The sequence below is a fragment of the Triturus cristatus genome, chromosome 2_2 (genome assembly GCF_964204655.1).
Source record: "Triturus cristatus chromosome 2_2, aTriCri1.1, whole genome shotgun sequence".
Taxonomy (NCBI): domain Eukaryota; kingdom Metazoa; phylum Chordata; class Amphibia; order Caudata; family Salamandridae; genus Triturus; species Triturus cristatus.
The window spans coordinates 1062117384-1062189472 of NC_140582.1; positions in this window are offsets into that span (position 1 = coordinate 1062117384).

The window sequence follows — 72089 nt, forward strand, 5'->3', positions numbered from 1 at the left end:
GGGCTTGGGAGGATTTGCCATCCGAATACCCTTAAGAAGCTGGCATACCATAGGATGCATGCCCACCGGTTTTCCATCCACCGGTGCGTGCCCCGCCGAAATGGCTGATCGGAAATTATTTACAGAGCGATAGGCAAGGCCACTCGCAGCCTTTTCCGAAAGAAAATTCACAATATCGGATAGTCCGGTCCCCACGGGATCCAGACTCCGTTCCACGCACCAACCCATCCAGCTTGTCCAGGCTGATGAGTATCGCTTCCTGGAGGAAGGAGCCCACGCTTGCCTGATGAAGCCTGAAGCTGCCTCTGAAATTCCCGGCATTTCCCACTGTTGCCGGAAATTCTCCATGCCATCAGCGACAACCTCTCCGATGTGATCAGAGGATGTTGCTCCCCGTGAGGTCCCAGGAGGAGAGACTCCGACCAAGGGAGTCTCCTGGGAAGATCGCAGCTCATTTCCAGCAGTATCGGGAACCATGGTTGCGATTTCCACCGTGGTGTCACTAAGATCACCTCCGCTTGCTGCCTGAGAACATGAGAGGTTACTCTCGGAATGAGGAGGAATGGCGGGAAGGCATAATTCACTGCTCCCGACCAATCCTGGAGGAACGCGTCCGTGGCTTTCGCCACTGGATCCGGTCTCCAGCTGAAGAAGTGGGGAATCTGTCGATTCAACCTGGAGGCAAACAGGTCCGTTTGACACGGCCCCCAAAGCCTCTGCAGCCAGTGAAACATGCTCGGCATCAACTTCCAGTCGCTGTAATCCCTCAGATGTCTGGAATTCCAATCCGCTATGAGGTTGGACTGCCCTGGAATATACCCCGCTATTACCGTTATTTGGTGACGCTGGCAGTAGTGCCAAAAATCCTTGGCAATCTCCACTAACAGGGGCGATCTCGTTCCCCCCAGCTTGTTTATGTATCTCACGGCTGACACGTTGTCCATTTGTAACAGAATGCAGCAAGCTGTCTGTTTGGGCGACAGCGTCCGAATTGCAAAGGAGCCCGCTAGGAGCTCCAGACAATTTATGTGCAACTCTAACTCCTGGGGAGACCATCTTCCGCCTGTGGAGATGTCGCCACAACGCGCTCCCCAGCCCCAACGACTGGCGTCGGACTCGATGACTACTTCCGGTAAGGAGCTGAAGATGGCCCTGCCGTTCCATGCTTCTACGTGCCCCAGCCACCATTGCATCTCGTCTCGAACCTCCTGAGAGATCGGTACCAGGTCCGAATAAGCTAGACCCTTCTGAAGGTGCTGAATTTTCAGTCCCTGCAATGCCCTGTAATGCAGTGGTCCCGGAAATATTGCTTGTATGGAGGATGCCAATAAGCCCACTATTCTGGCTATGGTCCTGAGGGACACCATCTGCCTGTCTAACATGGCTACTATCTCTTTCCTGAGATCCTTGAGTTTCGCTTTGGGAAGGTGCAATTGCGCCTTCTTGGAGTCTATCACAAACCCCAGGAATTCGGTGTTGGTGGACGGAATGAGAGCAGATTTGGTCTGATTGATTACAAATCCTAGACTCTGTAAGAGAGACATTGTCATTCGCAAGTGCTGCAAAACTAGAGTCGGGCTGTGAGCCATGATCAGGATATCGTCCAGGTAAATGATCATGCGAATCCCCTGCTCTCTCAAATGCGCGACCACCGGCTTCATCACCTTGGTGAAGCACCAGGGAGCCGAGGAAAGCCCGAAAGGAAGGGCCAAATACTCGAACCACCGACCTTTCCACTGAAATTGTAGGTAACGGCAGTGTGGAGGAAAAATAGGGATGGACAGGTAAGCATCTTTTAGATCCAGCCTGACCAGCCAATCTCCCGGTTTCAAGAGGTCTGCCAAAAGGTGTATCCCTTCCATCTTGAAGTGTTTGTATACTAGAAAATGGTTGAAATCCCTCAAGTTCAAGACTAGTCTGTATCCACCTCCCTTTTTCTGGACCAGAAACACGTTGCTGCAAAAGCCGTGAGGTCTGTGATCGCACAAAGCTATTGCGCGCTTTTGCAGCAAGGCCTCTATTTCCTCGTCTATAAAATTGCATTCGTGTTGGGAAAAATGGAGAGGCCTGGGCCATGTGTCCTGACAGGGAGGCTCGTAAAATTCCAGATGGAATCCCTGAACCGTCTGAAGCACCCACGCATCCTGGGTCAGAGTGCGCCAATTGTGTAGATAATACTGAGTGCGACCCCCCAATGGCAGAAGAAACAAATCTGTTACACTCACCTGTGGAACTTTGTGCGTGGAAGCCTGCTCTGTTCCCGCCACTTTGGAATCTGCGCTTGTTGAAGCGGCGGCGGGTGGGGTAGAAGGTACCCCTCTGGTAGAATCCCAGTCACCTCTTCCGCGTCCGAAATCACCTCTTGGGGGACCTTGGTTGGAGAAGCGGCCTGACGAGCGTCCCCTACCTCGTCCGGCCCTATTGAAAAGGCCCTGGGTAAACACCCTCTTTATCCCCGATTGGGCCTTGTCCAGCGACGTGAAAGTCCCTACATACTTTGACACGTCCTTCACGAAACGGTCTCCGAACAAATTGCCCTCCGCAAGCGGGCCTGGCTCAGCCGCGGCCAAATCAGTGAGATTAGTGTCCATGCGCATGAGCAGGGACTTGCGCCTTTCTGTTGATATGGCACAGTTGGCATTACCCAGCAGGCAGATTGCTCTCTGTGTCCACCCGGCTAAGATATCCGAATCCACTGGAGCTGCCGACTCTTTGGCCACCAAAGCCATTTCTAGAATCTTCGCGAGGGGACCCACGACGTCAAGCAGCTTATCCTGACACCCTCTCCAGGCTCTGTCTATCCCCTTCTTGGGGTCTCTTGCGAACTTTTTCAAAAACGTAAGCAAGCTTACGTCTATCTCCGGTGTCTCCGCTACCTTATCCGGAAGATCCGGCCGAGGGCATTCTGACCGAAGTCGATTCCTGACCTCCTTGTCAAACCCTTTTCGAATATTCTCATGTAGGTAGTCGATCACCTCCGGTGCTGGTGCCCAGTCAGTAGACCTCGGGTGCACTATCTCGCTAGGGTTGAAAGTGAAAGGAGTAGTGGACCCCGTCTCCGAAGGAGCCGGAACCACCTTCTTAGCCCTCTTCTTAGGGGGAGACTCCTCGTCCGTGGTATTGGTATCGGTATCAGTGGTGGTGGAATCAGTGTCCTCATAGACTCTCTGCTTGCTTTTGGCCTTTCCGCCAGTCGAATACGCGTGGTCGCCACCCGCGGGTGGAGGAAGAGTGTCCAGGGTCGTGGCATGTGGCCAGCGGCGCACTTTTGCCAGCTCTGTGCTCGAGCGTCCCCCGTGTTTCCCTTTGGTGAAACCATGGCGTTTAGCAAAACTCTCCAGCTGCTTGGTAATCGGTTTTAAAGCAGCTGCCAATGCTTGATGTACAGTCGAAGGAACTGTAGTCTCCAGTGCCCTGTTGACAGAGGATTGGACCGAAGCGTCCAGAGCCTCTACAATATCTTCCTCAAGGACAGTCTCCTGCTGTCCCTCATAATAGACATCCTCCTCATCCTCTTCGTACCGTACCCACTCATTCATGCTTGCAAGGTGGAGGAACTGAACCAATCCACCAGCGGTAGAAGAGCCAATAATTATATATTCCTGGAGGAGTAATGGGGGGGGCCAGCCCAGGTGCACACAATCAATCTTGTACCTAGCCCCCTCAGCAGATGCTGTATTTAATATTCTTACAGCCTTTTCAGGCGTCAGAGCCAATTTTAACGATTTTCTGGAGTGTGTGCTCACTCCTAGGGCGACTATTCTTCCAGCCATTCAGGCGTCACAAACACGGAGCGAAAATGCGCTCCTGAAACCCCCTGGAAGCCGAGATCGGTGTGTGCAGCCCAACGCGAGCCCAAATCCTACTGAAAACCAGCCCAAATGGGCTTCGCGTGAGCTGCACACGTCGGCCGGTAACCATCCGGCTCTGCGTGTCCTCGGGCGATGAGGGAAGCCCTCGACACCGCGCTGAACGCGCTGGGCCTTAAACAAGCCGAAATTATGCCGCCCAGCGGCGCGGTACAAGCGTGTGAAGCTCGCGCTCCTTGATGCTGCAATCTACATCGGGAGAGGATTACCATCGATCCCCCGCTAGCGGCGCAGTGCGCCCATCCACCAACGCTGAAATCGCGTATGAACAAACTTCGCTACCAACCATTACAAGTAAGCAATGACACCTGGCAAAGCGCAGCGCGCTGAAGCAATATTGCGACTAAATCGGCTCATATAAAATAATGAAAACGAGGGGTACTTATCTCATGCTGTGAGCAGCAAAGAAAGAGGAGGCTGGGACAGTGACCAGGGCTCTTATGGAGGGCTAAGGAGGCGTGGCTGACGCAAAGTCACATGGACAATGTAGTTGTTTTACTAATTGTATGTTTATTGGCTGCTGTGAGTAATACAGTAAAGAAGGAGAAAGCATAATCCGAAGCCTCCGGTCCTGTAATAGAATTAGACCTGACATCCTTGGTGTGGTTTTCATCCAAACCTTTTACCTTCACTCCTGTAAAAACGGAATTCAATTTTTGTTGGCATTAGGACTCTACGCACCTTACTACCATTAACCAGTGCAAAAGTGTTTGTGCTCTCTCCTTTAAGCATGGTAAATTTGGCTTACATCCAATTGGTACATTTCATTCACTTCCAAGAGCCTAATAAAGTGGTACTATATGTATCCAGGGCCTACTTATAGGCCTGCAGCATGTATTGTGCCACCCACATGATTAGCCTTTTAAAACATGTCTTAGGCCTGCCATTGTCACCTGTGTGCAGTTTTAAACTGTCATTTCCACCTGGCAAAATAGATCTTTGCCATGCCTAAACATTCCTTTTTATGACATATAAGTAACCATTAGAGTAGGCCCTAAACACCCCATACGGCAGGGTTCATTGTATTTAAAAATGTGGTTGTGTACTTTTTCACTACAAGGATTACAAGTCCTGGTAGTGAAAAAACTCTTACATTTGTTTTTCAGTACTGCAAGACCTATCTCACGCAAAATATAACATTGGGTTACCTTATTACATTTAATAAGTGATAACTTTTGCCTAGGATTAGGTAGAGACATCATGCTTGTTCGCTAATGAGTTGCAATTTAAAACCCTTTTTAATGGTAAAGTCAGAATTTAAGTCACAGTTCTGAAAAAGCCACTTTTAGAAAGTTGTCATTTTCTTGCCCTGGCCATTTGGTGCCTATAGCCTGTTCCTAGGTCACATGACTAGGTGTAGTTGGCTTTGTGTATTCCTCCAAGACAGTAGCACAAAAGGGGTACTGGTTGTTTGCAGGATGGGGCGTCCTGCCCTGATGGGAGGGGTGGAGCTGTCACCTACCACACTTGCACTTTAAAGGAGCTGCCCCTGCACACACACAAAACTTTGCACTAGCCTTTTGTGACTTTAGACAGGTAGGAAATTCCAGAACCCGATGTAGGGGGAAGTCTAGATGTTTCTCCCACTTCAAAGCTGGCACCAGGAAAGAACATTGGACCAGTTGAGCTCTTCCTGGAAGAAAAGGAGAAATCCTGAAGTTTTGGGATCTTCCCAACCAAGATTTTGCCACTTGCACTGATCGCCAGCGCGAAGCTCCTGTGAACCCGGCTCTTCCTGCTACAGCAACCACAAGCGACTACAGGCAACACAAGATCACATGAAATATCACAAATATAGTAGTGCACAAAAACCTACAAAAGTCCAATCAAATTGTAGACTGATCAATTTTTCTTTGTTTTATGTTCTAAACAGTAAGAATTTGTGTTATTCAAATTCCAAACTTTACAGCCACAACTACAGCCCCTATTCTTTTCATTCGCCACAGGGCATTCAAATTGTTTAGTTTTCCTAATAATTTTCTGATACAATCACAATACATTCTTTCGTTCTTTGTTTTCCAATAGATACCATATCAGTACAAAGGTCTACATTATATTGCATAAACCCAAACGCTTTTGTCCAATGTCAGACCAACCTCATAAAGGGCACATTGCGAGATCTGCATTTGTGCTACAGCTTCGACAACCCGCGGTGACCACCGACTCAAAGCCCCAGTGACAAACGTCTGTGACGCCAACAGAATCCGTGCTTCAGTGACAACCATCCACGACACTCGGTCTGCTCTTCACGCTACAGCGACGACCATCCATGATGCTCTCACTGCTCCTTGTGGCCTCCTCCACAGCAAACTGGATTATTCGTGCTGGACTTTGAGGAGGTAACTCTTTCAGTGGAACTGCGACGACCATCCATGATGCTCTCACTGCTCCTTGTGGCCTCCTCCACTGCAAACTGGATTCTTCGTGCTGGACTTTGAGAAGGTAACTCTTTCAGTGCAACTAACCTATCCAGCCTGTACTCCATCGCGGTGGGCCTGAGCTTGTGAGTTTCACCCAGTTTTGCACAACCAGATATCTGCAAGTGGCCCTCTGTGCTTTTAGGTACTATACTTACCTAAAATCTTTGACATTAATGTATCTCTGGTCCTATTGATTGGATTTGTGTTGTTTTGGTGCCAAATCATTTATTAAATTCTAATCTATTCTATAAATTGGTGTGAGATTTTTCTTCTGATGTGTTTTCACCAAATTACTTTCGGTGTGCTGCACAAAAACTGTACACCTCTAAGTTACGCTTGACTGCTTTTGTGCCAAGCTACCAGATGGTAAGCACAGGCTAATTTGGTGGCTTATTGTGATTCACCTTGACAAGAATTATGACTGCTGCTTGAGAAGGGCTCAACACCCCCCCAAACCCTCAACCCAATTTCTCACAGCAAGAATATGCAGAAGTTATGACCATTAGTGCAAAGTCACCATGAAGCAAAGTTAAGAGCACCATTATAACTCTCTTCCAGCAGCGCACTAGTGGTGTAATGTAACCTCGCTCCCAAAGTAACTTTATCACCACTCACTAATAGGTGCACAACCTTCACAGGCCTACGGACCCAAAGACACCGGCAAGTCACCTGTTACACACACCAAAGTAAACAAGGCCTAGATGGTAACCAGCTGACACAAGACATATATCGTCACACTGTCAGCACAGAGTATGAAAACATTTGGACAATAAAAATGAAGAAAAATCCTGTGTGCCTTTGCACACATTGGTTCTTGCTCTGCAGTCTTCACACCAGCCAAGTTAAGTCATCCATTTCAAACTGCAAAAGTGCCAAACTCAGTGACCTAACACATCCCACCCTCGACCTCTCCCATTACGGTTATGAGCGGTGTACCAGCCACTGTCCCCCAGCATCTCTGAGCAGGAATAAAGCCAGCCGGTAGCATTGTTCACTGTCTTTCCGTGCCCTAGCCATGTGGACTCTGACTTTCAGCCATGCCATCTCAGATAGTGTTTTGTGTGCATGCCCCTCTGTGTTGATGAGCGAACAGTGTGATATGATACTTCAACTGTGTACATTTCTGTATGAAATGTTCAGTGGTGCTTTGCTCTAAGTAAATGGTTATTTTCTTTTTCACAGTTAATTGCTTAGTGGATGCTTGGTGTTGGGTGGACGGTTTCTTTATGATTTGTTGACTTTAGGTGTGGAGTTTTGAGTGTGGGTCAGCGAAGCTGTTATTAGGGGCTGATTTTTGGATGGTGATTGCATCCTGTTCTTTTGCTGGTGGATGCAAACATGCAAATGTATACATATTTTTTGGGACTTCATCTGGATGTAGGCTGTCAGACACCCATCAAAAAAATGGTGTCTCTCCCTTCCTCTCACCTCTCTCTTCCCTGTCACCTTTATAGTGCAGGGGGTGGTTGGTTTGATGACGGCTGAACATCCAGTGGCTCTTCTGTTAGAAAACCCTCTTCTGACCCAACACTTGCAAAAATGACATCAGATAGACCACTCTATGCAGTATGGCCCCTCTGACCATGCCAGGTGTCGTTTTGTATGTTCTGGTCCACTATGCAAACCGGGCTCTTCCTTTAGCACTAGACACTTTATGTAGTCCACTGAAAGAAGTTGGATTAGCTCTTCCTTATTTAAGAATGTATTTTGCGAATTTTGCGCTCAACATTTTTAGATTTGACAAGTCTTTAAGCTGCCATGGATTCGATGATTATTTTTTTAATGTTTTTTATTCAGGAATAATAATAAAAAAATAATAATAATAAAAAATAAAACACTATGCAAATCGGGGCAGTCTTGAATACAAAGGTGCTATAGACAAGCTGGGGGGCGCATTTGTTGTGGTTTCCGTCTTGGTGTGTGCTGGTGAAAACTGTGTAATCTTGTATTACTTACTCGTAGTACTACTGGTAGGTTGCCCGATGAGAAGATGTTTGTATTTTGAAGCTGTGCCAGACTGTGCAAATATGGACATGCATTTCCCCACATGTGCAGGCTCGCTCGATCCAACCCTATGTTTCTAGGAAATTCAAATTAGGTGACGAAACAGACTCTGCCGATGCCTGACATGGAGCGTCTCCCTTCACTGGTTTGTTCGTTTGCTGTCCCGCTTTACACCTCTGCAAACAGCCAAATGATAAAAGCTTCTAGACATAGAACGTCATATATGCGGAATCATGCGTTAGCAAGCACAGTCCCACGGCAGAGGTCTTGTCTGGAAAGCAATTCAAGCGTTTTATTGCCGCACTCTAGACAATGAAACAATAATGGGCCATTATTGTGACTAAACCAAGGAGCAGATAATCACATACTGAGTTTCTAGAGAGCTGTATCACTTCTCCTTGGTGCTGTTTGAAGATATCATAAAAAATGCAGAAAATATCACATGCAAAAAACGGAACTGTAAATTATTCACGAATCTGAGATGATCACAGCTATAGATATTTCCTTATTCACCCACTTTTTATAGGTAGAACTTGAAAAGCGCCATAAAGAGGGCATGGCATTCATGGCCTGCCCTCCTCTCAAATCAACCATGCGGTAGAGTCAGGGGCGGAATACAAGCCCTGCTGCAACCCCTGCTGTGTAGGGGGGCCTGCCCCTTCAGAGGCTCCCATCCGTTTAGGGGCCCCCAACCAGGCCGCGGTCAATGAATATCTGCGAGGTATGGGAGACACAGGAGCCCCTCATCACATTCTCCGTTGAGGGGGGTATCCTTGTGCATTACGCCACTGCACGGGGTAGAGAATCTTGCTGATGTAAGCAGAAGCCTGTCCTTCCATCCACTTGGGCGATGAGGACCAGTCAATACTTTTCAAACGTATTGAAGGCAGGTAAGTGCCACTCCGACTGGTCCCCCATCATGTGAGCGCCACTTCGCTTTGTCATCCCACTAAGTAAGCGCAACTCTACCCCATACTCCAACTGTGTGGATTTTGCCTGCGGGTCAGGTTTTGGGCAGTTACGAGCTAAAATGTGCACTCCGTGCATCTAGGTTACATCTAGGACCTTTGAGAATCAGAGATTAAACAACAACTAGTGTTTGTGCCTCACATTTTAAGAAACTCTACTGGCCATAGCACAGAGAATGAGAAATTAAAAATGTATAAAACTACTTTGACGAATGGGTGTGTTGGGGTGAAGTGCAAAGAGATAAAAACAAGGGTGTGCTATAGACAAAGGCGGGTTGGTCCTTCTGTAACAAATCAAAAATAGTAATATATTCATCTAAAATACAGACGAATCATGAATATATTGATTTTCAAATATCTGATTTATGCTACCCTTTTTAAAGAATTCTCTATTTTTCCAACAATAAAGTATACAGAATTAGGTAACAAAAATTGACACAAATTGCAAATTTGCACATTAAGTGCTGGTGTGCTTTTGAAGTTGCAGCGCTTGGCATCATCAAAAAGAAGGGCATTCTGAACAGGCAAATGCATATCTTGAAGCTGTCATGGTTCATTGGCTGCTGTGACAGAGCCCTGGTTTTTAGGTGTCGCCTATGCAGTTTACGCTGTCTCTTCGAGACATGCTGTATTCAGGTATGGACTTGAAGCTCCGCCCACTCTCCGCCCATCTTTTTAATTGTCTGCTGTCACTATCCTTTGTAAGTGTTGGCTTTTGATTTGTTAATAGGCTTATTAGTCTCTACTTAGTACCTCTCTCTCTTATGTTGTTACCGCCCATGAGGACTGGCCCTTTTAAATGTGTTGTTAGTCGGTACCCTTTATTTACTTTATTTATTTGTCAGCACTATTTTACTTAATGACTTTTGCCAGCCTGCTGCTGCAGGCAGGATACCTCTCCCACAACGTAATGTTTTTTATTTTTTTCGCAATGAAGCATGCTTGGACTTTAGCAATGGCAGCCGCGTGACTTTTGTTTTGTTGTGCGCAGCTCACCAAAGCTATTTTTGCACCATTGCTTTTATTTTTGGGCAGCGCTGCATGCATTAACAATAGCAGCTGCGCACCTTTCTTTTCGTCTCCATAAGCACCAACGACAGCAGCGTGTCTTTATTTTCAAAGCGCACGGCTCACCAAACTCTATATTTTCAATATTAATGCTTTTAGTAAGCAGCGCGGCACAGTGGCGTGCTGTGCTGCTTACTAAAAGCATAAAATATTGAAAAAATAGAGTTTGGCGAATCGTGCCTTTCTTTTCTTCGCTAGTGCTCAACAAACTCTGTTCCGCAAGCCCCTAGAGAGAGGTGGAAGTTGCATGGCACTGGCCACCTGGCCTAGGCTCCAGTAACAGCCTGCGGGAGGCCCTTTTGTTGCATTCACATCTACTTGGATGCTGAAGAGTGACTCCATCAGCAATAACAAACAAGTAGACATGAATGCAGCAAACAGCCTCTCGCAGACGCCTATGTGCAAAACATGCAACACACATTTCTGCCATGTCAGTGAGTCTTGTATTTGTTTGAGTTGTAGTTATTGGCATTATAAATGCCATTGTTTTTTGCCAAGCCATATTGCAGGATGCAGTACCATATGTGGTCAAAAGAGGTCCCTTGGGACCTTTTTTAACCACATATGGTACTGCAACCAGCAACATGGCTAGGGTGGTCAAAAGAGGTCCTCTGGGACCTCTTTTGGTCACATATGGTACTGCAACCTGCAACATGACTAGGTTAAAACAAATTTGCCATTTATAATGACAATAGCTCCAACTTTGCAGGGTGCAGTACCATATGTGGCCAAAAGAGGTCCCATGGGCCCCTTTTGACCACATATGGTACTGCACCCTGCAACATGGATAGGTAAAGAAGCATTTGGAATGCAATAGGTCCCGCATTTGTTAAAGTAAGAGCTGTTGGCGTTGAAAATGATAATGCTTTTTACCTTGCTTTTTTATACCACTGGCAATAGCACAATGCAAATATAATTACTCCACTGCAAAAAATAAAAAAAAGTAATTGTCGTTTTCAACACTAACAGCTCTAACTTTAACAAAAGCAAAACCTATTGCATTGTGAATGCTTGTTACTTCTATCAAGGTGAGCATCTCATTAAAACAGTTGTCTGACCCCTTAGACTATTTTATATCACTTAGCACCTTACACTCACTACATCCTCACAGGCACTCATCATTAAAGCTTTAAAATCAGAAGATCTCCAATAAAGAGCCCCTTTGAGGGGCCTGTTGGGCATTGCTGCACCGGCCCAACAAAGAGCAGCCCAATAATGAAGCATGACACCCATTCGGGTGTGTGAGGGCAATCATTTCTGATCTGCTTCCTCTCTGGTCCGGTTGACCGCGTCTCATCTCTCCCTCTTTTTCTTGCCTCTTCTGGAGGAACAAAGCGATACCAAAGGGGATGATGAACGGAGCGTTTGAGCAAATCAAACACTCACCCCCAGTCAACTGATCTGGGTTTAATCCATCATCATTCTTTAGCTCACTCCACCACCCCAGTTCAGACATGGCATATGGAAATCAGTCTGACCCTGTGCCTCATGGAAACAGTCCAGCCCGAACTGCCAAGCCATGTCGTCCCTGGACCGGAAACAAGCATCCTGGGACCGGTTCTGGGTTCATAACCCTCATCAGCCAGGCTATCTTGAATCCAGTGGCAAAGTGAGCAAGGGACCCATGTCTGGGCATACCCTGCCGACTTAGGGCGAACAAAGGGGATGATAGATGGAGCGTTTGAGCAAATCAAACACTCACCCCCAGTAAACTGATCTGGGTTTAATCCATCATCATTCTTTAGCTCACTCCACCACCCCAGTTCAGACATGGCCATGTGCAAATCAGTCTTCCCTGTGCCTCATGGGAACAGTTCAGCCCGAACTGCCAAGCCATGTCTTCCCTGGACCGGAAACAAGCATCCTGGGACCGGTTTCGTGTTCATAACCCTCATCAGCCAGGCTATCTTGAATCCAGTGGCAAAGTGAGCAAGGGACCCACGTCTGGGCATACCCTGCCAACTTACGGTGAACAAAGCGATACCAAAGGGGATGATGGACGGAGCGTTTGAGCAAATCAAACACTCACCCACAGTCAACTAATCTGGGTTTAATCCATCATCATTCTTTAGCTCACTCCACCGCCCCAGTTCAGACATGGCCATATGCAAATCAGTCTGACCCTGTGCCTCATGGGAACAGTCCAGCCCGAACTGCCAAGCCATGTCTTCCCTGGACCGGAAACAAGCATCCTGGGACCGGTTTCGGGTTCATAACCCTCATCAGCCAGGCTATCTTGAATCCAGTGGCAAAGTGAGCAAGGGACCCACGTCTGGGCATACCCTGCCAACTTAGGGCGAACAAAGCGATACCAAAGGGGATGATGGATGGAACCGGTCCTAGGATGCTTGTTTCTGGTACAGGGAGGACCTGGCTTGGCAGTTCCGGCTGGACTGTTCCCATGAGGCACAGGGTCAAAACTGATTTGCATATGGCCAGGTCTAAACTGGGGTGGCATGGTGAGCAAAAGAATGATGGATTTAACCCAGATCTCTTGACTGGGGGTGAATGTTTTCATATGTTCTGCATTCCGTCTATCAACTGTGTGTCTTTTGCTTTCTCGCTCTAAGTGCGCCGGGTATGCCCAGACGTGAGTCCCGGGCTCACTGTGCCACTGGAATCAAGCTATCCTGGCTGAAGAGGGGTGAAACACCGAAACCGGTCCTAGGATGCTTGTTTCCGGTCCAGGGAGGACCTGGCTTGGCAGTTCGGGCTGGACTGTTCCCATGAGGCACAGGGTCAAGACTGATTTGCATATGGCCAGGTCTAAAGTGGGGTGGCATTCTGAGCAAAAGAATGATGGATTTGACTGGGGTTAATGTTTTGATATGTTCTGCATTCTGTCTATGAATTGTGTGTCTTTTGCACTTCTGGAGGAACAGCATCCTTCTTCGGCTTATCAAGCATCAGGAGACAAAAAAACACCCTGAGAGAGGAGGAATCTGTGTCTGGGAAATAGAACTTCTCAAAGCCACTGATACCTTGGAACCAGGACAATAGACTCAACAGCCAAAGCACAGACTCTAACAAAAACAAAAAGGAAAGAGTCCAGGCTCGGTGTGAACCATGAGGAGAGATGCGAAAACCCAACCATAGAGTTGGATGCCAACTTCCCTAGTTACGGTTCCAAGATGGACCACAATTGCTAAGAAGGGAATCCATCTCAATGGCCCTGGGTAATCTTCAGTGGGTCTCCCAAATGGTTCGAGGCCTAAAAGGAAAAGAAGGAGAGAATATTAATTACTATACCGCTTACCTGAATGCTTGGAATATATAAAAAAGACTATGGGCCTAATGTAGACTTTTGTGGAGAGGGCACTCCATCGCCAAAGCAAAGATCTATCTGCCTCATTAGGAGTTGGATGGAACTTCAGTATGTAGACAGGGAGACTACTCTATTTCGACCGCCTACTTATACCTCAGACAGCTTGATGAAGTGAGGGCTATCAGGGGTTTGGCCATGTGTCCGCCCACCCTATTTAGACTGTGCAAATACATGGGCAGTTTTTGCTTTCACATACCGCCATACAAAACGTGGTAGTATGTAAAAGCAAATACCTTTAGATGGTCCCCGTGCCATGGGAGAAAACTCACATGGTGAGGGGGTCATAGTTTTTTTTAAATTTCCAAATACAAAATCCTACTTTGTGATTTTGCATTAGAAAATTAAAAAAATGGTAAAAGTTTGACATACAGCTCCAACATGTAGATGGAACCATCCTTCAAAGCTTCCGTTCATTTACAGGAACACTATGACAGCAGTTCCAGGAAATGCAAGAAATTTCCACTGGGCTGCCGGACATCTCTAAATTTGGCAGGCCGAGTACCCTCACCATGGCAGGAGTAAAGTACTCTGTCTGCAAACTGAAAACCATGCCCTAAGAGGGCGAACAGAAAGAACTGAGCATTACAGCAGTAACCATATCCTCGTCCATGAAGAAGGGCTTGTTGCCCGAAAGCGTTGGCAGTATGAATCTGGATAGGGATTGTTTCCGTGACAGTTGCTTTTGCTGTGTAAGCGATTACCTACCTGGGTGGGTCGCCACTGTGTAGTTATAGTGAGGTCAGAGTTTCCATAGTGAGAGTGTTTTTGGTATCGCTAATAGCTTTAGCATCATTTGAGGAATCGCCACAATACTTTCCAAACAAAAAGTTCATCCACCTCAGCACCTTCTTAGACAGTTTTGCACTAATCCATTGGTCAAGAAAACAGTGTGGGTCCCAAAAGTGTTATTTCCCATATTAATTCCCATTGGACAGTTTGCTCTCCAATACAGAAAAATGTCTTAATGAAATTACATCAAATCTGGCAAAAAGTTAGAACATCACTGAGAAAACATCCTTTTTGTGACTTGGTGTAAATCCGGTAAGCCGTATTCGAGAAATTACCATTTAAAGAGGGGCTAGGGTAGGGCATGAAGTTAGGTATATCTGAACTCTAGGTGCCCAGATATGCTCTGATTGGCCTATTAGAAGGGGGCTAGTCAATTCTGATTGGTTGTCCATAACATGAACAATATATTGTAGCAGGCATTACTGGACTCAGGGACATAGTCTTTGCATCCTGAAAATGAATTAAAAATATAAGGGGGACTGGTGACCACACCCCAACCTCCGGGGGCATGTATCAGTGGTCCCAATGGGACTCCCACCACCCAATCCCCCTGCTGTGGCTGGCCACAGTACGGACAACATGTTGTGGCAGCCATTACAGGACTCAGAGTCATGGTCCCCATTGAAAAAGCACTGTAGTTAAAGCCTGTTTTTGAGGGTCACAAAATAGAAAAGGGTTATAAGAGGTGTTGGTGTTATACTCATTTTAGAAATTGTGCTGAGTTCTCAGGTGATTTCACCCCGTACAAAATGCTGACCGCTTGCTGGGAATTTATGAACAATATTTTGGGGAATTCTGATTTTTCTCATAATTTCCTCATTGAGTTTTATGGAAGGTGCTCCGGAAGCAAAAATGAGAACATATTTTCTATAAGTTCACACTCATCCATGTAAGAATAAAGCTTCCCACTGTGTTCAAATGAACAAGTAGAGCGCTAACATTCAGCATTCAAGACAAAAGTCTCCACACACCCCATTCCAACATGGCGCCTACCGCAAGCACATTTCCCTTCCGGGTTTACCCGGAAGTTTATACACGCGACTACCTTATCAATGCCTGCCACTATCGGCTTCACACTACTCCACAACCGCAGAAACCCATCGAGACCTGGCATTAGCCGAGACCAGAGGTAAGAGATACATCACTCCCCCCTCCAGGTCCGGCCTGACCTCAGCCCATACGGCACGATTTTTACTTCTGTGCTTCTTTGTTTCCTTTTCCCCTTTTAGAATCGTCGGGTTTACAAACCCTCCCGTTAACTAAGATATCCCATTACCTGAAAACCCGGTAAGGGACCCTCGATCTCTCTATTCATATCACACGTTCGAGCTTACTCAATCTGCCCACTGCACTTGTATGCCTTATAAATACGTTACACTCCTCAAATATAGTCTAATCTCGCCAAGGTTGGCATTCACGTACCACTTCATGACCTCCGTACATTTGAGCATTTATGAGCACTTCCTAATAGATCCACGCCTCAAATCACGTTCTTGCTTGCTCTGGAGTACACCCACCGTTATATTTCGAACTTCATATTAACTTTCTTATATGACTTTTGCATATTACTGCATGCATCCAACCTAGAACTTCACTCTACCTTGATCGATGACGCGTCTCCCCCACGGCTCACAACTTTCACCGCCTTTTTGATCCTGACACCACGCGCTCATACCCGCGTCTCTCGCCCAACCACCCATATGAAATGTTTCTAAAGTAAATCTCTTCTCCTTTATTCCATACTGGACGGGACCACCCTGACGCGACATTCCCATTCATACTGTAAATATATGCTCTATTACTTACTACTGTTTGTCAACATCCTGCCTCCGATCTAACGCTCACCTACAACGTTGGACCCCTTGTGATCAACTGTGGCCTGTTTACCAATGTTTGACATAATTTGTTTTCTGCGTTCCATGACCCCGTCATAATCAAACTAATCTTGGAACTCTATGTGATTCATACCCTAACTACATGCAATTCCGTGCCTCTTTCTCCCTAAATGAACACTTGACCTCTAAACTGCAATTTCGTTATCATGATGTTTTGACTAATATGTATGCTAACGGGCATCTGGTTTGATTCTGTGCTACATACACACGCTACCCTGAATTTCGTAACTCTGTTGCCTTGTTAATATGCACATTATCAACCGCTTACTGTTTTGATTGTTGTTGCATACGCGCGCTACACCAACTTGGGACTCATACCTTATTACCTTTTCTATCACTTTTGTTAATCTATCTAAAATTAACTGGATTCAAATAATCGTGTTCAACTGTATGCCTTTTCTCTGTAAATGCCAACCTGCCCGCTTATAACCTTTTACTGTTTCACTCATTCTCTAAATGATTCTAATACCCATGTCACATCCTCCTTTCTCTCTAAACTAATTAACCACTCCTCGCACATCCGTTTCAATGACTATTTCTAAACCCCCACCTAATCTCTCTCTCGGTAACCACAATTGCCAACTCCTCGCACTTTAACTCCGTCCCCTTCCCTCTTTCTCTTCCTGCTCCCTTTCTCTTAAATATTTCCTCTTTGACTCACCTTTCCTCCTCTGCTCCCACCTACCACACCCCTTTTATACTATACAAATGACCTATTCAACTCGATGTCATGAATTCCTGCTGTAATACTGTCTCTATACAGCCCTGAGGAAGCCCTAGGCCTGATGGCCAGTTAGAGGGCGAAACACGTGTTGGCTGTGCCATCCATGTTCTTTTCTTGCAGATAAATAAAAGCACAAAAATCTTATCATCTTCATCGGATATACTTGCATCAATTGGATATTTTATCCTAATCAACTGAAAATTTATACTCTCGCCTGGACACACCGAACAAATCCTACTTCAAATTAGGGGGATAGGGGTTCCTCCCCCTGTTTCTAGGCCAGAAACAGCAAAGAACGATACATGCTTATTACATGACTAGTAAGGGATGAGGACCTTTTTCCCCTCACCTAGATGCAACAAAAAGTTAGAACATCACTGAGAAAACATCCTTTTTGTGACTTGGTGTAAATCCGGTAAGCCGTATTCGAGAAATTACCATTTAAAGAGAGGCTAGGGTAGGGCATGAAGTTAGGTATATCTGAACTCTAGGTGCCCAGATATGCTCTGATTGGCCTATTAGAAGGGGGCTAGTCAATTCTGATTGGTTGTCCATAACATGAACAATATATTGTAGCAGGCATTACTGGACTCAGGGACATAGTCTTTGCATCCTGAAAATGAATTAAAAATATAAGGGGGACTGGTGACCACACCCCAACCTCCGGGGGCATGTATCAGTGGTCCCAATGGGACTCCCACCACCCAATCCCCCTGCTGTGGCTGGCCACAGTACGGACAACATGTTGTGGCAGCCATTACAGGACTCAGAGTCATGGTCCCCATTGAAAACGCACTGTAGTTAAAGCCTGTTTTTGAGGGTCACAAAATAGAAAAGGGTTATAAGAGGTGTTGGTGTTATACTCATTTTAGAAATTGTGCTGAGTTCTCAGGTGATTTCACCCCGTACAAAATGCTGAACGTTTGCTGGGAATTTATGAACAATATTTTGGGGAATTCTGATTTTTCTCATAATTTCCTCATTGAGTTTTATGGAAGGTGCTCCGGAAGCAAAAATGAGAACATATTTTCTATAAGTTCACACTCATCCATGTAAGAATAAAGCTTCCCACTGTGTTCAAATGAACAAGTAGAGCGCTAACATTCAGAATTCAAGACAAAAGTGTGGCACACCTGAAGCCATCTTGATGGAATCAAAGCTGTAAAATGTAAAACATTTCCTTTAAAAATGAACGAGATACGGATATTCATTTTGCATCAGAAATGACAGTTAGTGATCTAGAAAGGTTAAATAAGGATACATTTTCTATGAGTTCTCAACAATAACCCTCATCCATGTCAGTTAAACATTCTAAAATGCAGAGAGAAAATAATGTACTTCCAACACCAGCTGCAGTTTGTTAGTTAACTCCCTAGTGATCAACTGCAGCTTCACCACAAGTTTTATTGACCTACTGGAGCGCTAATATTTTGTGTTCAAGACAAAAGTGAGGCAATCCTGAATGCCATTTTGTTGGAAAAGGAGCTGTTGAATTGAAAACCTTTCCTGAGGATTAGGCTGAAGTAAATTATTATTTAGATATTAGTACTGACATGCAACCAGTGGGTTAAAATGTGAGGGGGGAATATTTGTTTCATAATTTGACGTATAATGTATTTTCCAAAGGGCTAAAAAGAGTTAAAGAGAGAAATCGGCAGTCATACAACATCCCCTTTTCTCAGCTGTTTACTCAGCATATCCATCTTCTCAGTCGCAGATCCCTAATTTTAAAATAGTAGAATTTTGTCTACCAAATATATCTAAATATATATATATATATATATATATAAATACATAAAGTTTCACATTTGCCAAAGCTTTTAGGACGCACTTTCCATCGTCAAAATAAGGCAACAACACCATCTGCAGCTCCCTGGATAAATAAATTGCCTTACGCGTCTCAGACATCAATCGTCCTTATTCATAGGCAGAGCAACCTCGCATGTAAGGCACAGAATGCTGTTGAGTAAAACAAATACCTTTTATTAGCCACAGGTGGAGCCTTGCAATCAAAGTAGAATAGCATTCTGGGAACAGCAGTTCTGTGATTAGCCTCGTAGTTCATGATAAACAACAAAGTCACTCAAATATATTTCTCATAAATCCAGCCATTAGTGGGCTATCCAAAAGAAAGCAGACAGTGTTGCAAACAATGATATGCCGACACGATGGACCGGGATCGGCTCCATGCATCCAGAGCCGTCGGCCCGCTTTTCTTGCGGTAGTGCAGTCCCTACGGCAAGGCTGCCGTGCATTACATAAAGTTTCACATTTGCCAAAGCTTTTAGGACGCACTTTCCATCGTCAAAATAAGGCAACAACACCATCTGCAGCTCCCTGGATACATAAATTGCCTTACGCGTTTCAGACATCAATCGTCCTTATTCATAGGCAGAGCAACCTCGCATGTAAGGCACAGAATGCTGTTGAGTAAAACAAATACGTTTTATTAGCCACAGGTGGAGCCTTGCAATCAAAGTAGAATAGCATTCTGGGAACAGCAGTTCTGTGATTAGCCTCGTAGTTCATGATAAACAACAAAGTCACTCAAATATATTTCTCATAAATCCAGCCATTAGTGGGCTATCCAAAAGAAAGCAGACAGTGTTGCAAACAATGATATGCCGACACGATGGACCGGGATCGGCTCCATGCATCCAGAGCCGTCGGCCCGCTTTTCTTGCGGTAGTGCAGTCCCCACGGCAAGGCTGCCGTGCATTACATAAAGTTTCACATTTGCCAAAGCTTTTAGGACGCACTTTCCATCGTCAAAATAAGGCAACAACACCATCTGCAGCTCCCTGGATAAATAAATTGCCTTACGCGTTTCAGACATCAATCGTCCTTATTCATAGGCAGAGCAACCTCGCATGTAAGGCACAGAATGCTGTTGAGTAAAACAAATACCTTTCATTAGCCACAGGTGGAGCCTTGCAATCAAAGTAGAATAGCATTCTGGGAACAGCAGTTCTGTGATTAGCCTCGTAGTTCATGATCAACAACAAAGTCACTCAAATATATTTCTCATAAATCCAGCCATTAGTGGGCTATCCAAAAGAAAGCAGACAGTGTTGCAAACAATGATATGCCGACACGATGGACCGGGATCGGCTCCATGCATCCAGAGCCGTCGGCCCGCTTTTCTTGCGCTAGTGCAGTCCCCACGGCAAGGCTGCCGTGCATTACATAAAGTTTCACATTTGCCAAAGCTTTTAGGACGCACTTTCCATCGTCAAAATAAGGCAACAACACCATCTGCAGCTCCATGGATAAATAAATTGCCTTACGCGTTTCAGACATCAATCGTCCTTATTCATAGGCAGAGCAACCTCGCATGTAAGGCACAGAATGCTGTTGAGTAAAACAAATACCTTTTATTAGCCACAGGTGGAGCCTTGCAATCAAAGTAGAATAGCATTCTGGGAACAGCAGTTCTGTGATTAGCCTCGTAGTTCATGATAAACAACAAAGTCAGTATGCGCCAGCGAGCTGCGTTGCAGAGAGGTGTTCAGAGGCCACGCCCCTTTTTACCACACTCTGCAACGCAGCTCCGTGGCGGTTACTGGAGGTACCTGGTGGTCTAGTTGGGCCCCAGGGACCCTCAGGCTTGCCTCCCGTATAACGGAACCCCGGGACAAAGCATATATGGTAAACGCAGTCCTTGAGGATGATGTACTGCATTATGACACACCCAATATACTACGCACTTTTGCAAAGTACTATGCTGACATGTATGCTCATCGACCAACTGCAGATGAGACTGAGATCCAACAGTATCTAGACGATATAACGCTGGTGTGGCTCTCTAAACGGCAGCAGGAGTTTTTAATGCATCCAATTACTTTAGATGAAATACAGGACGCCATTAATGTGCTTCCTAATGGTAAGTCGGATGGCACCGATGGTTTGCCCGCAGAATTCTATAAGGCATATATAGACATCCTTGCCCCCTGTCTTTGCCAGGTTTACGAAGAAGCGTATGAGACGCAGTGCTTACCTCCGACTCTGCGCGAGGCCCTTGTGGTCACACTGCTCAAGCCTGACAAACCATCGGAAAGGTTTGACTCCTATCGACCACTCTCCTTAATTAATACTGATGTAAAGATCTTAGCAAAAGTACTAGCGACTAGATTGAAGCTTCTCCTTCCTGTAATGGTACTACCAGATCAATCTGGCTTTGTCCCCACTCGCTCAACCTCCCATAATCTGAGGACACTCTTTGCAGTGATGCATGTCCTTGAGCCTACACTACCGGCAGAGGCGATGCTCCTTGATGCCACTAAGGCATTTGATTCTATCTCCTGGTCATATATGTTTGCAATTCTGCATCGCATGGGGGTGCCCTTTATTTTCACCAATTGGATAAAATTGCTTTATACACGTCCCATTGCATGGGTGAGGGTGAATGGTCGCTTGTCAGAGGTGGTTGATATTCACCGTGGCACACAACAAGGATGTCCTCTGTCCCCCTTACTATTTACACTCATCCTTGAACCGTTGGCCTGTATACTACGACAGCCCTATGCTCATGCGGAGTTGTGCTTTCACCAACGTCCTCTGGCAGTCTCCATGTATGCAGACGATATGGTGCTGTATGTCCGGGAGCCTGCTCTGCAACTGGCGCCCCTCATCAGGGAGTACATCCGGTTTGATTGGTTCTCAGGCCTTGGTATAAACTGGACCAAATCGGTGATCCTGCCCCTCACGGACTGCACATCCCCACTTGAACTGGACTACCCCTTGGTATGGTGTACTGATACTGTTAAATATTTGGGTATATGGCTCCATAGAGATCCGCAAGTGGTGGTTCAATCCAATTACGGCACAGCTATCACTCGACTGGAAGGGCAAATAGCCCGCTGGATCAAGCTACCCCTGTCCTTTGCAGATCGTATAGCTTTAATGAAAATGGTGATACATTCCTGTCCCACTGAAGCATCATTTTTTTTAACACACTCCGTTCTCTTCTGGTGATGCTGGCATGGGGGGGGTAAGAAGCCTCGTCTTAAATGGGAAACGCTCACGCTTCCTTACGAACAGGGAGGCTTTATGGCACCTGACTTTCATCTATATTATCTATGTGCACAGGCTCACTACGCCTACCACTGGCAGCAAGATCCAGCTTACATCCCCCATGTTGCGGTGGAGGCCGGGGCCGTTCACCGGATACCACTCAAAGCCATGGTTGTGAATACACACACAGTTTTTGAGAAAGGGGAGTTTGACACAGTTCAAACCACGGCTAAGGCATGGCAGGACCTAGGGAAGCGAGCGCAGAAACTACCACTCTATGCGCCCAATATGCCACTCCTATACCACACACAACTTTCTGTTACTGCTGAGCCTGGTGCCCTAAGGACCCTTAAAGATATGAATATGGTAAAAATGGAGGATGTATTTCCTGGTGGCCAATTTATTGCCTCAGCATCAGTGGCTGCGGGCAGTGGAGTCACTGCGATGCATCTCCTTATCTATACTAGATTGCGCTCAGCTATGCGTGCTCTCTATCCACAATTTCCTGCGGAACCGCCAGCGCACAATGCACTGCAACCTTTATATACAGCCACTTCGCGGGCGAAGTTAGTCACTAGATTATTTCAGGTATCACAGAGGGAGGTGGTTGCGTTCGGTATATCGGCTTTCAATAAATGGAACTCATGCCTACCGAATCCCATATCTGAGGATGATTGGTCTGAATGCTGCCACCTGACGGGACGCTTATCAGCGAACGGTAACTTGAAGTTGGTCCACTTTAAGTATCTACACCAACTATACCATACTATACACCTGCACAGCTGTGTGCTTACGGTTTGCGGGAATTGGATGGCTGTAAGCGGTGTGGAGCGCCTAAGGCAGATTTTTATCACTTAGCCTGGGAATGCCCAAGGGTGTATTCATATTCGGAGTCTATCGTACGGATTATACACTTGATGACTGGTCTGCCTTTAACCTGCAACCCCCAACTATGACTTTTGGGCCTGGTTACCAGCATTAAGGCCTCACATAGGAGGTTTGTGGCTATAGCATTACTAATGGCCAAGCGTAGAGTCTCTATGTGCTGGGGGGGGGTAGACCCGTGCCTACCATAAAACTATGGTTGCAGGACCTAACTTACTGTCGTGATCAGTTCACATGCTATGCAGAGGAACTGCCTATGTCGTCAAGACCACGGGACATCTGGGCTCCCCTTACAACTTATTTGCTGTCCGCAGACACTATTTGATGTACTGTATTTACGAGAGGGTGCAACCCACACAGGGGAGGAAAAAATATAAGTTGGCTCTAACTCCACTGTCATAAAATGTATCCCTGATGTTCTTCTCTTTTGAGTATAATGTCATGTGATGACTTTTCCTTTTAGATACCATATCCTTATTGTGCTTTTAGGTGACGCCTTGCCGGGTATTATCGCGACCTGTTAGCTTATTTGTATTTTGTCAGTGCCAAATAGCTGCCATGTACTGTATGCATTTATGCTGTGTTTCGTTACTTTTTGAAAATTAATAAATAAATAAAAAAAAAATAAAGTATTATTCACGCAGAATAGTGCTTTGGGCGCTACTCCTTGTAGGCACTAAAGGAGAATGTCAGGGAGTGAACCTGTGAGAAGGGAGTAGGGCAGTGGTCCTTGGAGGCGTGGCATCACGGACATATTCCCAAGTTTTAAATGCTTCTTCAATTATTCAGTCATCCTCTTTTATTTTACGTTCATTCCTCTGGTTCGCTGTCAGCTGTTCTATTCGATCATTTATTCATTCATTGCTCACTTCATTCTTTGTCTCCTACATCCACTGCTGCACTCAGACTGAATACCTTGACTCATTATTAGGGCGACTGGCATTGTGTGATCATGCGAATGACCGTGTCTTTTTTCGCATAATTATGTATTTGCCACATAATCCATCCATTGCTGCATAATCTGCAGATTGTAACAAAAATTATTATTTGTAGCTCAAACGGATCAAAAGTTCCAAAAAACGTTGCAACATGTGGTGTGTGCAGTGGAAGGCCCTTCGCCAAGGTTAACTGGTCATCTTTCAGTTGCTTATTTCTGTGTTTGGTTCTTAAATTGGTACTTTTGAGGAGAAATCTTTGCCAACATAGTATTGCCATGTGTAAACATGACAAAATAGTGAAGTAATACTATGATAAATATGCCGCATAACTTGCCTTTTCCTGCCGCACAATTTGGTCAACTCTGCGGCATCATTTGGTGCTCCCCTGTGCATAATTCCAGTGGCTCTGCTCTTTATTCTTTCCTTCCCAGATTAATCTTTCCTTTTCCTTTTCACTCATTACTTCACTCCTCTGCACTGAGTCACCCATCATGCATTCACCACTCCATCCCTTTCTTCGTTTTCTCATTCTAGGAGTCTTTCATTTCTTGAGTTACCAATTCTTTTCCTAACTCTCTCTCTCTTTCTTACTTTAAAAATCTCCACGACTAGTAAAGTGGGATTGGTTTCCACACCCCGCGCACCGTGAGCATGTGGCCAAGGGCTCCCCTACAAACTCAATTAAAGGTGGTTGTGGCTTTTGGAGTCCGCCATTGGCAGTATTGTTCACTCCCCGTTTCATGGAGGGGTTCATTGTTACATCGACGTTTTTTAAAAGGGAGATTGCAACAACCCAAGAAAGTTTAGAACGCATTATTAACTTTCTACCATGGCTCTTCCGGGGTTGCTTAGAGGTGGTTGGATGAGTAAAGTTCACTTCTGCACCTCGCTTCATCAATGTGGGAGTGAAACCTTCAGTAAGATACAGGCACAAAGAGTAGTGACTGGATAGGCAGGAGGGTGCAGGGCTGCTCACCTGTCCTTTTTTTTTATACGCAGTTTTGTATCTGTTATCAGAGCGCCTTACATAGCACCAGTTGCGTTACATTAGGACCCGTTCATTTTTGTTAGGCACGGGGACATTAAGTGATTTGCCCAGAATCACAGGATGTTCAGCGTCATTGCCGAGACTGAAACCCGGTTCCCCAGATTCAAGGTCGACCTCCCCTAGCCTAGGCCAACTCCTCTCCCCTTGATGAAGGAATAAAGTTACCGTGGAATAAACTGTAAAATTTGGGGGTTGTGCCTGAATTACTTTGGGCAGACACAGCTCCTATACTGGGAAGGCTGAAGATGAGGGCTGGCACAGAAGGAAACCAAAGGGAGCCATCTAATGGATAGAGGTTTACAATTTCCTTATAATGTATGGCACGGGGAACTTTATTCCTTATAATACATGCTTACACTACCACCCTTTACACAAACTGCTTATATCCTTGGTGTGGTGCTCTTTTATATGAAAGAGGATATTTGTGAATGTTAGGATTAAAATGAGACTCTCTAGTTCAAAATTAAACATGCAAAAAGCAGTTAAATGTGATATAAAAAACAGTCAGAATTGAAAAAAGAGATAATTACTTAAGGCTTGGAAGATATAAACATGTTGCCACAATTATTTCCTTTCTGCGGATCACTGTTTCTCTAAAAAATACACAGAGCAGAAGAAGGAAAAGTCACATTTAATTTTTTTTTAAATGCACCTTTAATTATGTGCCATGTCCTGCCTTTCATACTTGCTGCTGGCGCTGGCAGCAGTTGAGTGCCTATGGCATGTCTCTATTACAGGTGAGTAGGGTCGTCCCAAGGGTAATGAGGAAATTAGAGACACATTTTTATGCAAGGTTGGTCGACTCCCCATGTATTAAATGAAGAATGATCAAATGTGTGTGTTAAAGTACATATTAAGGTAAATTGAATCCCATGACAGCATCGCCATAAGGAATTGCCAAAGCAAGATGGTTCTAAAACTGCTATATGTTGGCGTTGCCAGTGCTTGCTAATATATTGGTACAATTTTAATTAATCCTCAATTAAAATGTTTACTTTCTCAACATACACACTCTTTCAGACATTCCTTGATTTTTAACTTACCCTTATTTCATTTGCCATTCCTTCACCCTCTTATACATTGCTTCACTCACCCACCTGTTACTTGACTTCACCTATCCATCCTTCAAGTCCACTCATCCATTTCTTCACTCACCCCTCCATTCTTTCAATCACAGGGCAATTCTTCACTTACTCCTCCATTCCTCAAGGCCACCCTTCCATTCATTTGCTCTAGCTAGATATTACTTAATCACACATCCACTCCTTCATCACATATTCATTACTTCATCACACATCCACTCCTTCATCACACATCACATCCACTCCTTCATTACACATCCACTTCTTCGTCACACATCCACTTCTTCATCACACATCCACTCCATCACACATCCACTTCTTCATCACAAATTCACTCCTTCATTACACATCCACTCCTTCATCTACCTATCCATTACTTGATCACACATCCACTACTCTCTCTCTACTACTCACTCGCTACTACTTTCTACTACTCTCTATTACTCTCTACTACTCACTCTCTACTACTCTCTCTCTACTACTCACTCTACTACTCTCTCTACTGCTCTCTCTCTAATACTCACTCTCTACTACTCTCTACTCACTCTCTACTACTCACTCTCTACTACTCTCTAATACTCACTCTCTACTACTCACTCTACTACTCACTCTCTACTACTCTCTCTAATACTCTCTACTACTCACTCTCTACTACTCACTCTCTACTACTCACTCTCCACTCTCTACCTCTCTCTCTACCTCTCTCTACTACTCTCTACCTCTCTCTACCTCTCTACGCGCACACATATGCACATATTATCTACTGGCGGTCGCCAGTAGATAGTTATAGTTAGGACCGAGTTTCCATAGGAAATCTGAAAATTCTATTTTTTTTTTTTTTTTTTTTGAAACCGTTTATTACAGAATCCAAAAGATGAACAAAGATGGGCCTACAACCTTCAGGCCGGCCGCTAGCAAACAGGAAGAGCATATAATACAAGCAGTAAAACACACGCTGCGGCAGAAGAGAGGTCACAGGAGTTGAAAGAAGCGTCGGCAGCCACACCATCCGGACCCCACACAACGGTTTCATTTTTATATAAGAAACGAAAAAACAAATCCACAAGGCAACCAACAGTCGAAGCAGCAGCATGAGCTCCCCTGGGGGGGACCCTACCGATCCACAGGAATAGCAGGGGGGGGGATAGGTCGGGACGGAGACAAAGTGAACTCAATGCCCAGAACCAGGGAGACAAGCAGGCTAAGGAGACGGGGCCGGTGACAGATCAGGCGTCAGCGGCGGGGTACAGATTCCTCCACGGTAGGTGTTCCAGGGGCCCCACACTTTCACCCATTTCCCAGGCTTACCTCTCGCAACATACACTACTTTTTCCCGAAACATACACCAATCCATGTTGTCCTTCCACGCCGAGACAGTTGGCAACCTCTGGGAACCCCACAATTGCGCAAAATCACGCTTGGCCACCATATATCCCAGAGTCACCCACCACGTCTGCGGCACGGAGTAGTCGGTTGGCTCCCACACATTTAGGAGACATCTCCTCGCCTCGGGCAGCAGCGTCACATGCGTGACTGCCTGCAAAACCGCATGCACACCACGCCAGAATCGCGCAACCTCCGGGCATTCCCACAAAATATGGAGAAAGGTCCCCAAAGAACCACACCCACGCTTACACAACCCGTCCACGGCTTAGCCCATACGCATCAGACCCGGCCCCGTAACATAGACCCTATGGAGTATTGTGAGCTGGACGAAGCGAAGGCGAGCCGGTATGGCCACCTCTTTCGGGGAGGCCACCGCAGACACCCAGTCCTCGTCATCCAGCTCCAGTCCATCAGCCCCCCACGCCTCACGAAGGCTAGTCAGCAGTCCCAAGCGATCGTTGATGAGCTTTTTGTAAATTAATGAAATCGTGCTGTCCGGTACATGCCCATCTAGCACTCTATCTTCCAGAGGGGAGTACTCCGGGATGGAGGCAACATCCGGGAATACGGAGCACAGCGCGTGACGGACCTGCATATATCGAAAGTACTCCCTGTCCTGCAACTGGAATTCCGTCTGCAGCACCTCGAACGTCTTAAATCCCCCCCTCGTCCAGAGATCGCCCACCTTGCTGATGCCTATCATGTCCCACTTCTCAAAGCCCTTCGAGGTCCACAGGGAGCCCAGCTGCTCCGATGCATACAGTGGCGTCGCCCGGGTCAACCGGTCCTTCCACCCCATCGCCAAGTTAGCCGCGTGCCACACCCGTACCGCGACCCGCGTAGGGCCCGTCAGACGCGCGTCAAGCGATCTAGAATACAGCGCCCGATTATAGTCGCCACCCGGCAGTAATAGTTTATCCATTTCAAAGGCCGGGTTAAGAGCGGGCCCATAAAGGCCGTGGTTTATCGCAGCCAGCTGGGAGGCCCAGTAATACCGTTTGATGTCTGGGAGGGCGACCCCCCCGTCGTACCACGGGAGCGTCAGCTTCGCAAGGGCGATACGCGGCCTACCCTCCCAGAACAGGCGTCGCTGCAGACTCTCCACCTCGCGAAAGTAGCGCGCCGGGACAACGTCCATTGTATTCTGTAAAGCGTACAGGAAACGTGGCAGCGACACCATCTTAAACAATGCCGCACGGCCGAGCGGTGAGAGCGGCAAGCGCCTCCAACGCGCCACGTCATCCTTCAGGCGCTGGAGGGGGGGGAGCAAGTTCTGTTTATATCGGGCCTCCGCGTCCAGGGTAATGAAGACACCCAGGTACTTAAATCCCTGCGGAGCGATCTAGATAGGACAACCCCGCGGAAGGATAGGAGCCTCCCCGGAAAGGACATACACACAAGATTTAGCCCAATTGATGACTAAGCCGGAGTTGCGGCCAAATGAGTGCAAAACATCAACTAGTACAATCAGTGATTTACGCGGGGAAGCAAGGTATAAAAGAATATCATCAGCGTAAAGGGATACGCGATCCTCATACTCGGGGGTCCATCGGAGACCACGGATAGAAGGATGCCACCGCAGACACTCCGCCAGGGGCTCCAAGGCAAGCGCGAAGAGGAGCGGTGATAACGGGCAGCCCTGCCGCGTGCCCCTACCCAGCTCAAACGGAGCCGACACTCTACCGTTCACCGCCACCTGCGCCAGCGGTCCGGAATACAACAATTTCACCCAACCGATGAATCCCGGGCCAAAACCAAACTTCGCCAGTGTCGCCCAAATATATGGCCACTCAAGCGTGTCGAACGCCATAGTGGCGTCCAGGGACGCCAAAATGGCCGGCTCTCGTATGGACGGGACCCGCGCAGGCACCCCATGCAAACGCCGCAGGTTGAGCGCAGTGTTGCGATGAGGGATAAAGCCGGACTGATCCTGGTGAATCAGATCGCACACCACGCCAACCAGCCGATTAGCCAACACCTTGGCGAGAATTTTGGGTTCCGCATTCAGCAGCGAAATGGGCCTGTAGGACGTGACCCAATCCCGCGGCCTCCCCTCCTTATGAATAACCACGATAGTGGCCAGACGCTGGTCCAGCGGGAGGGAACCCGCCGAGCGGGCCGCGAGGAACATAGCACGGAGATGTGGCGCCAGCGTATCCGGTCGTAGTTTATACAGTTCGATGGGAAGGCCATTAGGACCCATGGCCTTACCGGAGGCGACCGAGCGTATGGCGAGGGCAATCTCCTCCGACGTTGGGGTCGCGTCCAACAACGCTTTATCCTCCTCCGAAAGGGAAGGTAACGCAATGTCTTTAAGTAAGGCATGGGAGTCCTCTTCCGAGCGGGAAGATACCGGGGAGTACACCCCACGGAAATATTCTGCAAAGCAATCGACAATTTCTCCTGGGTCAGTGACACACACACCATCCAATTGTTCAATCGACGGGACAACTCGACTCGCTCTCTCCTTTTTATCCAGCCACGCAATCAGTTTACCAGCCTTATCACCCACATCATACAGTCTCCCCTGTTGCTCCCTACTGAGGCCCCTGGCTGCCTCCGTGACGAGGGCCTTGTAGTCCGCCTGCTTGAGTCGGAGAGCATGCAATTTGTCCTCCGTCACCCCACACTCCAAATCACCCTCCAACTCAGTTATCTCAGTTTCAATACGGGTCACCTCCTCCCGCTCGCGCCTCCGGGAATGGGAAATAAGGCACAGGGCCTCCCCCCGGAGTACCGTCTTGAACGCCTCCCACAGAGAGACCGCCGAGGACACAGACCCCACATTATCTTCAAAATATCGCTTAAGGGATTTAACCAACTCTGTGCGAATGGTGGGGTCACGCAGGTACCAGGGATTAATCGGGACCATCCTCCCCTCCCCCCTCGGGACAATGTCGAAGTGCAACAGGAGCGGGGAGTGGTCTGAAATACCCCGCGCCAAATGGCGCACCTCCCCGACCCTCCCCGCATGCGCCGCTGGCATTAGGACATAATCTAGCCTCGAAAGACTGCCATGGGCCCCGGAATGAAAGGTGTACTGTATCTGCGTAGGGTGTTTCAAACGCCAGCAATCCACCAGCCCCAAGGTATCCAAGAGGCCGGACAACCACGCTTGGGCACGGGGGAGATCCCTAGGGGGGTGACGATCCTCAGTCCCGGAAACCACAGCGTTAAAATCCCCCCCAACCACTAGAATCCCCTCCGGAAGGCCAAGGAGGAGGCGCCCCAGATCCGCAAAAGTAGTCGTTTGCAACCCCGGCGGGACATAAACAGAAACGAAAACAATCACTCTGCCCTCCAATCTACCCACCAGAACCGTGTACCGTCCCCTGTCATCATGGAGCACCTCATCAACTTCCAACGGGAGCGAGGTCTTAGCCATAATGCCCACACCCCTTGAACCAGACGTGAAGCCCGAGTGGGCCATAAGGCGGTAGCCCCGTCTATTCATAGCACGAAAGGAGTTTCCAATGAGGTGTGTTTCCTGCAGAAAGACTATATCAGGTGAAATTCGTTTTAGGAACTGCAGGACCACCCCCCGTTTTATCCTGTCCCCCAGTCCATTGACATTCCAGGACAAAAGACTCAGTCCCCTACCCCCCATCATAGCCGAAAGCGATCAATCGCCCCCCAGAGAGCACTTTAGGAATAGCACAACAATATTTTTGCCTTGTGGTACAAATGAACAATACCCCACCCCAACCCAACCGCCCCAACAAAACTCCCCCCTCCCTGCACCCCTGCATGAGCCCAGACAGCCCCCCCAACTTGCAGTGTGCCTGTCGCCCCTATGTAATTTAAACTACTAAGACCCCCTAGAGGAGGAAAGAGCACCCCCTCGAGACCCCGCACCACCTCCAATGGAGGGGAGACAAGACACGACAGACAAAAGACCCTAAGCTTGGCCGAAAGTGGCAGCATCCGGAGTGAGCCCCCGCATCAGTACCTCAGACCCGGTCCGGTGGGCACTCTCCTCCCGCCGCCCCCCCCCCGCCATCCCGACCATGACCCCCAGACAAAGTGTCCAGCCAGTCCCCGGCCGTTTCAGGACGGTCAAAAAAGTGAGTGCGACCATCCACCTCCACCCGCAGCCTGGCCGGGAAGAGCATGGCGTATTTTAAGTTCATGCCTCGAAGCCGCCGCTTGACGCCCAGGAAACTCAGTCTCTGCTTCTGGACCGCTTGGGTGAAGTCGGGATAAAAGTTCACCTCCATGTTCTCCAGCTTAATCGGCCCTTGCAGTCTGGAAGCTTGCAAAATCGCATCCCTGTCCCGAAAGTAAAAAATACGGGCAATAAGAGGCCGCGGAGGGGCTCCGACCTTCGGTCTGCCCCCGGGAACTCCATGGGCCCTCTCCACAGCAAAGAATTTACTCAGTCCTCGAGGCTGGAGATGGGTAGTGATCAGGTCCTCCACAAAGAGATCCGCCGCCGACTCCTCCCGTCCCTCGGGTACTCCGATGATATGGATATTATTCCTCCGGGCCCGGCTCTCGGAGTCCTCCAGGCGCCGATCCATGAGCGCACTTGCCTGACGGAGCCGGTGCACCTCCGTTCGAAGGGCCGCCCCCTCAGTCGTGAGGCCCGACGCGGTGTGGGCCAAAGAGTTGACCCGGTCGTTAGTCTTAGAGAGATCAGCTCTCACAAGGTTGAGATCAATGAGGACCGCGTCGATTTTGTGTGCTAGAGTGTCAAACTGCTGGCCCACTGAGGCCTTCATCTCAGCAATGGCGCCCATGACGTCTTGCAGAGACAGATCCGTAGGCAAATCCGGGGCATCCAGGGGGCACTCAGAGGACTTGTGCGATCCGCCGGGAGACCCCTTCGGGAGGGTGTAGCGGTCCATGATGTTGGCCTGATGTGCGGTGCCACGCCGGGTCGACTTGGCCTTCAACTGATCCCCATCCTGCTTCGTGGCCATCGTCGCGTGTCTCGCACCCGCACCAGCCACGCAGTGGAGAGCAAGCAATCAAGGCCGCGAGCCCCGGGGGCCACCCCAGGACGGCAGAGCGGGCCACAGCAGGCAGGCAGGCCGGGTCTCCCAGCGAGGCCACCCCAACACAAAGAGCGCCGTGATCCCACTTGCGATAACGGCAAGGGGACTCAAAAGTGAAAGTGAAAGTGCGGGGTACGCGACTCGCCAGGCCCAGCCCGCCGTTGTTGTTCACTTTGCCACTGGGTCGCCCCCAAACGCGAATCCGGGGTCAGGAGAGAAGTAGGCCGCAAACTTCAGTCGGTGCTCACTCCGGCACCCGAGGTCCGATTCGAAAACGGGAAACGGGTACCACCTCGGCTCAGGCTCACCGACACAGTCCCCTCAACCGATGCAGGATGAAGACAGGATAAACGTAGGAGGTTGCAGAGGTCCTCGGGAGCCTCGCACCTACGCGGCCATCTTGGTTGCGCGCTAGGCTCCTCCCTCCTCTGAAAATTCTATTTTGAATAACTTTGGCGCCGGTTGACGAATCCTCGCGAAATTTTCAAAACTAATGGGGCGCTCCGCTCAGCTCCTACCCTGAAAGTCTCGGGGTGATTTGTCAAGCGGGGGCTGAGAAAAAAGGGGGGGTCCCAAAACGCGTTTTCCCCATGCATTTTCCCATAGGACCTTTAGTCGAAGGTACAGCCCAAACAGCTGAACAGAATTACTTGAAATTTGGCAAAGAGGTAGTCCTCAGGTCAGGCATGTGCCTTTTGCATATATGGTGTCAATCTGTTCAGTAGTTCCTGAGAAAAGTGCAGTTAAAAGTACATAAATATCAATAAGCGCGCACCATAACGTGCCTAGCCTTTGTCAGGGGGTCCCTGAAGGCCCCGGAAGGGTGAAAAAAACATTTTTTTTCCCAAAAAATCGCGGGGTGCACGCATGGTGCGCGCACGGTGCGCGCACGCACGGTGAAAAACCTTAAAAAAAAAACATTTTAAACGAGCCATTCCATATTACAGGATACAGTCAATCTATAACTATATACATAGGTAGCTTATTGTAAAATAAATATATAAAAAATATAATAATACATACATAACTTAGCATTTAAAAAACCTCACAAATTCACCTAAAAAACCATAGGTTTCACACACGTTATAGTTAGGAATTAGCATTTAAAAAACCTTGCAAATTCACTTAAAAAACCATAGGTTTCACACGTTATAGTTAGCTGGACATTTCACTCGTAAAAAACCATTGAAATTCCCCCGTTATAGTTAGTTCAGATAACCATAACTCGCGCGACCGCCACTCTATCACAAGGATGATGTCATCAGTGATGTCATGAGTGATGCCACTGACCATGTTATGAGTGATGTAATATGTGACATCACGAGCAGTGGATTGCGGGCGCGCGAGTTATAGTTATCTGAACTAACTATAACGGGGGAATTTCAATGGTTTTTTACGAGTGAAATGTCCAGCTAACTATAACATGTGTGAAACCTATGGTTTTTTAAGTGAATATATATATGTATATATATGCATATACATTTATATTACCTACTGGCGGTCGCCAGTAGGTAGTTATAGTTAGGACCGTGATTCCATAGGAAATCTCAAAATTCTATTTTGAATAACTTTGGCGCCGGTTGCCGAATCCTCGCGAAATTTTCAAAACTAATGGGGCGCTCCGCTCAGCTCCTACCCTGAAAGTTTCGGGGGGATTCGTCAAGCGGGGGCCAAGAAAAAGGGGGGTCCCAAAACGCATTTTCCCCATGCATTTTTCCATAGGGACTTTAGTCGCAGCTACAGCCCGAACGGCTGAACAGAATTATGTGAAATTTGGCAGAGAGGTAGCCATAAGGTCCATGAAGTGCCTTTTGCAGGTTTGGTGTAAATCTGTTCAGTATTTCCTGAGAAATTAGCATTTAAATCAATATATATATATCTGTACGCGCGCAGCGTGCGCGCACTGAGCAAGTACTGTGCGCGGACCTTGGCGTGCGCGAGCGCACTTCTGATTGGTTGTTAGATGTCAGTAAACATTCGAATCGGTGGCAATCAGGAAGTGGCGGCCGCCATTTTGTCTCTCGCATAAAGAGGGGGTGATAAACAAAGGGGGAGAACTTGAAAAGGGGGCAGAGTGGGGAGATATTGACCCACTAGGCATTGTAAGGGGGTCACAGTAGGACCTTGTAGGGCGAAAAAAAGATTTATATTTTGAAAAAAAATATCGCCGAGTGCGCGCACCCAGCGCGCACCCGAAAAAAAACTTTTTAAAAAAAATAATAAAAAATCGCATTTAAGTGTTGAGATATAAGGTGGCTCTAAAAAGAGCCCTTGTGTTTATTGTTTGTTTTTTGGTACCTACAAGTAAGTACCGATGCAGAGTCTAAAGTTCAAGAGGAAGACTCTGTTCCCTTCATCAGTGAAGTGTACACCATCTCCTCTATAAATGTCTTGCATGTTGTAACGCAAGTTGTTGTGGTATATAGATCCCATACCATAGTCTCTGAGGAAAGCAGAAATAGATTTGTTGACGTGCTTCCTTGCTTTGTCAATCTGCGGACAAAATTGGTTGGACCAGTTCCACTTTTGCCTTTGGCATATGTTAGAATATACAAAGGCAGTTTGTGGAAAAAGCGCCATCAATTGCACAAAGGTGTCCTTCATAAGCATTTCCAGACCTACCCCAGTTAAAGTGCCTAGGTCATTACCACCACAGTGCACAATAATAAGGTTAGGCTGTGGGAGATGTACAAAGGTTTTCACCAAAGGCATTAATTGGTGCCACTTTAACCCTCTCTGACCAATCCATTTAATATCTACATTTGGCAAAGCAAGGTCTCTCACCATACCTCTTTTTTCTGCAAATTTTTCACTCCAGAAGACATAGCTGTGACCTACAATCCACACTGTGAACATCTTCAAAGGAGATCTGGATGCACTCAGGAGGTGTCTTTCAGTAGAATGGCAATATGAAATGAAAGACAGTTGAAAAATGGGGGCACACATACTTTTTTTTATAAAAAGAACTCATTGGCTGTTTCAAACCATTCTACACTAAAAACTAGGCTGTATGTTTAAATTTTAAAAAGCATGTTTTGTATTGGTACAGAAAAATGTGTTACCAAAGAACATTACTATGGATTGGCTGTTAGGTTTGAAAAGTCAAGCACTCTTGCTCTTTGGATATGAAACATTGTCTGCTGAACTTCTGACCTCTCTCTTCACAGCAGTGTTCCATGACCTGTTGCTATGGTAGCAGGCAGAAGTCAAGTTGGGGGAAGGGTACATTTGGAAAGGGGTTGAAGTTTTCAACCAATAGAAATGTGTGATTTCATTTGAAAAAATGTGGGAAGCACTGCGATTTGAAATTAACATGTATATGTGGGAAAAAGAGAGGGAAACTGTGCCATTAACTGGTTCTGCTGAGAGGAGAGAGGTGTTCAGCTCAGAGATTCTGGTCTGATAAACTGCTGTGTGACTGCCACATTTCTTTCACAACTAACTAATTTTAAAGGTGAGTTATGAGTTTGAGAGGGGGTGTGTTAGACCTGTCAGCCCTTTGGGTGGTCCCTCCTCATCATTATTTATTTTGTCCCACTTTTGCCTCAAACCCTATTATAATTTTTCCTTTTTGGGAACCACCAGACTTTTTAGTGTTGATGCAGGATCAGGGAGCCATTTTCCCTACCCCTGGAACTTCTGTCTGAGGGCCTGAGACACAAAATGGTGGCCACCCATTGTCACCTGTGACATCATCAGAACCCACTGGAGATTTCTAGAACCTTCCGTAACATTCTGGAACCCTGTGACAGTGAGAGGCAGTTTAGAATGTTGGGAGGCCATCTCAGAGTGGCAGTTGGCATCTGACTAGAGAGGAGAGTGGACCAGTTCAGAAGGAGGTCGGAGTAAGGCAGCAGGGGTGGAAACCAGTGCTTGGAGTGGGGTCCAGAAACCCACCCTTGATGCTAGTCCCTACTGACCAAGCCCAGCCTAGAGCCCTGTGTTGGACCAGGACCAGAAAAACCATCTTAAGGACCTAAATATTGTGAAGAGGCCTTAAAGAAGAAGACCAGCAAGCTCCTGACCTGTTTAGCGGTGTCCTCCTGGAGTCCTGACGTCGAGAAGCCTGGAGACCTGAGGCCTGAGGTGGAGAAGCGGCGCTGACAGAAAGCAGACGTCGTACCCGGAGCCGTCAGAGGTCGAGAGAGGGTGCCGACGGAGGTCGTGGAGAGGCACCGGAGGTCGAGTAAGGAGTCACCTGAGGTCGAGGTGAAGCGCGCCGGAGGTCGGGAGTGGAGATCGCACTCCGGAGTCGCCGGAGATCGAGGTGAAGCGCGCCGGAGGTCGGGAGTGGAGATCGCACTCCGGAGACGCCGGAATCTGAGGTGAAGCGCGCCGGGGGTCGGGAGTGGAGGTCGCACTCCGGAGACACCCGGAAGCGGGGAGACCGTGACCCTGCGACGCCGGAAGGCGACATCGAGCCGGAGCAGCCCAGCGACATCGAGCCGAGGCCGCCCAGCGACATCGAGCCAGAGCAGCCCAGCGACATCGAACCGAGGCCGCCCAGCGACATCGATCCGGAACAGCCCAGCGACATCGATCCGGAGCCGCCCAGCGACACCGAACCGAGGCCGCCCAGCGACATCGAACCGGAGCCGCCCAGCGGCGTCGACCCGGCGCCGAGCGGAGCCGATCATCGTGAAAAGGGCAGTAAGTGGTAGAAAGGGTATCTGAGGCCCTGTGGAGCCCTAAATGACCATTCTAGGGGCTAGAGGGGTGTTAGAACCAGCCTGGGAGTGCCAGGGGTGAACTGAGACTGGTGCAGTGACCTCTGTGAGGGGTTGAGTATTTTGGGAGAGCCAGATCCTTAGGTTACCCTTATTCTACCTCAGTTCAGGCCCAGCCTTGACCAATCTAGGTGGGACACCCCCCATGTCATCCAAATGACCACAAGCTGTACTTGGGCATAGTAAAACCAAACTACCTCAGGAAAGTGATGTGAACTGTAATTGTCATTAATTGTGTTATTTAAGTTATTGAAGGCGCTTTATTTATTGACTGTATTTATTGTCTGACAGTATTTATTAGCCATTTGTATTTATTGCACCCCTATTTATTCCGTGTTTATTTATGACCTGATCCTATTTATTGAAACCCCACTGTGGTATTATTTATTTGACCTGCCCTTTTAAAGGAGAATCTTATGGTACTGTATTTATTTTATGAACCCTGCAACTAAGAGAAAATAAGATAAAGACAAACTACTTTCTTTCATAATTTTTACGGTGTAGTGTCGTTTTTGGAACGGATGAACGCATGGTTATTGTGAGGGTGTGACGTACGCTTAACACGGTGCCTGACCCCCAACCGCTCGAGCCAAGCTACCATTGTGCTGGGAACCGGGTGACTGCTAACCCGGTTGCCCGGTTTCCAACATAAAATTGGTGTTCAGTGGTGGGATTGAGCTGTGTTTGCGTCCACTCGACAATAACTTTGGGTAGTCCATAGGCCTACACCGGGAGTTTTCTCCAAGCGGACTTCCTAATTTTGAGTTTTGTTTTTTCCAAATCTACTTCTGGTGGTGGGAGGAGGTATTACAAAAGGTACCCCCCTGCATAGCTTCTGTAAGCAACTGTCTTCTATCCTGAGTGGGCAAAATGGAGTTTGTGTTGGAGGATGTGGAAACTTACACTGTGGCCCAACTCAAAGAGTTTTGTGAGAGAGAGGGGGTGTATTGTCCCCCAGGTGCAAAGAAGGGTGAGCTCCAAACCAGCTTGAGGGCTTGGGGGGAGGCACGACGAGAAAGTAAGGCTGAACAGGAGGACAGGGATGGAGAGACTGACCACGAGGGGGCTGGTTTGTACCAACCTGAGGTGGGGAACCTAGTAGAGGGGCCCAGAACACTTTCAAGGAAGGGCAGCAGTGTCTCTAGTGGCGGCTTATCAGAAGCAGTATTAACTGACCGGAGGGAGAAAAGACGGCTCACATGGGAGTTGGCGAAGCTGGAGAAAGAAAAGGAGGAACGGAGGATGGCTCACGAGTTGAGGCTCAGGGAGATAGATCTCCAGATCCTACGGGTCGGGGCACACCCTGTTCCTAATGGTGGCAGCGAAGAAAGAGAAATCACCAGGGAATCCAAACCCTGTTTGCCAAAAGACATAGTAGCTAGCTATAGTGCAGGTGATGATATCGCCAAGTGGCTAGCGGCCTATGAGATCTCATTAAGAGTCCATGGGGTTCCAGAGAAGTATTGGGGAGGGGGATTGTATAAATACATGCCTCCAGCTGGTAGGGATACATTATTGGCCCTGGAGCAGGATGAGCAGACCCACTACCCCACCATGAAAGTGGCGCTCGTGAGGAAGTTTGGACTAACACCCGAGAAGTATAGACAGAAGTTCCGGGGTAGCCACAAACTGGGCACACAGAATTGGGTGGATTTCCTGGACTATGCAAAGAAGGCATTGGAGGGTTGGATACAGGGCAGTGAGGTGAGGGACTACGAGGGGTTGTTTGATTTGATGTTGAAGGAACACCTGCTCGAAAAATGTTTCCCTGAACTGCGTCAACACCTGGTGGATAGCAAGCTGACCAATCCCCGGAAGCTTGCTGAGGAGGCGGACATTTGGGCTAGTACCCGGGTGTCCACAAGGGGGACTGGAGGGGACTCTCAAATGACCGGACAGGGCGCCCCCCAGAAGAAAGAGGGAGGGGAAAAGAAAACGGAGTTCTCTAAAGGCCCCCAAAATAGTTCCCAAGGGAAGGGAACAGGATTCACCCCTAGGGCTAACCCACCCAGAAACCCTAATCCTGGCCAGAGTCAGCAGCCAAGGGTTGTCCATTGCTACGAGTGCGGTGGTGTCGGACACTATAAGGGAGATGTGAAGTGCCCGAAAAGACCACCCCCTCCCATCGGAGGAAAGGCCCCCGGAGTAGCTAGTGTAGTGCTCGGGGAGGAGATGCCCTTAGATAAGGGAAGGGAGTGGGCGGGTGTCACTTTAGTGTCCCTGGGAGAACGGGAGATGGTTCCTAAGATCCAGGTGCCCGCAAATACCACAAAGTATGGGCAGTGGGTCACCATCAACGGCCAAAGAGGGGAGGCTCTGAGGGACACAGGAGCCAGTATGACTATGGTACGTAGCCAACTGGTGTCTCCAGAGCAGGTGATTCCTCATGTACTCCACCCTGCCACGATGGCTGACGGCAGAATGGGTCACTATCCGGTGGCCGAGGTTCCATTTGAATGGGAAGGGGTTGCAGGTTTACTTCGAGTTGCCGTAAGCCCTGCCGTGCCAGTCGATTGTCTGCTGGGGAATGACATGGAGCATAATGCTTGGAAGGAGGTGGAATACCGGACTCATGCTGAGATGCTGGGTACACCTGACTGGGCCTGTGTCAGCACAAGGTCTGCGACTACCCGGAGAGGGAGTTCGTTTAGGCGGGAGCCTGGAACAAAGGCACCGCCGGCTGCCAACCAAGGGAAGAACCGAAGGCAGGAGGAGCCTGCCTCGGCATCCGCGCCCCGTGTGACGGATAGGCCACCGGAGGTGGTGGACCAGGAGTCCGCGGAGGGGGATGTTACCGAACTGGAGAACCTACCCATCCCGGCCGAGTGGCATGTGGAGGGAGGGCCGACCAGGGAGGAATTCTGCAAGGGCCAGAAGGAGTGTCCTACCCTTGAGGGACTGAGGCGACAGGCCGAAGCCCAGGCAGCAGGGAACGTTGAGGGGAACTACAATATTTACTGGGAGGATAGCCTCCTCTACAGTGAACCCAAGGCACCCATGCACGGATCGTCACGGGCCTTGGTTGTCCCTCAACGTTACCGAGCCTTCCTTCTGGAATTGGCTCATGAGATCCCCTTGGCAGGACACCTGGGGCAAGACAAGACCTTTGCCCGGCTTGTCCCGCACTTTTATTGGCCTCAGATGAAAGTGTCGTCCGACACCTACTGCCGGACGTGTGTGTCTTGTCAAGCCAGTGGGAAAACAGGGGTGAAGCTGAAAGCTCCCCTGGAACCACTTCCTGTCGTTAGCACCCCCTTTGAAAGGGTGGGCATCGACATTGTGGGTCCGTTAGATCCGCCTACTACAGCTGGTCACAGGTTTATCCTGGTTATGGTGGATCATGCCACACGGTACCCAGAGGCTATACCTCTGAGGACCATTACGGCAGCTGTGGTGGCTAGGGCCCTGATGGGAATCTTTACCCGAGTGGGTTTTCCCAAGGAAGTTGTGTCCGACAGGGGGACCAACTTCATGTCAGCATACATGCGGGCCATGTGGAAGGAGTGTGGAGTGACCTACCGGTTCACCACTCCTTACCACCCCCAGACCAATGGTCTGGTGGAGAGGTTCAATAAGACCTTGAAAGGCATGATCAGAAGTCTGCCTGAAAGCCTGCGGAGGAAATGGGACGTCCTCCTACCCTGTCTATTGTTTTCCTACAGGGAAGTGCCACAGAAGGGAGTGGGCTTCAGCCCCTTCGAGCTTTTGTATGGGCACCCTGTGCGTGGACCTCTCAGCCTGGTGAGAGACGGATGGGAAAGAACTCCCAGAAAGCTTCCCCAGGACGTGGTGAGCTACATGCTGGCCTTCCGGAGCCAAATGGCTAAGTTGTGGAAGCAAGCTTCTGACAACTTGGAAGCCAGCCAAGCAGTGATGAAGGCGTGGTATGACCACAATGCTCACCCGGTGGAGTTGGAGCCTGGCCAGAAGGTGTGGGTGATCGAACCAGGAGAGCTTAGCGCCCTCCAGGATCGCTGGTCAGGACCCTTTGAGGTGTTGGAGAAGAAGGGTAAGGCTACCTACTTGGTGGACCTGAAGACCCCTCGTCAGCCCCTACGAGTGCTGCATGCCAACCGCCTCAAACCCCACCATGAGAGGCCCGAAGTCATATTGCTGATGGTGACTGACGGAGCAGAGGACGTGGAAAGCGAGCCTCTCCCCGACTTATTTGCGTCTCAAGAGAAGGATGGGTTGGTGGAGGGAGTGATTCTCTCCCCGTCCCTAACTCCTGAACAGCAGGAGGACTGCCGCCAGGTCCTGGGGCAGTACTCTTCGTTGTTCTCCCTTGTTCCGGGTAGGACTCACCTGTGCGTCCATGACGTGGACACAGGAGACAGCCCACCTGTGAAGTCAAAGATCTACCGGATGACAGACAAGGTGAAGGCCAGCATTCACAGTGAAGTCACTAAGATGCTGGAGCTAGGAGTGATTGAACCTTCCAGCAGCCCCTGGTCCAGTCCGGTGGTACTAGTACCAAAAGCTGTACCACCGGGTGCCCAACCGGAACTGAGGTTCTGTGTGGACTACCGGGGACTGAACTCAGTAACCAAGACTGATGCTCATCCGATACCAAGGGCGGATGAATTGATTTACCGGCTGGGAGCTGCCCAATATCTGAGTACCTTTGACCTTACTTCCGGGTACTGGCAGATCTCTCTGACTGATGGAGCTAAGGAAAGGTCAGCCTTCTCCACGCCCAAGGGCCACTACCAGTTCTGCGTGATGCCCTTTGGGCTCAAGAACTCACCTGCCACGTTTCAGCGTCTGGTGAACCAGATCCTCGCCGGAATGGAGAGTTTCTCTGCTGCTTATCTGGACGACATTGCCGTCTTCAGTAACAGCTGGGAGGATCACTTGCGTCACCTGCAAACTGTTCTCCAGGCCCTGAAGCAAGCTGGTTTAACGATCAAGGCCAGTAAATGCCAGATCGGGCAGGGGTCGGTAGTGTACCTTGGACACTTGGTGGGTAGGGGAGCGGTGCAACCCCTCCAGGCGAAAATCGAGGCTATCATGGCCTGGGAACCCCCCAAGACACAGACTGAGGTCCGAGCTTTTCTGGGCCTTACCGGATATTACCGCCGCTTCGTGAAGGGGTATGGGACCATTGTGGCCCCCCTCACGGAGCTTACGTCCAAGAAACAACCTCGACGGGTAGTCTGGACGGAGGCTTGCCAGCAGGCCTTTGTGAAACTGAAGCAAGCCATGTGTGAGGCCCCGGTCTTAAGGGCCCCAGATTTTTCCAAGGAGTTCATTGTCCAGACGGATGCATCGGAACATGGCATTGGGGCAGTGTTATCGCAACTCAATGAAGAGGGTCTGGATCAACCCGTGGTCTTCCTATCCCGGAGACTACTTCCCAGGGAACAGAAGTGGAGTGCAATAGAGCGTGAAGCCTTTGCAGTGGTATGGGCTCTGAAGAAGTTGCGGCCATACCTGTTTGGCTCGCACTTCCTAGTTCAGACCGACCACAGACCCCTTCGTTGGCTGATGCAGATGAAGGGGGAGAATCCCAAGTTGCTAAGGTGGTCTATCTCCCTACAGGGAATGGACTTTCAGGTGGAACATCGACCTGGAGTGGACCACGCCAATGCAGACGGTCTCTCAAGGTATTTCCGCCTTAGTGATGAGAACTCCCAAGGAGTTGGGTAGCTCTCCCCACTTTCAGCTGGGGGGGACGCGTGTTAGACCTGTCAGCCCTTTGGGTGGTCCCTCCTCATCTTTATTTATTTTGTCCCACTTTTGCCTCAAACCCTATTATAATTTTTCCTTTTTGGGAACCACCAGACTTTTTAGTGTTGATGCAGGATCAGGGAGCCATTTTCCCTACCCCTGGAACTTCTGTCTGAGGGCCTGAGACACAAAATGGTGGCCACCCATTGTCACCTGTGACATCATCAGAGCCCACTGGAGATTTCTAGAACCTTCCGTAACATTCTGGAACCCTGTGACAGTGAGAGGCAGTTTAGAATGTTGGGAGGCCATCTCAGAGTGGCAGTTGGCATCTGACTAGAGAGGAGAGTGGACCAGTTCAGAAGGAGGTCGGAGTAAGGCAGCAGGGGTGGAAACCAGTGCTTGGAGTGGGGTCCAGAAACCCACCCTTGATGCTAGTCCCTACTGACCAAGCCCAGCCTAGAGCCCTGTGTGGGACCAAGACCAGAAAAACCATCTTAAGGACCTAAACATTGTGAAGAGGCCTTAAAGAAGAAGACCAGCAAGCTCCTGACCTGTTTAGCGGTGTCCTCCTGGAGTCCTGACGTCGAGAAGCCTGGAGACCTGAGGCCTGAGGTGGAGAAGCGGCGCTGACAGAAAGCAGACGTCGTACCCGGAGCCGTCAGAGGTCGAGAGAGGGCGCCGACGGAGGTCGTGGAGAGGCACCGGAGGTCGAGTAAGGAGTCACCTGAGGTCGAGGTGAAGCGCGCCGGAGGTCGGGAGTGGAGATCGCACTCCGGAGTCGCCGGAGATCGAGGTGAAGCGCGCCGGAGGTCCGGAGTGGAGATCGCACTCCGGAGACGCCGGAATCTGAGGTGAAGCGCGCCGGAGGTCGGGAGTGGAGGTCGCACTCCGGAGACACCCGGAAGTGGGGAGACCGTGACCCTGCGACGCCGGAAGGCGACATCGAGCCGGAGCAGCCCAGCGACATCGAGCCGAGGCCGCCCAGCGACATCGAGCCGGAGCAGCCCAGCGACATCGAACCAAGGCCGCCCAGCGACATCGATCCGGAACAGCCCAGCGACATCGATCCGGAGCCGCCCAGCGACACCGAACCGAGGCCGCCCAGAGACATCGAACCGGAGCCGCCCAGCGACGTCGACCCGCCGCCGAGCGGAGCCGATCATCGTGAAAAGGGCAGTAAGTGGTAGAAAGGGCATCTGAGGCCCTGTGGAGCCCTAAAAGACCATTCTAGGGGCTAGAGGGGTGTTAGAACCAGCCTGGGAGTGCCAGGGGTGAACTGACACTGGTGCAGTGACCTCTGTGAGGGGTTGAGTATTTTGGGAGAGCCAGATCCTTAGGTTACCCTTATTCTACCTCAGTTCAGGCCCAGCCTTGACCAATCTAGGTGGGACACCCCCCATGTCATCCAAATGACCACAAGCTGTACTTGGGCATAGTAAAACCAAACTACCTCAGGAAAGTGATGTGAACTGTAATTGTCATTAATTGTGTTATTTAAGTTATTGAAGGTGCTTTATTTATTGACTGTATTTATTGTCTGACAGTATTTATTAGCCATTTGTATTTATTGCACCCCTATTTATTCCGTGTTTATTTATGACCTGATCCTATTTATTGAAACCCCACTGTGGTATTATTTATTTGACCTGCCCTTTTAAAGGAGAATCTTATGGTACTGTATTTATTTTATGAACCCTGCAACTAAGAGAAAATAAGATAAAGACAAACTACTTTCTTTCATAATTTTTACGGTGTAGTGTCGTTTTTGGAACGGATGAACGCATGGTTATTGTGAGGGTGTGACGTACGCTTAACACGGTGCCTGACCCCCAACCGTTCGAGCCAAGCTACCATTGTGCTGGGAACCGGGTGACTGCTAACCCGGTTGCCCGGTTTCCAACAGGGTGTTTGTGGTTAATTTAGATATAAAAAAAAGAATTGTGAATAGTTGGGCAAAGTTGTGATTTACATTTTCTGTTTTGGGAGATATTTAACTGTTTTGAATATGTAAAATATTATGGAGTATGTTTTCACCCTAAGTTAATGTGTACTGGTAACAATGAGGAATACTGTTTTGTGCCTACCATCAAACCATGAGTTTGTGTGCAGAGAAGAATTGTTGACAGAGATTTAATTTGTGTTGCTGTTGAAAAGTAAGACGTGCAGTTGAAAGAAAAGGACAGCTTCTTTTTAATTGTGATGGTTAGCATTTAGCAGAAATCACTTTGAAAGAAAAGAGAGGAAAATGGCAGCACATTTGAAAAAAGCATTAGTTCTGTAAGAATTGATAACCCAGGAAAGGGGCAGCCTGTGTTTTGTGCCTACCAACACAGCATGAGTCTGTGTGTATATAGGAATTGTTGTCTGAGATTTAATTTGTGAAGTTGTTGTTCAGTAAGAAATGCAGTCCTAGGAAAGGGGCAGCCTGTGTTATGTGCTTAAAATGATGGCATGAGTCTGTGTGCACACTGGAATTGTGGGCAGAGATTTAATTTGTGAAGATGTGGTTCAGTAAGAAATGCAGTCCCAGGAAAGGGGCAGCCTGTGTTATGTGCCTAAAATGATGGCATGACTCTGTGTGCACACAGGAAATGTGGGCAGAGATTTAATTTATGAAGTTGTTGTTCAGTAAGAAATGCAGTCCCAGGAAAGGGGCAGCCTGTGTTATGTGCGTAAAATGATGGCATGAGTCTGTGTGCGCACAGGAATTGAGGGCAGAGACTTAATTTGTGAAGATGTTGTTCAGTAAGAAATGCAGTCCCAGGAAAGGGGCAGCCTGTTGTGTTTACACAAATTATCCCTTAGCACACATGCACTGTTACATACATCCCTGCAGTCTTCATGCAGTTCTGGAAGTCTCTTTGCTCATCTGTCTTGCACCAGACAATACACAGTCTTCAGAAACACACTCTTGGCACACACGCAGCAGCTTCTCCAACACTCTCATGTGTAGTACTCAGCTCTGTGTGCTGTTTCAGATAGCAATGTGTAATGCAAACACATTCAACGTCACCAAGGCCTCATTTAAATTGATCTAGTCTAATCACTCACCCTGTAACACATGGTCATGGTCTTAAGGAGCTGTTAGGACATGTGCTCTTTTTTGCTTCTGTAAATGATAAGGGAAATGTGTCAGGCTGTAACAGTAATTTGGTACTATTCAGGGACACTGTTTTGTTCCAAAAAACATAGCATGAGTCTGTGTGCGCACAGGAATTGTTGTCTGAGATTTAATTTGTGAAGATGTTGTTCAGTCAGAAATGCAGTCCCAGGAAAGGGGCAGCCTGTTGTGTTTACACAAATTATCCCTTAGCACACATGCACTGTTACATACATCCCTGCAGTCTTCATGCAGTTCTGGAAGTCTCTTTGCTCATCTGTCTTGCATCAGACAATAAACAGTCTTCAGAAACACACTCTTGGCACACACGCAGCAGCTTCTCCAACACTCTCATGTGTAGTACTCAGCTCTGTGTGCTGTTTCGGATAGCAATGTGTAATGCAAACACATTGAACGTCACCAAGGCCTCATTTAAATTGATCTAGTCTAATCACTCACCCTGTAACACATGGTCATAGTGTTAAGGAGCTGTTAGGACATGTGCTGTTTTCTGCTTCTGTAAATGATGTGGGAAATGTGTCAGGCAGTAACAGTAATTTGGTACTATTCAGGGACACTGTTTTGTTCCAAAAAACATAGTATGAGTCTGTGTGCGCACAGGAATTGTGGGCAGAGATTTAATTTGTGAAGATGTTGTTCAGTAAGAAATGCAGTCCCAGGAAAGGGGCAGCCTGTTGTGTTTACACAAATTATCCCTTAGCACACATGCACTGTTACATACATCCCTGCAGTCTTCATGTAGTTCTGGAAGTCTCTTTGCTCATCTGTCTTGCACCAGACAATACACAGTCTTCAGAAACACAGTCTTGGCACACACGCAGCAGCTTCTCCAACACTCTCATGTGTAGTACTTAGCTCTGTGTGCTGTTTCAGATAGCAATGTGTAATGCAAACACATTGAACGTCGCCAAGGCCTCATTTAAATTGATCTAGTCTAATCACTCACCCTGTAACACATGGTCATGGTGTTAAGGAGCTGTTAGGACATGTGCTGTTTTCTGCTTCTGTAAATGATGTGGGAAATGTGTCAGGCTGTAACAGTAATTTGGTACTATTCAGGGACACTGTTTTGTTCCAAAAAACATAGTAGGAGTCTGTGTGCGCACAGGAATTGTGGGCAGAGATTTAATTTGTGAAGATGTTGTTCAGTAAGAAATGCAGTCCCAGGAAAGGGGCAGCCTGTTGTGTTTACACAAATTATCCCTTAGCACACATGCACTGTTACATACATCCCTGCAGTCTTCATGCAGTTCTGGAAGTCTCTTTGCTCATCTGTCTTGCATCAGACAATAAACAGTCTTCAGAAACACACTCTTGGCACACACGCAGCAGCTTCTCCAACACTCTCATGTGTAGTACTCAGCTCTGTGTGCTGTTTCGGATAGCAATGTGTAATGCAAACACATTGAACGTCACCAAGGCCTCATTTAAATTGATCTAGTCTAATCACTCACCCTGTAACACATGGTCATAGTGTTAAGGAGCTGTTAGGACATGTGCTGTTTTCTGCTTCTGTAAATGATGTGGGAAATGTGTCAGGCAGTAACAGTAATTTGGTACTATTCAGGGACACTGTTTTGTTCCAAAAAACATAGTATGAGTCTGTGTGCGCACAGGAATTGTGGGCAGAGATTTAATTTGTGAAGATGTTGTTCAGTAAGAAATGCAGTCCCAGGAAAGGGGCAGCCTGTTGTGTTTACACAAATTATCCCTTAGCACACATGCACTGTTACATACATCCCTGCAGTCTTCATGTAGTTCTGGAAGTCTCTTTGCTCATCTGTCTTGCACCAGACAATACACAGTCTTCAGAAACACAGTCTTGGCACACACGCAGCAGCTTCTCCAACACTCTCATGTGTAGTACTTAGCTCTGTGTGCTGTTTCAGATAGCAATGTGTAATGCAAACACATTGAACGTCGCCAAGGCCTCATTTAAATTGATCTAGTCTAATCACTCACCCTGTAACACATGGTCATGGTGTTAAGGAGCTGTTAGGACATGTGCTGTTTTCTGCTTCTGTAAATGATGTGGGAAATGTGTCAGGCTGTAACAGTAATTTGGTACTATTCAGGGACACTGTTTTGTTCCAAAAAACATAGTAGGAGTCTGTGTGCGCACAGGAATTGTGGGCAGAGATTTAATTTCTGAAGATGTTGTTCAGTAAGAAATGCAGTCCCAGGAAAGGGGCAGTCTGTTGTGTTTACACAAATTATCCCTTAGCACACATGCACTGTTACATACATCCCTGCAGTGTTCATGCAGTTCTGGAAGTCTCTTTGGTCATCTGTCTTGCACCAGACAATACACAGTCTTCAGAAACACAGTCTTGGCACACACGCAGCAGCTTCTCCAACACTCTCATGTGTAGTACTCAGCTCTGTGTGCTGTTTCAGATAGCAATGTGTAATGCAAACACATTGAACGTCACCAAGGCCTCATTTAAATTGATCTAGTCTAATCACTCACCCTGTAACACATGGTCATGGTGTTAAGGAGCTGTTAGGACATGTGCTGTTTTCTGCTTCTGTAAATGATATGGGAAATGTGTCAGGCAGTAACAGTAATTTGGTACTATTCAGGGATACTGTTTTGTTCCAAAAAACATAGCATGAGTCTGTGTGCGCACAGGAATTGTGGGCAGAGTTTTAATTTGTGAAGATGTTGTTCAGTAAGTAATGCAGTCCCAGGAAAGGGGCAGCCTGTGTTATGTGCGTAAAATGATGGCATGAGTCTGTGTGCACACAGGAATTGTGGGCAGAGATTTAATTTCTGAATTTGTTGTTCAGTAAGAAATGCAGTCCCAGGAAAGGGGCAGCCTGTGTTATGTGTGTAAAATGATGGCATGAGTCTGTGTGCGCACAGGAATTGTGGGCAGAGATTTAATTTGTGAAGATGTTGTTCAGTAAGAAATGCAGTCTCAGGAAAGGGGCAGCCTGTTGTGTTTACACAAATTATCCCTTAGCAAACATGCACTGTTACATACATCCCTGCAGTCTTCATGCAGTTCTGGAAGTCTCTTTGCTCATCTGTCTTGCACCAGACAATACACAGTCTTCAGAAACACACTCTTGGCACACACGCAGCAGCTTCTCCAACACTCTCATGTGTAGTACTCAGCTCTGTGTGCTGTTTCAGATAGCAATGTGTAATGCAAACACATTCAACGTCACCAAGGCCTCATTTAAATTGATCTAGTCTAATCACTCACCCTGTAACACATGGTCATGGTCTTAAGGAGCTGTTAGGACATGTGCTCTTTTTTGCTTCTGTAAATGATAAGGGAAATGTGTCAGGCTGTAACAGTAATTTGGTACTATTCAAGGACACTGTTTTGTTCCAAAAAACATAGCATGAGTCTGTGTGCGCACAGGAATTGTGGGCAGAGATTTAGTTTGTGAAGTTGTTGTTCAGTAAGAATTGCAGTCCCAGGAAAGGGGCAGCCTGTTGTGTTTACACAAATTATCCCTTAGCACACATGCACTGTTACGTACATCCCTGCAGTCTTCATGCAGTTCTGGAAGTCTCTTTGCTCATCTGTCTTGCACCAGACAATACACAGTCTTCAGAAACACACTCTTGGCACACACGCAGCAGCTTCTCCAACACTCTCATGTGTAGTACTCAGCTCTGTGTGCTGTTTCAGATATCAATGTGTAATGCAAACACATTCAACGTCACCAAGGCCTCATTTAAATTGATCTAGTCTAATCACTCACCCTGTAACACATGGTCATGGTCTTAAGGAGCTGTTAGGACATGTGCTCTTTTTTGCTTCTGTAAATGATAAGGGAAATGTGTCAGGCTGTAACAGTAATTTGGTACTATTCAGGGACACTGTTTTGTTCCAAAAAACATAGCATGAGTCTGTGTGCGCACAGGAATTGTGGGCAGAGATTTAGTTTGTGAAGTTGTTCAGTAAGAATTGCAGTCCCAGGAAAGGGGCAGCCTGTTGTGTTTACACAAATTATCCCTTAGCACACATGCACTGTTACGTACATCCCTGCAGTCTTCATGCAGTTCTGGAAATCTCCTTGCTCATGTCTCTTGCAGCTGACAATACATACTCTGCAGAAACACACTCTTGGGACACACGCAGCAGCTTCTCCAACACTCCCATGCGTACTACTCAGGACTGTGTGTAATGCAAACACATTCAACGTTACCAAGGCCTCATTTTCTTTGCTCTACTCTAAACACTCACCCAGGTTGCAGATACTTATGGTATGAAGTAGCTGTTAGGAAATGTGCACTTTTCTGCCTCTGTGATCTACAAGGAAAATGTGTAAGGCTGTAACAGCAATTATCACTTGATCTACCAGAGTAGTAAATGTGCTTTGAATTTGGAAATCAAAATCTGTTTTCTGTTTACAAGCACACCATGAGGCTGTGTGCGCACAGGAATTGTGGCCACAGATATAATTTGTGTTGCAGTTCTTCTGTTAAAAAATGCACTTGCAGGAAAGGGGCAGCTTGTTTTTTTAACTGTGGTGGTTAGCACTGTGCACAAATTAGTAAATCACAAATGAGAGACAAATGGAAAAACATTTGAAATAAATGAAAAGTAAAAAAAAATATTTTAATGAATTATAATTACAAAAAGGATTTTTTTTTAGTTCCTTGCAGGTATTGCTGAGCAACAGTGAAAAGAAAAAACCTTTAAGGACAAGAAAGAGGAAAGAAAAGCAACAACAAGTATATCTGGACAAAACTGGGAAAAAAAAATAGCAGGAGAAGCTGGTAATGGCAAAAAGAAAAAGTCTACTGGTAAGCAGAGCAGAGATTTCTTAAAAAAGATTTTCAAAAACAAAAAAATGGCAAAAATAACTGTAAAACAAAGAGAGTTTTATGTACAAAGCAACAACACAGTCAACAGCAAAAAAAAAGCTAATGTACAATCAGAAGTATGTCAAACTGATTTAACACGAAAATTAGATTTTAAAAATATTCGTCGAAAAATGTTTCATAGAAGAGTGATGTTAAATTTGCTAAAGGATGTGAAAAAATATAAGAAGAAAACAAAATTTATTAAGAAAAAAAGAAATTATAGAAAATATTGTAAGTAAGGCTTTGGAAATAAAAAGAAAACTTTTTATTCTAATTTTGAATAGGATGCGTAGATTAGATAAATTAGTCAATGCAATGAAGTCACAAAGCAAAAGGAAAAGAGAAGTGAAAAAAAGTAACTTTTGTAAAGTGTTCTTGGGAGATTGGAAACACAGTTCAAGTACTGAACCATTTTTTAACGAAGAGAGTTATCTTCAAAGTAATAGTTTGTTGCATGCAGTTGACACCAATGGTAGAGCATATGAAGTTAAGGATGGTTGTGTGATGGAAAAAGAGAAAATGGTCCCAAGAAATGAGGAAGAAGTAATGGCTGCTGAGGCTATGGGGAGACGTCCAAAAGCCCCACTGTACACTTGGAACTGTAGTAGTATTTGTACTGTGCGTCAGGAATCTATTGATAAATTACGTGACTTTCTAAGAGAATATAGTAAAAAGAGTGTAAAACAGAAGATGAAGGTGCTTCAAACACTAGATCCATGCAGAGTGAGAGAAAATACAGGTTTGCAGGGACATTCTCTGGCTTGTCTATCTAGAAAAGTGTGTAAAAGTGTTTTTCATCATTTTAGGATGCTGGCTGTTCATCATACTGAAATGAGAAAGTTTGTGAGAACATTGTATTTTGCTAAAAGTCCAGCAGTAAAGTTGAATGAGTTGAATAATGCTCTGTTCCGTGGATCTGTATCAGATGTAGTGAAGGTTACTGATGAGATTCAGTTTTGTTACTTTGGTCCAGAACAAGAAAGTGCAGAAAAGGACACAGTAAATGAGGCAAATGAGGAACAGAATGTAGAATTCATTATTACTAAAAATTTTGAGGATGAAATGACAAAATTTACTATCACCTCTAATGAAAGACCAAATATTACTTGTATTTGTTGCCGCAGAAGTCATTATAAAATTCAAACAAGGAATGTTGATCTGTATAAAAAAAGTGAAAATGAAGATAATTATAAGTGGAAGGATTTTGCTACATATATATTTCTTGAAAATTGTTTTGAATTTGGTGAAGATCAGCGTATTTGTAAATACTGTTATAATAAGTTAGAAGAAAATAGAATGCCGACCAGAGCTGTACATAATAATTTAGAATTGGATGCTATTCCTGCCGAACTTTCTGAATTAAATACATATGAGTCTATACTCATTCAATGTGTTCATCCGTTCCAGACCATAGTTCGTATGGAGCCCAAAACTGGTAAATTACCTCCTTCTGATTTACTGAGAGGTTTAAAAGGAAGAGTGGTGTATTTGCCCTTGGATTTGAAAAAAAATATGGAAACTATTGATGCAGATACTTTGGAAACTGAACCATTAGTAATTCTGGTTAATGGTGTACCTACAAAGAATAAGAAGATTTGGCAGGAGCTGGTGGATGTACGAAAAGTACAAAGAGCAAATTTGTATTTGAAAAAAAATAATAAATGGTATGAATCAATTTATATAGAAGAAGAAGAAGAAGATTTACAAGAAGACACAGAAACACCAACTGGTCAAATTGAAAAAGTGGACAAGTCAAAGGAAGAAGAAATTTATGAACATTTTAGCATACATCCTCTTCATTCAAAAGAAGTTATGGGAGACACTATTGATCTGTTTCAGATGAAGAAAGCAAAAGGAACTCCCGTGAGTGTATGGGAGGAGAGCTTGGAAGCTCGATGTTTTCCCCAGCTGTTTCCTACAGGAAAAGGAGGACGATACGATGAACGTCCAGAACAGATTCCAGCTTCTGAGTATCGGACTACAAGACTATATGCAGAAGATCCAAGATTTCGTTAATTGTATTCCTTATTTGTTCCATCTTTTATTTGAAAGCGACTTGTCTGCATTATCTTATGCAGTAAATCACATTTTAAAAAGTGGAGTACATTTACAAAATGTGTCTGCTAAGGATTTTATGGAGAAAGTGCAGCACCGAGATGATCATTTGGAAACACAACTGATCAATCTGATGGCTTGTCAGCGTGGGACAAATGAATATTGGTACCGACGCCATGGTGAATTAAAATGCATGTTACGGAATTTAGGAACTCCTACATGGTTTCTAACCCTAAGCTGTGCCGAATACGCTTGGGATGATTTACTGGATTTTCTAAGAGAGGAAAATTCAAACATTAAAAACATTGAATACAAGACAGCTGGAGAACTGTGCTTATTGGATCCAGTTAATGTTTGCAGATATTTCAATCATAGATTTGAGGCTATGGTGTCCTTCATCTGTAATAAAAAAAATCCACCTCTTGGAGAAGTAGTGGATTTCTTTTGGAGAAAAGAGTACCAGGCAAGAGGTGCTCCTCATATTCATATGCTGTTGTGGATCAAGGATGCCCCAAAGTTTGGAACAGATACTGATGAAGCAGTGTTATCTTTCATTGAAGAATATGCAACATGTGCTATACCTAAAAGCACAGAAGAGAAAAAGTTAAAAGAGCAAGTTTTACGTTTCCAAAGTCATCGGTGTGGAAAATACTGTCGACGGAAGTACAAGACGAAAGATAAATTCTACACAAAGTGTCGATTTGGATTTCCTAGACCTGTTCTTTCAAAAGGAAGAGTCAACAGTTTTATGTCAGCTGTGCGACATACTATAACCAGAAAATCTCCCAAAAATACCTACAACCTAAAAAGAAATGAAGAGTCAAAATTTATAAATGACTTCAACCCAGTCATTTTATCCATGTGGAATGCTAACATGGATATTCAGTATGTGGCAGACAATTCGATTGCTGTTGCTCGGTATGTGACATCTTACATCACTAAATCTGAGAAAACAGAATTGAAGGAAATGTGGGAAGAGATTTCTCACGAGAAGACTGTCAGTAAGAAGCTGTACAGTTTCAGTTTAAAGATGTTATCGCATCGAGAAATTGGATCCTACGAATGCTCAGATAGGTTATCATCTGCAAGTCTTTACTCAAAATCCAGAAGAATAATTTGGGTAAGCTTAGGCCTTGCAGGAATGAGAAATCGAGTACTGAAATCTGTTGGAGAAATTGAATATTTGGCCGAGAATGACCCAGAAAGTACAGATATTTTGAAATCAAACATGTTGGACACATATTACCCAAAGAGAAGTCATCATCTTGAGAACATGTGTCTCTATGAAGTGCTGCAGAACTACATTTATTCACGGAAAGCCACAGAAGACATCAACAATGGAAAATACAAAGTCATTGGTGAGGAAGGATGTTTGGTGAAGCAAAGAAAAGGAAGTTTGATAAATCACAGGAAGCTCAGTTGCGAAACTACTGACAAAAAGGAATTTTACTACTTGGCTCTTTTACAGCTGTTTAAACCATGGCGTTCAGAGGACGAACTACTTGGAGATTTTCAGAGCTATGAAGATTCCTTTAATGCTTGCAAAGACAGCATAGAATGCAGTACTTTCATAACTTATGTCCAAATGTTAAATGAAGAAAATGAACAGGAAGCAAAAATTGCAGCTGAAGTAGCTAGAGACAGCTCTCAAGACAGCCAAAGTTCAGGAACACTTAGTCAAGATCCCCTAGGACAACCAATCATAGAAAATGAATCTGCAGTAGCAATGACTGAAGTAGAAACGGCTATGAATCAAGCACAGGAAGATTCAATCGACTTACTAAATCTGGAACAACAACTGAATGAAGAACAAAAAGAAATTTATGAAGAAGTCATCAAAAAAAATGGATCATGGATTACTACATGAAAAGAAAGAGTGCTCATGCACATCATTTGAACCAATCAGGATGTATGTGAGTGGACAAGCTGGAACTGGTAAAAGTTTCTTAATAAAAGTCATCAGAAGCTATCTACAGCAAAAAACAGCTTCAAATTTGTCTTGTGTGGTAACTGCTCCAACTGGGTTAGCAGCCTATAACATAAAAGGAATTACCTTACATCGCTTGCTAATGTTACCAGTGGAGCATGAGAACAAAATAGAATACCACAAGCTAACTGGAGAAGCATGCCTCGAAGTTTCAAGAGTGTTGAAGAAGATGCAAGTTCTCATTATTGATGAGGTGAGCATGGTTTCAAATGTAATGCTTGCCTTTGTGCATTTAAGAATGCAACAAATTCTTAAGAGAGACTATGACGTGTTATTTGGAGGAAAACATGTCATAGTTTTTGGGGATCTTCTGCAGCTCACTCCAGTTAAAGGACAACTAGTGTTTAATACTGTGACACATAAAGACACGAAGAAGTCATTAGGAAGCATTGGTAATGCGAATATTTGGTCGTTCTTTGAGTACAAAGAACTCACTACCAATATGAGACAAGCAAACGACGAAGATTATGCAAGTATTCTGAAAGATATCAGAATTGGACTACTCACAGAAGTTGGCAAAAAAGCATTACAGAGTCGGTTGCTACATAATTTATTTCCAAATGAAGAAATAGTTGCAGAGAAAATATACCAGAACATTGCAGAAAAAAATACTGTAATCTGCTTAATGCCAACACTACGTGAGTGCTCAATATTCAATGAGGAACTTTTGAAATTGGAAAAGGAAGAGATTAAGAAAATGGAAGCAGAGGACAAAATTCAGCATGAAAGAATTACTTTTACATTAACAGGCAAACTGAAAAATAAATTGGATTCACTAGAGAAGAACATTTCCAAAACAGCTGGATTAGAAAAAAATCTATATGTTTGCATGAATTGTCGAGTGATTTTAAGGAGAAATTTGGATGTAGAAAAAGGTTTAGTGAATGGAGCTATGGGAAGAGTTGTAGGTTTTATTAATTATCAGAAAAAAGAAGGAATTGAATGTTTAAAAATAAAATTTGATCAGATAGAAGAAGTTAAAGACATTTGTCGTTGTTCAGTTCGTTTCATGCTTGTGAAAGACTTATATGTACGTAGGAAGCAGTTTCCGTTTTCTCTAGCATATGCTGTAACTATTCACAAGTCTCAAGGATTGACTGTAGATAGTGCTTTTGTAAACATTGGTTCTACTGTGTTCAAAGAAGGTATGGCATATGTTGCTTTGTCACGAGTGAAAACATTATCTGGTTTATTTATGATAGACTTTGATGACTCAAAAGTTAGTGCTGATACAAACTGTGTAAAGGAGTATAATAGATTAAGAAGAACATATGCTCCTCATTTAGGTCAGTATCCTGTGATTGAAAAACATGTTGCTTCTCGGAAAAGGAGATTTGAAAATATCTGTAATGTGGATGAACAGAAGAGAAAACAAAAAGATAGAGATGTGATAGCAAGGAAAAAGAAAAAGGACAGTGTTGAAGAGGTTGTTGGTTGCCATTTTGAAAATAGCTCTGGTGTCAACTGCTATGCAAATGTAGTGCTGAATGTTGTATTTTATCTTGAAAAGTTGCTAGAACAGATAATAGTAAATCATGGAAAAAGATTGTGTTCTCTGCTGAGTCTCCTTTTTGAGAAGCTGAGTACTGATAAAACTGAAATTGAAAGTGCTACTGATGTTAGAAATCTTTTAGATGTATGTTGTGGTTCTACACAGTTTAAAGAAAATGTCCAGCAAGATGCACAGGAATTCTTAATATATATTTTGAGTGTACTTGAAGATGAAGGAGTAGAAGTAGAAAACTTATTTGGTGTCTCTTACAAATGGGAACATTGCTGTGAAAATTGTATGAACACATGTAGTAGTCATGTTGATTCAGAAAGGTTCATATTTTTACCATTACCAGAGAGTAAATCAGTGACTTTTAGTAAATTAGTTAAAGATGCCAATCACAACATGGAATGTTCTGAATGCAAATCTGACATGTTTTCCACGTTATTTTTACAGAAATATGGTCAGTATGTAATTTTAATGATGCAACGTTGTAGAGCTGATGGTTCAAAATTGGATACTTTAATAAAGAAGTTTACAGGACAACAATTATCAATTTCTGGAAAAACTTTTGTTACAGTTGCAATAATTTTTCATGAAGGACCTACTGTAACTTCTGGACATTACACAGTTTATCTTAAATGTGAAAAAGGCTGGACACTGTGTAATGATTCCCAATTGATTTTCAAGCAACGTTTGCCTTATGATTTACCCAATTCTTATTTAATTTTTCTGAAACCTAAATTTTGAAAACTAAAAACTGCACCTGAAGAAAGCATTTTTTGTAATTTTAAAGGATTATAATTGAAGATATCACTTAAAAAGGATTTTGAGATTACTATTTGGCCTAAAGGAAAAGTAATAAAAACAATTGTGGACTCCTTTGACAGAAATTATTTTGGCATGTGTGCTTTTGCGACAAGGTTTAAAGACGGTTTGTCTAGAAATTTTTTATTCATCTAGAAAAGTACTTGTAATATATATGTAATATTTCTAACAAGGTATATTTTAGTGAGGAAAGTTTTAGGGCTTTTTTTAAACAATCTTTCAGATTGTTTTTTTTTTGCCCGCTGTTAAATGATGAATACAATTGTTTTCACTATTTTAAGTGAAAAATAAAAAATTCTGAAAACAGCAAAAAAAGGGCAAAAAATTGCTTTGTAAAATATGTAAAAACATGTAATGCCTTTTGTAATGTATGATTGAATATTAATACTTTTTTTCTTTTTTTGCAGAACTGGAAAGAAAAAAAAAAAAAAAATTCTGTTCCCTTGCAAAATACTTTAAAAAAAATTTTTTTCGAAAAAATTTATTTTTTTTAAAAAATACGTGAAAAATATTAGTATTACTCAATCCTCCCTTTTCATGCTTCCATTTCTTCACCTCTTTTTGTACATTAAATTAAAAAAAAAAAAAAAAATTTTTTAAAAAAACCTTGGGTGCGCGCAGGGTGCGCGCACCTAAAAAATTTTTTTTAAAAAAATCGCTCAAAAAACATTTTTTGAGGTTTAGTTTATAAGTGGCTCTTAAAAGAGCCCTTGAGTTAATGGAGGGAAACAGGAAGAGAAAAACGGAAAAAAAGAAAAAACATCTATGGCCTACTTGCACTCATGGGCATCAAATTTTCTCTGAATGAGATCAAGACTGGTCTCACCCACAGAAATAAGTTTACCGCAATCAGTGCAGCGTGTGGACAACCTAGCAAAACAAGGTGGTCCAAAACGAGGTGAAGAAGAAGGCAAAGGCACCACTGCAGCTGAAGTGCTCGCCTGAGCTGCCGAAGATGTGCTCGGCTGAGCTGCTGCAGATGTCGTCGGTAGAGCAGGTGGAGGGTTTGCTCCAGAAGCTCGACGAAAATTCACTGGATGCATTTTGTCAACATGCCTCAACATAGTGTGAATGCTAAAAGAATATTTCTTGTTAGGATTCCCACGTGACAAGACTTTTTGACAAAGTACACATGTAACTTTAGGTGCATTTACCTTTTTTTGTCCCTCTGGAAAAGTGAAAAACTGCCATATAAAGCTGTCTTTCTGCTTCCTGCTCCTCTGCCTCTCAAGAGTGTCCTGGTCACTGTCTGAAGATGGTTGCTGTTCAGCCATTGTCTCTCAACAACAGAATAGCTCCTTCTCCAAAGGAATCAGAACTAATAATGAGGGGAGTAGGTGTGGTTTGGGAAGAATCTGGAACTGAAAGTACTTCAAACCAATCAAAAGTGATGATTCATGATCACATGACTTGCCATGAGGGGATTGGGTGTGGTGTTGAAACAATCAGAAACTGAAAGCAATGTTAACCAATAAGAAGTGTTCTTTTATTAAGCATATAACCCGAGGTGCGCGCACTGAGCAAGCTCCGAGCGCGCACCTAGTGATTACACATGCGCGAACGCGTCGGAGCGCATGTACATACGTCATATGTGCGCACGTAACGCGTATACGTTGAACACGCGTATACGCAAACGTTATTGCGCGTAAATTAAGCTTATGCGGAAGTAAACCGCGTGGAGCGCGTACGACGCACGCACGCATGCGTACGTACGTACGTTTACGTACCGGGTGCGCGTTCCCAGCGCGCACTAAAACGTATGTATGCGTACGTAAATAACGTACGACGGTATTCGCAAAAACTTGCGAAAACGTACTAGGAGCGCGCTCAGAGCGCGCACCTCAAGAACTTATAAAAAAAAAAAAACAGATGAAAAATTAATTGCAAAAATTAAATAAACTGTTCAACTTTATCCTAATTAAATTTTTTTTAAAAAGAGCAAAAACAAATAAAAGGATACAGATAATATATAAATGAATACCTAGTAATTTTATTGGTATTATAAAAATAAAAAAATATTTTAAAAAATCAAAAATTAGCATTTAAAAAAACCGTACAAATTCACTGAAAAAACCAAAGGTTTCACACACGTTATAGTTAGGAATTAGCATTTAAAAAACCTTGCAAATTCACTGAAATAACCATAGGTTTCACACATGTTATAGTTAGCTGGACATTTCTCTCATACAAAACTAATGAAATTCCCCCGTTATAGTTAGTTCAGCTAACTATAACTCGCGTGCCCGCAATGCACTGCTGATGACGTCACATATTACATCACTCATGACATGGTCAGTGACATCACTCATGACATCACTGATGACATCTCAAATGACATCACTGATGACATCATCCTTGTGATAGAGTGGCACACCTCCTCTCACTCTAATATAACCCTTGATACACACATTCAAAAATAGAGACTAAAATTTAAAAAACAATGGACATACCAATACCAGTTACAACAACCTATTCAGTAATTCTAAGATCCACATACACATCCACTCATTTACCAACAGTCCTATACAGTCACTCTTACATGTACTCACTCATCATATGTACTCATACACCTATACATCCTATTACACAATGCCACACATCCATAGAGTTACTCACACACATAGTCACTCATACTAATAAAGAATCAAACATACATTTACTTGCATATACAATTATACACACACCACCACACTTACTTCTATGGAAACTTACACATACTTAATCTTTTTAACAATCACTTATAGAAACACATACTTATTCATACAGGAACTCTTTCAATCTCTCACTCTCACATATACTCACTTATATACACCAATAGTCACATATACTAGTTTAAAACATATGTAGTTACTCATAGAGACACTATTCAGACAGTCATTCACTCACTAACACACCCATGCACACACTCATCCACCCATACAGTCCTGCACACATGGTGTCTTCTACACATACAAACAGTGAGTCACTCATTCATGCACCTATGCACTATGTAATACCCCCCAACGAACCATACAGACATCAGACACTTATACTGATACTCCAAAAACCAACTAATAACCTATATAGACACTCATGTAGCTACTCACCAACCCATGCAGCCACTTATACACAAAGTGAGAGACTGATACAGATATTTACATATTTCAACATTACTCACTAAGCCATGTATTCACTATGATACACTTAATCAGTCAGTTACACAATCAATTTATCAATAACAAATCATCCATTTAGACACTTATATACCCATTTATTCTTCCATCGACCTTGAGATATACATATATAAAACATATTTAATTATCAGAAATACACACATTCACTGGATGATGTCATCAGTGATGTCATCAATGATGTCATTTGAGATGTCATCAGTGATGTCATGAGTGATGTCACTGACCATGTCATGAGTGATGTAATATGTGACGTCCTCAGCAGTGCATTGCGGGCACGCGAGTTATAGTTAGCTGAACTAACTATAACGGGGGAATTTCATTGGTTTTGTATGAGAGAAATGTCCAGCTAACTATAACATGTGTGAAACCTATGGTTTTTTCAGTGAATATATATATATGTGTATATATATACATGGATACATATATAAACATATATATACATCTGCATACCTATATAAATACAAATATGAATGCATGCATACATATGCATGTTATGTAAATGAAAGTTTGAAAAATACTAATAAAAGCAAAGCTAAAAAACCAGCTAATTACAAACAGAATTGCTTTAACTTAAACGAGGGCGAGACCTATTGCATTTTCAATGCTTGTTTAATTCCAGTAACGCGTTTCACCTGTGACGCGTTACTGGAATTAAAAAAGACCTGTTGGTGGGATTACCCTCATGTGTGATCGTCTAATTTGCAAGTTTGAGAAAATTTCGAAGCCGGTGCGCTCCACTGACATCTGATGATCAGCCTGCCATGGGCGAGGGGAAACGAAAGGAGCAACTGGTTTGGAATATATATGTATATATATATATATATCGCACAAAATCCAGTGTCCTGTTCTTGAAAGAAAAACTCACTGGTGCCGTGGCCTCTATACAAAAACGTGTTTATTTTTTAACGGGACTTCCGTTAAAAAATAAAAAATAAACACGTCTTTGTATAGAGGCCACGGCACCAGTGAGTTTTTCTTTCAAGAACGGGACACTGGATTGTGTGCAAGATGTTGGGAGTGGCGTCCCTGCCGTGTTGCCCACCGTCTAAGAGGCATGGGTAAATGCCGAGCTTTGTGTTGGGATATATATATATTCACTTAAAAAACCATAGGTTTCACACATGTTATAGTTAGCTGTACATTTCACTCGTAAAAAAACAATGAAATTCCACGTTATAGTTAGATCAGGTAACTATAACTTGCGCGCCCACAATAAACTGCTGATGACGTCACATATTACATCACTCATGACATGGTCAGTGACATCACTCATGACATCAATGATGACATCTGAAATTACACATTGTGGATTGCGGTCGCGCAAGTTATAGTTACCTGATCTAACTATAATGTGGAATTTCATTGGTTTTTTTACGAGTGAAATGTACAGCTAACTATAACATGTGTGAAACCTATGGTTTTTTAAGTGAATTTGCAAGGTTTTGTAAATGATAATTCCTAAATATAACGTGTGTGAAACCTATGGTTTTTTCAGTGAATTTGTACGGTTTTTGAAATGCTAAGTTATGTATTTATTTATTTATTTTTTTCTGGTTTTTCACTGTGCGCACACCCTGCGCGCACGGTGCGCTTCCCGCACAGTGCGCGCGCTGTGGGCGCTCGGGGCGCTGCGCGCACTGAGCGCCCACGTTGCGCAGTCCATGCCGTGCGCGCCTCGCCTTTTTTTACACAGTAACATTTGTTTTTTTCTCCCTTGTGGGTCCTTTAATTTATTTATTAAATGTGATTGTTACTTCTTTTTTTTTTTTTTTTTTTTTTTGCCGTGCGCGTACGGTAAGCTTACCGTACGCGCACTCCGCGTTTTTAAAAAAAAATTATTAAATGTATTTTCCGTACTTTTGGGTCCTTCTTGGACCCCCTGACAAACACTAGGGGGTCTGCAACTCTCTTCGTTGCCCCCTTTTCACGTTCCCCACCTGTGTTTCTCAGTGCGAGAGACAGAAAATGGCGGCCGACACTTCCTGATTTCGACCGATTCGAATGTTTACAGTCATGTATCCACCAATCAGAATTGAGCTCGCGCACGGCACCGTACGCGTACGGTAAGCTTACGGTAAGCGCACGGAGCGCGCTTACAGATATATATATTGATTTAAATGCTATTTTCTCAGGACCTACTGAACAGATTTACACCAGACCTACAAAAGGCACATCCTTGACCTGAGGACTACCTCTCTGCCAAATTTCAAGTAATTCTGTTCAGCCGTTCGGGCTGTAGCTCGGACTAAAGGTCCTATGGGAAAATGCATGGGGAAAACGCGTTTTGGGACCCCCCTTTTTTCTCAGCCCCCGCTTGACGAATCCCCCCGAGACTTTCAGGGTAGGAGCGGAGCGTAGCGCCCCATTAGTTTTGAAAATTTCGCGAGGATTCGTCGACCGGCGCCAAAGTTATTCCAAATAGAATGTTGCGGATTTCCTATGGAAACACGGTCCTAACTATAACTATCTACTGGCGACCGCCAGTAGATAATATATATATATATATATATATATATATATATATATATATATATATATTTCGAACCAGTACTCCTTCCACTTCCACCAGAGAACCCCCGGCGGCGAAGAGAGAGACACGAACCACTTCTGATTTCAGGCAAGATGTTTTAATTCACCAAACAGCAGTCGACAGATGACGCGTTTCGGGCTCAGGCGCCCTTGTTCACATAAAGGCTGTGTGTAATAGATGCCATTTTTAAATAAAATGCCCTTCCCACTAAGGTCACATGTTCACAGAACAAACCAACGGACATAGCAGAAAGACTTAATGGTGTGTTATGCATCACTGTACTAACGCTGTTCCATCAGAACTAAATTCATTTTTCAAAAAAAGTTTTGATGCTGAAATTACAAAATATATACATTGAGGAATTCATTTGTAATATTAGGGCGTTAGTGGTTATGAAATTATAATTAGTACAATTTCAAAAGTACTTAATGCAACAATAGCATTAAACCAGCATTCCTGGATAAATCCAAACACACCAAAAAACACTGCTATAGTTCACTTATAACTGCTTAAATGCATGTTGTTGTACTTCGAGTAGTGACTTCTGTGACAAAAAGGGAAGAAGGGATATATACAAGGCTAAGTGCATGAAGAAGCTGCATGATTAGATTTCTCTGCAGAACATAGATACCCAGTGTAAATAATAAGTTACGTGAAAAATGTGTTAAACCAAGTGAAAAGATACAATAGTATCCATCACCATAACCTCGACTAATACGAGACATGATACAGTATCTCTACCATAGTGACAAAAAGTGAGGTGAAAAGAATATATAAAAAATAGGTTATCATAATTCATATACCTAAGGACAATTTATGTCTGTAATATGGTCATGAATATGACTAGACACATTTAATAAATCGGAAGATATTAACACGATTTACTTTAAGAAATACATTCAATTTCCAATCCAAATGATGCACAGTATATTACACACAACGTATGGGGGCTGCACACAGAGTATCGATTTACAGGCATGTGTACATGTCTTCGGTGTTGTTCAAACCGTTAGGGCACTTGCTATCGAAGTTTAGTATAAATTTGGTCTCTAATCTTCTCAGCGAGGCTTCTCGGTTACCCCCTCTACGTGGTTTGGGAACTGCTGATACCACGAAGTATTTCAAACAAGATAAGTTGTTATTATGTACTTGTTTGAAGTGGCGTGCCACTGGGTAATTAGGATCACTATGAAGGATGGCACGGAGATGTTGGAGTATTCTCTCGTGTGCCTGTAACTTCGTGCTCCCAATGTAATTTAGCCCACAAGTACAGGTGAGAACATATACTGCAAAATCGGTTTTGCAGTTATAGTTACCTATTATCTTGTGAGGTGTGGGGCTAAATGGGGTGTTATATTCAGTGGTGCTGATCCCAAACTTACACGCCCGGCACGAGGAGCATTTGAAAAAGCCATCTTTGGGTTTTAACCAAATAGAGCTAGTTTTGATTTCGGGGCTCGTTGGATCTAATTCCGCTCCCATGGTTCTACCTCTACTGAATGTTATAGTAGGGCTGGAAGGTAAGCTGGTTTTTAGAACTGGATCAGTAAGAACTATTCTCCAGTTCTTGTTAATGATGGATCTAATTTTGCGCTCGTTCTCACTAAAGGCTGTGATTAGCCTTGGACATAGGACCTGTTCAGCTACCCCCGATGTTCTAGATAGAACCGCAAGATCATGTGATGCAGGTTCTGTGTTGTCAGGATCAGGTAGCAAGCTATCTCTAGATCTAATGGAAGCCTTAGCTAAGGCAGATGTTACCATTTTGTCCGAGTAGCCTCTAGCCTTCATGCGACGCATGGATTCTGCTGCACAGATATTGAATTCAGCTTCCGTGCTGCATATCCGCTTCAGGCGTAGCATTTCCCCATAGGGGATACTGGCTATCAAGTGTCTGGGATGGGCACTGGTGGCATGAAGTGTGACATTTCCAGCCGTGGGCTTTCTGAATAATGTACTTTCTATTCTGCCATTGGCTATATATAGCTTAACATCAAGAAATTCCAAATGGGAATTACTAATGTGGTGGGTAAAGTGGAGATTCACATTGTTGTTATTGATGTTATTGATGAATTCCACCGCCTTATCTTATATATATATATATATTCACTGAAAAAACCATAGGTTTCAGGCATGTTATAGTTAGGAATTAGCATTTAAAAAACCTTAGAAATTCACTGAAAAAAACATAGGTTTCAGGGGCGTTATAGTTAGCTGGACTGTTGACTCGTACAAAACCATTGAAATTCCCCCGTTATAGTTAGTTCAGCTAACTATAACTCGTGCGCCCGCAATGCACTGCTGATGACGTCACATATTACATCACTCATGACATGGTCAGTGACATCACTCATGACATCACTGATGACATCTCAAATGACATCACTGATGACATCACTGACAACATCAACCAGTGAATGTGTGTTTTTCTGAAAATTACATATGTTTTATATATGTATATCTCAAGGTCGATAGAAGAATAAATGGGTATATAAGTGTCTAAATGGATGATTTGTTTTTGAAAAATTGATTTTATAACTGACTGATTAAGTGTATCTTAGTGAATACATGGATTAGTGAGTAATGTTTAAATATGTAAATATCTGTATCAGTCTCTCACTTTGTGTATAAGTGGCTGCATGGGTTGGTGAGTAGCTACATGAGTGTCTATATAGGTTATTAGTTGTTTTTTTGAGTATCAGTATGAGTGTCTGAGTGTCTGTATGGTTCGGTGGGGGGTATTACGTAGTGCATAGGTGCATGAATGAGTGACTCACTGTTTGTATGTGTTGAAGACAGCATGTGTGCAGGACTGTATGGGTGGATGAGTGTGTGCATGGGTGTGTTAGTGAGTGAATGACTGTCTCAATAGTGTCTTTATGAGTAACTACATATGTTTTAAACTAGTATATGTGACTATTGGTGTATATAAGTGAGTATATGTGAGAGTGAGAGATTGAAAGAGTTCCTGTATGAATAAGTATGTGTTTCTATAAGTGATTGTTTAAAAGACTAAGTATGTGTAAGTTTCTGTAGAAGTAAGTGTGGTGGTGTGTGTATAACTGTATATGCAAGTAAATGGATGTTTGATTCTTTATTAGCATGAGTGACTATGTGTGTGAGTAACTCTATGGATGAGTGGCGTTGTGTAACAGGATGTATAGGTGTATGAGTACATATGATGAGTGAGTACATGTATGAGTGACTGTATAGGACTGTTGGTGAATGAGTGGATGTGTATGTGGATCTTAGAATTACTGAATAGGTTGTTGTAACTGATATTGGTATGCCCATAGTTTTGAAAATTTTAGTTTCTATGTTTGAATGTGTGTATCAAAGGTTATATTAGGGAGAGAGGAGGTCTGCCACTCTATCACAAGGATGATGTCATCAGTGATGTCATTTGAGATGTCATCAGTGATGTCACGAGTGATGTCACTGACCATGTCATGAGTGATGTAATATGTGACGTCATCAGCAGTGCATTGCGGGCGCGCGAGTTATAGTTAGCTGAACTAACTATAACGGGGGAATTTCAATGGTTTTGTATGAGTGAAAAGTCCAGCTAACTATAACGCCCCTGAAACCTATGGTTTTTTCAGTGAATTTCTAAGGTTTTTTAAATGCTAATTCCTCACTATAACATGCCTGAAACCTATGGTTTTTTCAGTGAATTTCAAAGGTTTTTTAAATGCTAATTTCTAACTATGCCTACAGAGATAGGACATGTGAAGAAAGAAGAAAAAACACACAGAAAGAAGAAAATGAAATGCAGAAAGAAGCAACAGAAGTCCTCAAAGACGAAGAAAAGTGCAGGAAGAAGGATAACGTGCAGAAAGAACAAACAGAAGAGCAGAAAGAAGCCTTGTTGCAAAATCATCCTGTACCCTCAACTTTTTCAGACGGATACTGGTGGTAACTGAGTCTGACTAACCAGTCCTAGAGCCAGTGCTATGTTAAAAGACACTCAGAATACAGTGAAAACACCTACATACACTAGGGAACCCTATGCGTTGGGGTCCCCCTGTGATCAGCATGACCTCCTCTGTAAGCCCCTTGTATATAATAGGGCAGTGGATTAAAACTACCTCTTAAAAGGCGCCACTGGGCGTGTTTGCACACGTCACCTCAGGCCCCGTCCCCTCACTTCCCCACTGTGTAAGCACGCCCTGTGGCCGTTTTAAGTTGGGAGATTAAGTCCCCTTGAATCCTGAGAGTCCCTAGGGTCCAAATAGACCACTAGGTACCTCCAGTAAGCGCCACAGAGCTGCGTTGCAGAGAGATGTAAAAAGGCGCACGGCCTAGACCACCTCTCTGCAACGCAGCGCAGTGGCGCTTACTGGAAGAACCTGGTGGGCTAGTTGGCCCCCAGGGTCCCTCAGGATTCAAGGGGAATTATTTCCCCAACTTAAAAAGCGCCACAGGGCTTGTTTGCACATGTTAACTCAGGCCCCGTCCCCTCCCTTCACCACTGTGTAAACACGCCCTGTGGCCGTTTTTAGTTGGGAGATTAAGTTCATTTGAATCCTGAGGGTCCCTAGGGTCCAACTAGCCCACTAGGTACCTCCAGTAAGCGCCACAGAGCTGCGTTGCAGAGAGGTGTAAAAAGTGGCACGGCCTGGACCACCTCTCTGCAACGCAGCTCAGTGGCGCTTACTGGAAGCACCTGGTGGGCTAGTTAGCCCCCAGGGGCCCTCAGGATTGAAGGGGAATTATTTCCCCAACTTAAAAGGCGCCATAGGGCGTGTTTGCACACGTCACCTCAGGCCCCGTCCCCTCCCTTCCCCACTGTGTAAACACGCCCTGTGGCTGTTTTTTAAGTTTGGAGATTAAGTCCCCTTGAATCCTGAGGATCCCTAGGGGCAAAATAGCCCACTAGGTACGTCCAGTAAGCGCCATTGCAGAGAGGTGTAAAAAGGGGCACGGCCTGCACCACCTCTCTGCAACGCAGAGCAGTGGCGCTTACTGGAAGCACCTGGTGGGCCAGTTGGCCCCCAGGGTCCCTCAGGATTGAAAGGGAATTATTTCCCCAACTTAAAACGCGCCACAGGGCGTGTTTGCACACGTCACCTCAGGCCCCATCCCCTCCCTTTACCACTGTGTAAATGTGCCCTGTGGCCGTTCTAAGTTGAGAGATTAAGTCCCCTTGAATCCTAAGGGTCCCTAGGGTCAAACTAGCCCACTAGGTACCTCCAGTAAGCGCCACAGAGCTGCGTTGCACAGAGGTGTAAAAAGGGGCGTGGCCTCAGAACACCTGTCTGCAACGCAGCTCCCTGGCGCATACTGGAGATACCTGTTGGGCTAGTTGGCCCTTAGGGACCCTCAGAATTGAAGGGAAATTAATTCCCCAACTTACAACTGGCCAGGGGGCGCGTTTGCAGAGTGCTGCAAGGAGGGGGCGAGGCCTCCGGCGCGATGCCGGTCTTTTATTTATTTTATTTTTTTAAGAAGGAGGGCTGTGTGACCCCCCTTCTTTTTCTAATTTACTGGCCCTGGGGACCCCATCCCCAGGGCCTGCACCCTAATTTTTTTTGTTGAAAAAAAAAATTTGGCCCTCTCAAGGCCTTAATCGGCCCCGGGGACCCCAACCCCCGGGTCATGACCTTTTTTAAAAAACATTCTTTAGGAGGGGGCTGCGTTGCCCCCCTCCTCAGGCCACTTATGGCCCGGGGACCCCATCCCCCGGGCCGGCTTTTGTTTTTTATTATTTCAAAAAAATATATATTTATAGAAACACCTAGGACATGCTGGACAAACCGTATGTACCTATCACCATGACGATTTGCGTGATATTCATTAAAAGGCGACTATGCATAGAATGAATCCACATGGAATGTATTTACACCGCTAGTGAAGCTCTGACGTGTCTGACGCCCTACCGTGCCTAATCTCGGCACCGCCGCCGGTGGGTACTCTCCAAGTAGACACCCTTGTTGTTTATTTATACAAGCATCGGTAGCTATTGACAGGCACATTTAATATACACGCACACCAAGCCATTCAAAGGGGAATCGACAAAAATTCGACCAAACTATGCAAGAAATCCCCCTCATGGTTAATAAAACACACATCCACCGCCGGATGTGAAATACTTTTTATTTTACTCTCTGGAAAGGAGACGAACCACACTTGAGAGTCACAGCGTGCTCCTGGCTGAGCCCAATGCTATGTTACACCCACCAGTGCCCGCCGAGTGCCTCACACCTCTGTGTTGTATTCCACCAGCTAGTGCGTATGCTATGACACTCTCTAGCCCATGTGCACTGTAACACCACCCCGTGAATATGTCATGCCACACTTGCCTTCGCACGGGTTATATTGCCCCATCTAACGTGCCTTCCTCGATGCCTATGTTATAACGCACAGCGCTATGCCATACATATTACAATCTGGGGTCCATATTTTTGTCACAGTGCATATGCAACGTTACAGTCCCCAGCACATATTTTATATTACAACTTTAGTGACTTGTTAGGTTACACAACACTGCCCTGTGCATATTACACTCCAAGGCGCATATCGCATAGCATGCGCTAGTGCCTGTGCTATCTCGCACTCTCCAATGAATCTGTCATTGCGCACAATGTATTGCATATTATATTTCACGCCCCGGTTCATCTTATATCACACTTTTTGGTGCATAGTTTCTACCATATACTATATCTAGTTTTCATTTTCAATCGTGCTCTCAGGACTATGTTCTATATAACACTGCGTCCACCTACCCTTTTCACGGGCATTACATTTTGCGATGGGGTGTGGAGGGTCAGGGGGTGTTTCTGCCAAGTGAGCCCAGAGTCACAGTCACAAACGTCCTCTTCTTCCTGAATAAAAGTGAGATTATGCTGCATACTTGTTCATATTTTAAGTAGTTTGCACAGACACACATTTTAAAAGCAATAAAGTTCCTAATACCCACCTTCTCTGAACAGTTAGCTTGCTGCCCCATCCACCTCCTCCCTATCCTCTGTTTTCTGAATCCATGGACTAGCCTCCTCCCTCCTGCCATGCATGGTCTGATGTGCTGCTGCTGGAGCGGGTTATGCAAAATTTTTGTATACCCATCCCATTTTGCATGTCGTTTTATTAATTAGATTAATTAATTAATCATAATCGTACTAATGGTTTGGAGTGATGTGGAAATAACTAATCAACCTTATTAATGACCGAAATACACGTGGGATTTGCATCTGCATGGCCTAATTAATGACGTGAACTAAATTTTGTACGCATATTAATGATAGATAATTAGAACATTGCATGATATATGTCGCTTTGGTGATGAAATTGTGATTCGTGCTTTATTTAGTAAGTATAAACCGCATTGAGTGTTGCTTTTGGCTAGATAAATACACACACATATGGGTATTAGCGAGGGAATAACATTTAATTAGTCATTTCTATGCATTAATTACGTTTTTGTGTTTCTTTGCTTAAGTTGACTATTCTGGCCTATCAAATGATGGCTGCTTTTGGTGCCTAACCTAACTGTCGATGCTGAACCAGGCTTGGGTGAAGTGCGCCTCGCTAAAAGGTGAGCAACAATGGCCCTGTCTTGACCCCAGGCAAGCTGTACTTATCAAGGCCACTGGGAAAGGTGCCAGCTCTACAGACAAAAGGCTTTATTAAAGAACCGGAACCAGCAAGTATGCTGACAACATGGACTAAACCTTATGGGAACGGAGAGGTTGAACCCTGATCAGCCAATCAGAACAGTTTAAAACTCAATATTGTTACATTTTGCTATTGAAATTATTATAAAACCCATAGAATAGAGAGGTTGGAGGGTCGCTCCTTCGATTTCCTGATGATATGCTGACGAAGAGGACGGTGACACTGCAGGACAGCTGATAGCCTGAATCTTTGACGGACTGAATTAATGCCCAAAATCCTGATGAACTTAACCTGCTAAATTGATGGGCATAGATTTGCGAGATTGCCAGATTTGACATAGAGGACGACTTTAGCCAGAATAGGTCAATATGAATGGCAACTTGATCAAATGAATGATTTAATCTGCAATATTAATATAAATTTCGATTTGAACATCTACAGAAATGAGTTGGGTTGTTTATTCATTGAAATGTGTTAATGAAAAGGTTAATTAGAGTATTAGTAATTCACTTAAATCTACAACTAACAGATCCATCCCGGTCATGAGGGGAATACCAAATGTAGAATCTAGGGCCTAATGAGTATAAGAAGGGTTTGTAGGTTTGTTGCTCATTAGGGTAAAGTGGTATCTTCCTCCCTCATTATCCAGCACTTGGAAGGATAATCGCCTCTCGTACGGACTGATGGTGAGTGTGTGTTGGTGTTATGGGCCCCACCAGCGAATGTATGGATAGTGTGCGTGTGTGAGATCTTTTGGTCCGCAACGGTAGGGAGGGATTTTGCACTCCGCGCTGGAGCACTGCCACTGCCCTCCATTTAGCATGATGTACCAGTCCACTCCTCCTGCCCTCCATTGCCCAATTCTATGGCCCATCATTGACCTCCTGATTAGCCTCTGTGCTTAGCTTGCTGCCCCTATTCTCCTTCCCCCTGCCCTCCGATGTCTTTGTGCATGCCCCTGCTTCATCCTTTTTGCCCACCATGTTCCATGGACCTGCCACTCCTATCTACTCTGAGTGTTCTGTTGAGCTGCCACTCCCCTCCCACCTGCCTAGCATTGTCAGATGACTGTAACCTGTCCCTGCCACCTCCACTCTGCCTGTCCACATGCCATGCCCCTAGCCCCTTCCTCCTGTCCTCCATGGTCCATTTTACTGCCACACCCTTCTGCCCTCCCTGGTCTGTTGTGCTGCAACTGCTCCTCCTGCCTGCCCGCGTGGTCTGTTGTGAGGCCCCTTCCCCTGAACTCTCTTGTCTGTGCCCAGGTCCTGACCCTCCCTTCTATCCTCCATGGTCCTTTGTGCATGCCCCTGCACCCTCCTTCTTGCCCATCATAGCCATTGTGCTGCCACTAACCCTCCCGCTTGCCATGCATGGTCTTCTGTGCTGCCATGGCCCCTCCCACCTTCCCTGTGTGGTCAGCTAGCTGCCCTTGACCCCCTCCCACCTTCCCTCCATGGTCTGTGTGTATGCCATCATAGTCTCATTGTTGCTCTCCATGGTGTGTTTTGTTTCTAGTGCCCAACCTGCCTGACCTCCATGGTCATCTTGCTGCTCCTGCTTTGCCCCCTTGCCCCCAGCCCTCTGTTTCCATGTGCAGACCCCTATTCCATCCCTCCTGGCTTGTCTGTTCCATTGTAATGCCCCTGA